We start from the raw sequence: 69,972 nt of genomic DNA on the forward strand, positions 1-69,972 counted from the left end.
AAGAGCCAAGATCTTATAACTGAATTCTGTGCAGTGTGGACAATAGAAATGATTGGCAACATCGATTTCTGCATTTTTTAATACTCTTTAAAATGGCTTTTCTTGTAATTATTTTTTTAAACAGTTTTATTGAGATATAATTTACATGCTATATAATTTGGTCAAACCTCTCTTTGCAATTAATAGTAAGCAGTACTGAATGTCAAGATTTATGTCTTAATCCTATTTTGTATTATATAATCAAATGTCTTCCTCATTCACCTTTCATTTGGTTAATAAATATTTTTACATTCCTTTGATTTTAAAATTTTGAAAATATTTTACCTTAAATATATTTATTATATTCTGTATATGACACCTATATATATTCTGTATATAGGTGATTTTAATATGCTTATACTTTGTACTTTTCTATGAAAATTTCTTTTATAGTTATTTTTCAATTTAAACTATAAATATCTCTTCCCAATTCCAAACTCTTCATTTATTTTCCCATCCTTTGAACATAACCAGTAAATTAGCATGTTTTTTTTTCCTTTCCAGATAGATTTTTTTTTAATTTCTTTTCAGCGTAACAGTATTCATTGTTTTTGTACCACACCCAGTGCTCCATGCAAACCCTGCCTTCTCCAATACCCACCACCTGGTTCCCCCAACCTCCCACCCCCCACCCCTTCAAAACCCTCAGATTGTTTTTCAGAGTCCATAGTCTCTCATGGTTCACCTCCCCTTCCAATTTCCCTCAACTCCCTTCTCCTCTCCATCTCCCCTTGTCTTGTAATTATTTTTAATCTTGAGATACATTCTTTCATATGGCTTCATTTTGTAAATAGCCTCAGGCCTTTTTGGAAGAAGCTTCCATTTGGAATCCCTTCCCAAGGCCAAGATGAGCAGGAAACTGTGACCTTCAGAGACATGTATAGCCAGTCTGCCTTGTAGGAGGCCCTGTGCCTCAGGTCCAGACTCAGCCCCTAGGACTAGTGGGGGCCTGGGGTGGGGGTCCTCCTAGCAGAGATGTCCTGTGCAGTGGTTTCTCTCACTCTCTGGTTTCTCTCACTCAGGAGTCTTGGAGGGAGCTTCTTTGAGTGCTCCCAGGCTCTGAGACTCAGGCCCCATCCTGGGGGGGTGGTTTGACCCCAGAGAGGGGACTCTGTCAGGGGGGCGGGTGTAGAGGCCTCTGAGCTAAGGACGGTGTCTCCTGAGGCATGTGGAGGGTGGTGGTGGCTGCTCAGATAGGGGAGCTCACTCCATCACTCGGAGACAGCGGACCTGTGACTATGGTCCTGCCCTTCGATCCCAGTCCTCTGCCTCCAGGGGCTCTGATTCTTATTTCTTAGTGCAGGACTTTTCCATGCCTTTGTCATGATTATGCATTGAAAATCTCTGAGGGAAGTAGTGCTGTGCCCCCCAAGTTATTTAATTCTAAGCTTTCCATGGAGCCCCCTGAGGGACTTGTGTGTCTATCCCTTTCAGGAAGCTGACAACAGTGGCTCTATCTTGTTCTTTCTTTGAGCACCACCTGGCATCAATGAGTGAATGAACGAACGTTCAATGATGAATGTACATTTAAGCACACTAAGAACTCAAAACATATTTTCAAGTTGCGTTTAATTGATTTCACTGACATCCTTCTAAATATTTGATTCTGCTCTTAAGGGTTTGGCATGGCCTCTCCTCAACTATATTCAATCCATAAACCTGAATTCTTTATGAAGCAGGATTTTGGAGTTGGGGACCTAGTCTTGGTCAGGCAGGCGTCCCCATGCTAATGAGGTTACTGCAGAGGAAGTAAGTCAATCAATGCAGCGAAAACAACCAGAAGGATTTCTGGCATTGAGACATCCCACGAAGGACAGAAGGTTCTGAGGTGAGCGTCTGCAGCTCTCTAGATCCAGAGATCACCAGCAAATTCCTGGTGCCAGTGCCAAGTACGAGAAGGGACCTTCTCTCTTGGGCCACTCCGAGTCTTTGGGCATGTGTCCTTCTAAATGTTCTCTGCTTCTCCATTTCTCGTGTGGCCTTCAGTGACAGACCCATGACCTTTCAGCTCTAACCCCACAGTGCTCTGACAAATTGCCAGAAAGGCCTTGACTGGTCCAGGCCACACAACTCATGGGCAGTCAGCCAACGGAGCATTGTCTGAGCTTGGTTGGCCCTTGAGGGCTGGCAGGTCCCAGAGATGGGGACATGAACAGGTACTTGCTGCGTCAGTCCTTAAGGAAAAGGTTGGGAAGGACTCAGAAACCTTGGGTGTTCTATCATATTGTCTTCTCTGGAATTCCCAAGTCCCATTCCCCACCCACGCCCTCCCCTTTTCATTGGTCACCTACGTGGTATTACAAGCCCTCCAGGAGTTAGCTCATGAACCTGCAGGTCAGCTGAGCAGTTCTGGCCTGGGTCAAGCTGGGCTGACCTTGGCATGGCTCAGCACCTGCGGTCAGCTGGGCTACTGGTCTAGGATGACCTCCCTCATGGTTTTGTCATCAGCTAGATGTCAGCGAAGGTGCTGGCGGCACTGAGCCAGGAGTGTCTCATCCATCGGCAGACTAGTCCAGATTTGCTTACACAGCAGACACAGCATGCTCAGCTGGCTTCACCTCATAACAGTCTCTCCTCTGAATCCTCTTTTAACGAAACTCACTGCTCCTTCCACCCTGATGCCCAAGCTAACTTGCCTTCAGCTTGATGAACTTTCTTTCCTTCTGACCCTGTCACAAATGTTGAATCTAGACACCCTTCCCTGGCTGGCCAGATTTCACAAGCAAAAATATAGGACAACCTGGTCAAGTAATTTGAATACTACATACACAACAACAACAACAACAACAACAACAATAACACATCTTTTTTAGTGTAAGTATATCCCAAATATTGCCTGGGATATACTTATACTAAAAGGTTATTAAGGTTTGTTAAAATTCAAGTTTAGCTAGACATCCTGTATTTTATCTGGCAACTCTCCCCTCCCATAACTTCTGAGCCCAGCCTCAAGAGAGAAGAGGGGGCACGGACCGGTTTCTAGGGTGCATCGAGGACCCTCTGTAACCAGTAGGGCATGGGGCCAGCCTTTGGTGTTGGGGCAGTGGATGGGGGATCAACATCTTTTTCTCTCACTGCCTCTTTCCACGTGACTAGTGGGTGATAAAATGGACGCTGAGGGTAACCATTATTTGAGAGATCCCAATTAATTTGAGAAACATTGGGGCATCCCTTTCAAACATGGAGTGATGGAAGGTATTAGCAGGAATGCATGACAGCGTCCATGTTGCCCTGCTCATCTTACTCTGTTTGGGACTGAGGTGGACTCACTGGACTTCTCAGCCCAGGCTACCCTGGTATTATTTAAACAGTTAGTAGCTTAAATGTTTTATAATATTTCAAACTGGTGGCCTACAAGCTGAATTTGGGACTTGGACTGGGAGCTTTGCCCAAGCGTGCAGATGTCGTGGGTTAAAATGTCAGTCAAGGGACGTGCTCTCATCTTTGGCTCTCTGCCCACACAGGAGAAGGCTGGGCTATCACACCTGCTTTCTAACATTTCTGTGTAGGTCCAGTAGTGAGGAGGTCCAGGGTGGAGCCCTTCAAGCAGGCTTTGGGCATCCCTTCCTCTAACTTGGGGGGAGGGCTTTCTTTCTTACATGGACAGCTAGAGCAAGATGGCTCCCCGGTCACACATTCAGCATGAGGCATCGGGGCAAACATTTGGCTGTTTTGGCTGTTTTCCCCCACTAGAATGTAAGCCCTATGAGCTGGGCTTGCTGTTTGCTTAGTTCGCTGCTCCATTTCCACTGCCTAGACAATAGTGCCCAGCACATAGTAGGTGTTCAGCAAATCTGGGTTGAAGCAGTGAATGCACGTGTCCCAAGAGCAATGGCTGTCCACACTTTAATATAAGTTATTGTTCCATGTCCATCTCCTCTACAAGTCTACAAGTCTGTGAACCCCCATGGCATGGGACCCAGGTTGTCAGGTTCCTACCTCTCTCAGAATCTTCCAGAAAGCCTGACCCAATTTTTAAAAAAGTGCTTGATTCAGGAACCTCTTCCTTTAATATCTCTGACGTGCGTGCCCCCAGGAAAATCCATCACTTGCTTCTGCAGGAACCAGTTCCACGACTGGAGAGAGTGTTGGCAGCTCTTCAAGTGTTTGAACATACTTATTACTCAATCTCTAGTCCAAAGCAACAGAAAAATATTGCGTGTGCCAAGTTGCCCAGGGCATGGGGTGGGCTTTCTGGGGTTCCTTTCATTCAAATAAGAGAAGTGATGTCCATAGGTCCAATAGGCAGGGCAGGTAGGATGGGGGTTGCTAGGGCCACAGGGGGCGGGCTGGGACAAGGGGTTGTGGGAGCAGGTGGTCTGACAGAGGAGGGATGTGGGATGGGCCAGGACAGGGCATGGTGGCACCTTCCTAGCTCCCCCTCACCCTGGCCTCACCACACTGTCTTATCTATGCTTGGCTGTCAGTTAATTTTCCCATCACACTTTGTCCACATCCACATGTGCTTGTGGGTATACAGCTACTAACCCCGGTCTCCAGGGCAACATCCACACTGCTTATCTGGCCTCCAAAGCCTTTGACCTCCAAATGCCTCTTGAGCATTACCTTCCACTGTGATCCTACATGAACTTTCTATTACTGCAAAATGGAGTTTCTCTCTCTCTCTCTCTCTCTCTCTTTTTTATCAGAACATAACTTTTACTTTCTTTCCTCACTGCCCTCAACCACAGAGGGTCTCCTCCACCCTCCCCCAAACTGTCTTACCCTCTTATCTTTTGTTTAAAACCTACCTGGTTTTGAGGATCCAACTCAGGTCTGACCTCCTTAGGGTGTGTATGAGTGTTTCTTCCAAAGGCACCTTTCAGGATGACTCCTTCCTAGACACATACCACCCACAGCCACCCTCTAGTCTTGGCACTGATGTCATTGTAGGGGTGTGGGGATGGGTATTTCCACAAGCATGACACACACACGCAGCAAAGCTGGCATCCCACTGTGTTTCCCCATTAGATTTGGACAGATGCCTCCTTGAGACCGGAGGGGCACATTTGTGGTTCACAGACTCCAATAGCTAAAGATGTCCCATTGCAACCAAACACTGTCCCCAAATTCATTGTCCAAATACTGTCCCCAAATCCACTGACCAAGTTTGTGCCCACCTGGCCATGTGGACCCTCTCATGTTCTTTGATCTTGGGGTTACCCTTGGCCAGTTGACCTCCCATGCTACATCAGTCCATTATCACACCCCCTTCTTAGAGCATGACTTGGAGCCCTGACCCTGGTCTCAGTCTCCTCTGAAGGTGATCTATTCTCGACCTTCCCTTGTAAACACTGCACCTCAATGTTCACACAACCCAAGGTCAAATTTATTAGGATCTTGGCACATGTATTAGCTGGTCCTCACTGCAGCCCATGGTACAGGCTGGTGCTGGCCTTTCTGATTGTTCAGGGGAGGGGGAGACAAGCCGCCACCTGGCCTCCCACTGTGGTCACCCTGCAGCAGGGTTGACGACTTTGCCCAGGAAGAGCAAGCTCTGTGTGGTCACCTCCCACAGGAGCACCAGGAAAGGCCGGTTGAAACGGGTCTGGGGGCCTGACGTTGCATTCAGAGCCTGGGGCTGGGAGAGGAGGCCGGAGGCAGCCCCTGCTCGGGTTCCCCACACATTCATGTCCATAGTCGCCTTGTGTGACACCTGGAGGAGGAGATGGGGACAGAGCCAGTGTCAGCTCAGGGTGCTCTCAGGGGACAGATCCCACATGTGTGGTTCTAGAGAGCTGCAGGGAGTCACCCCCTCAGGCCCCAGGGCCCTGTCTTCCCAGGAGGCAATGCCAGCCTTCACTGCTTCTGCCTCTTCCTGGCATTTTCTCCCCGCCACCACCGCATCCTTGGGGATGGCCTTAAGAGTGCTGTTTGCTCTCTGGCAAAACACAGATGAGCCTGAGCAGGGCATGCAGAAATCAGGTTGCAAACTCCCAACAGCAAGTTTTAGGAGCATGCCGGAAACACCTGGGCACCGGGATCCTGCTCTGAGCCTCACCAGGCTGAGCACCAGGCCCTGCTCTGAGCTGCATGCACATCTCTAACCCTTGCTGGCCTCTTCTTTAAGATGACCTGCTTAGCCTAAATCAGTGGATTGTAACATGAATTCAGGGAACAGGGTTGTCTGATATGCCAAACCCTCTACCAGCTTCTGTAAGAATTCCTTTTTTAATTTTAATTTTAAAATTTAAATTCAATTAATTAACATAAAGTGTATTATTAGTTCCAGCTGTAAAGTTCAGGGACTCATCAGTTGCGTACAACACTCAGGGCTCACTGTATCATGTGCCCTCCAAAATACCTGTTACCCAGTTACCCCAACCCCCTCAACCCCTCTCCAGAATTCCTTTTTTTAAACTCTCACCTTCACATACCTTTTTAGGAAGAAAGGATTCTGAAGCTTTAAAAAAGAGTTGAAATATTTTGGCCTGAGAAGCCTTTTCATTTCTAAAAAGTTCTATGAAGAGACATACCTAGTATTTAAGGTCACTGTGAAAGGAATTCTTTAAAAGGTGACGTTATTTCTTCTCCTTCTTGTTCACCCTGTCCACCACGGGCGTGCATGCACACGCACACAAACACACATTTATGTGCACACACAGGACCCCATCCCTATTGCCTTGGTTCATGTTCCTAATCTCAGCTGGCCTTTCACAAGCAAAAGACAGAAAACCTTCCTTATGAAATTCCTAGCAAAGGGGAACCTGGTTGGTGCAGTTGTTTTACCAACCAGCTCTTGGTTTTGGGTCAGGTTGTGATCTCAGGGTCATGAGACGGAGCCCCACAGAGCCTGATGTGGGGTTCAATCCCAAATCTGCTTGGGACTCTCTCTCCCTCTCCCTCTGTGCTCTCTCTCTCTCAAATAAATAAATAACTACACCTTTTAAAAGAAATTCCTGGAAAAGCCTCAAACAACAATTAATGACTCTATCCTAAAACAGAAAAGATAGAGCAGGGAAGGAAAATTACATTGTTATACCCAGCTATTAGCTCTCCTTTCCTAGTAGAGTCATGGATTCCCAGCCATGCCCTGTAACTGGCAATGCCTCCTACAGGAGGAGACCAGAAACTGCCCCTCTCCCAAAATGATGGCTGTCTTGACTATGGGACTTGCTTTAGCCAGGGACACGTGACTGGCCTTGGCATAACCCAGAGTGAAAAGAAATGTGAAAAGCCATCCTACAGTTTCTCTTGCTTTTTACCCATTGCCCTGCGAATGACATGTCCCAGATAGGGACTCCTCCTTTCACCTGCATCCTGAAAGGGAGAAGCACTGTGAAGTAGGTCTATAGCCCCAGGGTCATGACACACTTCTGACATGTAACATAAATAAGAAGTAAGCCTGTTCGGGCTCTGAGATTTGGGGGATGTTTGTCTCTGTAGCAAGGCTGATGGATACATCTGGTCTTCATGCCCCACTACTCTCTATAACTATGACAAAGAAAGAGTTTCACTGCCTGCCGTGGAGGAAGTATAAGGAAGGAAGACAAAGCTAATCCCCACTGCAAAAATTTTGGGTCCAGGGATGACCTCTGATGCATGTCTACTTTATACAGGACTCAGTGTTCCTGCTCTGAAGAATCCAGAGGAGAGACAGAAAGGGAACTTCTTATGAAAAGAAGCCTCATCGATTGGAATCAAGACCCAGAATGGGAAAAAGAAAGAGAAACTTGACTTTCAAATGCACACTTCAGAGGAGAAAAGACCCTCTCCTCTGTCCATGTTCACCACCTTACCCGAGAGATGGTTTGGTTGAGCTGTTCAGTGATTCCTGATAAGTCAGCTCCTAAGTTGAAGATGTTGGTGAGACCAATGTGGGGAAGTATTTCTTCAAGGTTGTATGTCCCAGAAATGGAAAACCTCGGCAGATGTAAATCCAGGAGGCTGCAAAGAGAACCAGCCAGAGAGCCCATGCTTTCAGGTTACACGGGCTGCTCCCACCCTGTCTGTAGGCAGCCTGAGCTTTGGGAAGAAGTGTTTGCCAGAAGGAGGGGGATCCGGTCCTACCACAACACTCCCCACTGTACCAGAACATTCCAGAAACCCGGACCCCCCCCCTTCTCTTCACACCTTGTAGGCCTCTTGTGTCTGGATCTGAAAAGACTCCTGGCATGGCCATGTGTCTTCATCTCTGGCACGTTTATGGAGGACTTCTTCCATGCCAGACATCGGGCAACGGATTTTACAAGGTGTAACGGATCAGATCCAAAGAATAACCATGCATGAGAAATATTGCCCATGTTTTCCCACCTCTATGTCTGATTCATCAGCAGGTTCTACTGGCTCCTCTTCTCAACTGTATCCTAAATCCAGCTGCTGGCAACACCCCCGGAAACTGTCCGTTCTTACTGTCTGGGTTTTGGGCTGTTGTGAGGATCTGAAGGGAGATGGTGTGTGTAGACTGTGGGCCACTCTCTGTCCTGAGACTGCCCTTGCCATCAGATCACTGCACTGCCTGTGGTAAATTCACAAGTTTTATTTGACACTGAGCGAATCTGTCCTTTTCTTCTTGGGATTGTTCTTCTTGATTATTGTTTCACAGTTGTCAGGACAGTGGGCCCTGCGAGTCTGGCCAGGTAATAACCTGCTTGGAAACTTCTGCCTCGGATGAGTTCAGATTAGATAGCCTAAATCAGCTTAGAGATTCATTGCCAGCTAACTTCTGGGATAATGTGAGTGTCCAGATGTCTAATCAAAGGGATCAAGGGGAGGTCAAGGGTCAAACATTGAAGAGGAAGGAAAGGATATGGAGAACAGAAAACAAAGCTACCTTGGCCCACTTGGCAAATTTTCCACAGGCAGCCCTTGTGGGCAGGCCCAAGCCATGGAGGGGTCAGAGTGGAGTCTAGCACAGGAGGCTGCTAGAGAGTCCTGCACACAGCAGGTGTTCAACCCACACAAATGAAAAATGAACAGTTAGTGGGGATAGTGATTCCACTGGACAAGTGAACCTTCCTCACAGCTCAACAGAGGGAAGCCTGGCAGTCTGAAGTTTTCATGTTGGAAATCCCATTAACATGCTGCTGTGATATTATAACTCTCTGGCACGAGACACAGTAACAGCGTGCCCTGTTAAATCATCTGAGATTTCGAAAAATAACTTGGGTTGGTTTTGTTTTTTGAAGGTCAAAGTGAGAGGCCAAAACAGACCTTCCTGGGTTTCCTGGGTGGTTCAGCCCATTAAGTGTCTGTCTGACTCTTGATCTCAGCTCAGATCTTGATCTCAGGGTCATGAGTTCAAGTCCTGCATTGGCTCCATGCTGAACATGAAGCCTACTTAAAAACAAAAACAAAAACAAAATAAAAACAAAAAACAAAAACAAAAAACAAAAAACCCCAGACCTTTCTGAGGGAAAATCTAGAAGATTCTGTGGTAGTTCCTCCTCTGCTGGGGGAAGGGACAGGCTCCCCCCAAAGGACCTTGAGAATATGGAGCTGGAATCAGAAACTGATCATTGCCATGTAAGTTTATAGACAACAGGAATAGTCTCTTATCCTGATCTCTGTCCTTGACTTGTATCTCTTTTATTTGGTATTTGAATCTCTGCCCAAACACGAGCACCTTTTCCTATCCCTCAGTGCGGTTGGGGAGCTGAGGGAAGGCTTCTGTGGGCACTAGGGTGATTGGTGTTTACCAACTGCTGGTGGGTTCAAAATGAAAGTGGTCATCAAGAGGTTTGGTCTGTACACCCTCCCTCTGAACTGGGGGTGGGGGGAGGGGTCCTGTGACTACTCTGACCCAAAATATATAGCAGAAAAGACACTTTGGAGACCAGAACTTAAGAGAGCAGGAGCTTTCACTTCCTATCTTTTGGAACACTCCTTCCTGGAGCCCTGAGCTGTTATATAACAACGATGTGCAGGAGCCCAAGCTAGCCTCATGGAGATGCTACAGGGAGAGAGAGAGAGAGAGAGAGAGAGAGAGAGAGAGACCTGCTCAGCCCTTATCTGAGCAGCCAGCTAAATCAGACACGAGACAGCCCATAGAAAAGCCTTCAATGCTCCAGCCCTAGCCAGTATCCAACTGCAGTGCAGGAAAGCCTCACATGAGAACCACAAGGCTGAGCCCAGTCCACCCACTGGACAGAGAGAGATAATAGATATTTTTTTTCATGCCATTCCATTTTGGGGTGGCTTATTATGCAGCAAGAGGCAATTAGAACTCAAGGCCAAATGTTGTATCAGAGCTCTCATGAAACGAGATAGATCCCATGAAAGGGTTATCTAGAAAATGGAGTCTCATACCAGAAAAGGTTGAAACCATTGTAAGGAAAACCACAAACTGAAAAGTGAAATAAAAGGTGGTAGGGGGTTGAGATCCCATAAAACTAGCACTTTAATTCTTACAATACTCTTCTTGGTATTTAATTTCATTAAGAAATATTTTAATAAAAATAAGGGTATTTTTTTTTCAAAGAGGACCTACCAAAAAGACTGCTAGCCATCAATAATTGAGCAATGTTAGCCAAACATTGGGCAGGGTGGGGGGGTGCTCTCTGACAGCAAATCAGAAATAAAGTAATTGGCCTAGCTTTATCTCTCCTCCATACTTCAAGGAATGCCAAATTGAAGATTTACCTAACCAGGTCTCTAAGTCCTTCTTCATGACCAAGTTAATAAATGACCAAGAAACTCCTGATTAAATTGGATATGGACTATTTTGTCAACAAGGCTACACATTTTGGTGCTGTTCTATTTCTGCCTTCCTGGCCAACATCTTGGAGCTGAAACAGTCCCCACTCCCTAGCACTGTGGGGACCAACTCAAGTTTACAGTTCTACAAACCTGCTTCCAACTTATCCAAATCCTTTACCTCTCGCTCTTATTTATTAAGCATCATACAACCCTGGAGGTACACTAGCAAATTGTGCAATTAATAAAACCTACACTTTTCATTTAGATTCTTCCAACTGTAATGCATGTAATAGTATCACCTTTTCTACATTTTGGTCAAACAATTTTTTACATAAAGTAAAAAAAGGAGGGGCTCTTTTAAGAAATATATACTGTTGCATGGGAGTCATAATTACTCTTAATAATTGTCCTTAATCTGATTTTTTTGGTTATACTTCTCTACCTCCTGGTAGCAAATTATTCTGGAAAAAGGGAGAAACAAGAGGAAAGAAGGTTGGCCAGAAAAACACTCAGGAAGGGATAAGAATTATTAACACCTGGTGAGCACTTATCATGACCAATCTCAAAGGTTTATATGTGAGAACTTGGTCAATCCTTTGACCAACCCAATGTAGCAGGGATTATGGCCTCATCTTACCCACATACTTAGTTAAAGGGCAAGATGATGAGCCAGACCTAGGGGTTAGGCTTTTACAGTTGGTGTTGATCAAGGCCTTGTCTGGATTCTTGAACCAAGTCTGCTGGAGTCCTTCTACTCTGACACTTACCTGGGCAGAAGCCACTGATCCCATTTCCTCAGGGTCTCTGGCTGCAAAGCTGCCTCCACCTGCTCCATTTTCCCTGGGTCAGGTAGGATGAGCAGAACCAGGGCGTTTCCGCTGTATTCTATCTGGAGGACAGTGCAAGCCATTTCTTGATCATAGAAGAACCTGTGCATTTCCTTTTGGTGCATCATGGGAATGCGGAGGGAGGTCCTCTCATCCACAAAGAAGCTCTCTTGCTTCTGGGTCTGGTAGCGATTGAAAGGATGCTTCCACTTGGCTTAGGACACAAAATCCATAAAACTATGAGAACACACTGCAGGAGAGCAACTCTGGGTAGATATACACTAAGCCACACTGGTTCCATGACTTCCTCTTTGATATACATAAATATGAGGTGGATACAGAATCAGGGGCCAGAACTTAGGGCTGGCTCAGCCACTAGAGTGAGTCCCCAGAGTTAGGCTCTAATGGTCTATGATTTTGTTCCATTCTAGTGCAACTTAGCTTTCAAGAAGCTAAAAGGTATTTCCATTTACTAACGATCTTCCATGTGCAAGGCATTATCTCTTTACTTTTTCATGAACATTAATATTAAACAAGTATTATGACCTCCATGTCAACAATGAGAAACTTATTCCCTGTGAATTTATAGAAACATGCCCAATATGCAGAGCCATTAGATGGTAGAGCAGGGACTGGGGCTTGACTGGCTCCACACGTCATGTTCTTTGCAAACATTGACTTGACCCCTCTCTGCCCTGCCTTGAAACAGCAACCCTCTACAGAGAAGGTCAAGAGCCACCCCCTCCCTCTGAACTTCTCAGTATTCAAGCTGAAAAAGGAGAAAGAATTCAGTTAATAAAATGTTAAATATAACGCAAAAGCTCTTTATGACACAGAACCGTAGAATTTGTTGGTCACAGCCTTGTTCATGTGTGTAATAGTGTCTCTCTTTCTACTTAACAATCTCCACGCACAACAGCCTCCAGGCTTGACCTCCTGAAAGCACTGGTCTTGCTGATGGAAAGCTGGCTCATCTTGTCCCTCTTGCCCACATCCTCTCACTGACCAAGCATTGCTGATTCTACCTCCAAAGCAGCACCTTCATCCACAGCCACCATCTTACTTACTTTGAAATGCTTCAAGAACCTCCTGACTTTTCTCTGCTCTTCCACCCTTTCTCCCCTCCAAACCATTTTCCAGATTGTAGCCAGACTGATTTTTTTCAAACAAATGTAATCATTTCACTCTACTGCTTCCAACTTCTTGGTCATCCTGGGGTCCTACAGATAAAGTCTTGGATTCTCAACACAGTTCCTCCTTAGCTTTTTATTGCAACTCTTGGCACTGTCCCCTACGCATTATGCTATTGTGTTCTATGTTCTAATCCAACTAAATTCATTTCAGTTCCTTGAAAATGCAAAGGTTTCTCTTTTCCTTGGACGTTGGCACATGGTGGTTTTTCAACCTGAACCCTCTTCTCTGCAACCTCTTTGCCTGAGTAAATCCAGCTCATTCTTCATGTCTCAGCTTAGATGTCTCCTCTTCCAGGAAACCTTTTCTCACTCCCCAAATCTGGAAAGGTGTACCTTTTGAGAGCTCCATGGCACCCATATCTACTCAAGCAAGCATCACTTTCCCATTGAATTGCAATTGCCTTTTTACTTATTTGCCTATTTTGCTTTTACTGTGAACTACACAACAGTAAGAAAATTATCTTATTCATAAATTTTTCTAAGATGCTAGCTAAGGCCCTGAAATGTAGTCAGTCTTGTTGTATGTTTTTGAGAATTAATGAATGCCATTCCTAGACACCTCAAACACAAGATCTAAGTTTAACTTGAAATCATTCAAGCAGCAAACATCCAAAACATACTCAACCCCTCTTTTTCTTCAATAAGGTGTCTAAGTGGTTTGGTGGTGGTGGCCTTGTGGCAGATATAGAGAAGCAGATCTTTGCAAAGACCCTGATAGGCAAGACCATCACCCTCGAGGTCAAGCCCAGTGATACCATTGAGAATGTGAAAGCCAAAATCTAAGGAGGACATCTTGCCTCACATGCGCTGTCTAATTTTTGTTGGAGGATGGCCTCACTCTTGCAGACTCCAATATCCAGGAAGAGGCTGCCCTGTACTGGGCGCTTTGCCTGTGGGGTGGTATCATGGAGCCTCCCTTCTGTCAACTGGCCCAGAAATATAATTGCAGCTATGATCTTCCACAAGGGTTTTGCTCACCTGCACCTCCACATCATCAACTGACCCAAGAAGAATTATGGCCATACCAACAAACTATGCCCCCAAAAGAAAATCAGATAAGGCCACTCTACTGGCTTTTCCTTTGTCCAAAGAGAAGCCTCCAGCCTGAGCCCCAAGGCCCCAGAGCCTTACTATAAGTTTCCTATTCATTGATTAGAAAAAAAATAAAAAAAAAAATACTTGACCCTGTGTCAGACTCTGGAGAATCAAAAATGATTAAGCTTAAGACCTTGATGCGAGGCAGGAATCTATCAAAATCCTAGAGGAGAACATAGGCAGCAACCCCTTTGACATCAGCCACAGCAATTTCTTTCAAGATATGTCTCCAAAGGCAAAGGAAACAAAAGCAAAAATGAACTTTTGGGACTTCATCAAGATCAAAAGCTTCTGCACAGCAAAGGAAACAGTCAACAAAACAAAAAGGCAACCCATGGAATGGAAGAAGATATTAGCCAATGACACTATAGACAAAGGGCTGATATCCAAGATCTATAAAGAACTCCTCAAACGCAACACACACAAAACAGATAATCACATCAAAAAATGGGCAGAAGACATGAACAGACACTTCTCCAAAGAAGACATACAATGCCTAACAGACATGAAAAAATGTTCATCATCATTAGCCATCAGGGAGATTCAAATCAAAACCACATTGAGATACCACCTTACACCACTTAGAATGGCCAAAACTAACAAGACAGTAAACAACATGTGTTGGAGAGGATGTGGAGAAAGGGGAACCCTCTTACACTGTTGGTGGGAATGCAAGTTGGTGCAGCCACTTTAGAAAACAGTGTTGAGATTCCTTAAGAAATTAAAAATAGAGCTTCCCTATGACCCTGCAATTGCACTACTGGGTATTTACCCCAAATATACAAATGTAATGAAAAGAAGGGCCGTCTGTACCCCAATGTTCATAGCAGCAATGGCCACAGTTGCCAAACTGGGAAAGAACCAAGATACCCTTCAATGGACAAATGAATAAGGAAGATATGATCCATATATACAATGGAGTATTATGCCTCCATCAGAAAGGATGGATACCCAACTTTTGCATCAACATGGACAGGACTGGAGGAGATTATGCTGACGGAAATAAGTCAAGCAGAGAGAGTCAATTATCATATGGTTTCACTTACTCATAGGGCGTGAGGAATAACACAGAGGACATTGGGAGATGGAGAGGAGAAGTGAGTTGGGGAAAATCAGAGGGGAAGACAAACCATAAGAGATTGTGGACTCTGAGAAACAAACTGAGGGTTTTGGAGGGGAGGTGGGTGGGGGTTGGGTGAGTCTGGTAGTGGGTATTATGGAGGGCATGTATTACATGGAGCAGTGAGTGTGGTGCATAAACAATGAATTCTGGAACACTGAAAAGAAATAAAATAAAATTAAATGAAAAAATAAGAATAAAAAAAAAGCTTAAGACCTTGAGACTTCTGATCAGTGTCATAGACTAAGTTAAAGCAGAAAACCTGTTTTTTTCCTGCATAAACACCCAGAGAAGCTGGACAAAATAATGGCTAAACAAACAAACAAATAAACAAATAATAGCTGAGATAAAAAATAAGAATCAAAGCTTCCAGGTACAAAGCAGGAGTATGTAACTCTGATTTAGAAACAAAGTCATCTGGCTCTCAGGTTATCAGAATCAGATACAGCCCCAGGGGTGGTATTTAATGTCTTCTCAGGGGACATAAATAAAACTCAGGCCCACACTTAGAACTGATCTCTCTGCAGAGTCAAAAGCTATGAAAAGCAATCCCTTCCCCGTCTGGGAAGCCTGGATTAAAAAACTTTGCCCAGCAGCCCAGGTTGAATTAGGACAGGTCACTCCATTTCCAGGTAGGGGTGGAGGGGAAGAGTCACTTGCTCTGGGTTTTTTGTTTTTACTACTCATGCAGTGTAGGAACTCTCCAATCTAAGACTGGTCTATGTTCTCATTAATTCTTCAGTGCAGGGACTCCCCAACTTAGAAATTAAAATAGAACCAGGAAACAATAGGACTATACCAGAGGCAAACGCGAAATTTTCTCCTAGAGGCCCTTCCACAACAGGTCATCAGAAACTCATGAAAAGATGATTTCCCATGAAAACCATCCCAAAGGTAAACATTTCAATCCCCCACCGAAAGGGAATAATTTGGGGCAACAAAACCAAGAATTCAAAGTTGAAGGTCTCCAGGTAGTAGAATACTCCAAAAGATGTTTTTTCTTTAGCGTGTTAAAAAAAAAAGGAAGGCATAAATTTAATAAGAGTGGGTCATTATGACAAAAAATGATAGGTAGATTTGAGAAAAATAGGATGTCAAAGTGAAAATATAGTCAGCGAAGTTGAAAATTCAGTGGATGGGTGAAACAGTAGATACTACTTCTGTTGAGAGAATTAGTAAAAGGGAAGTGGAGCTGAAGAAATCATCCAGATGTCAGCACAGAGAGACAAAGAGGTGTTTTCCAGGGGGCAGGAGATATAAAAGATGAACCTGGAGTGTCTTGTAGTTCCAGAAATAAGGAAGTGCTCTAAAAAGAAAAAAAGAAAAAAAGTCGGCAATGATGGGGGCATGTCACGGGATGCAGGAACCAATGGAAGGATCTTCTCATGGTCAATGTTAGAAAATTTTAAGCCACAAAGCTAAGTAGCAGTGGATTACAACCTCAAATATAAAATAAATATCCTTGAGTCCATAATGATGTAAGTCAGTGATTGAATAAATAAATGTAAGCGAAAAGAAAAATCTCCCATACCGAAGAATTCCAAATAATTTAGGTAGATCCCCCCTTCTCATGGATATGGAGCATAACACCCCAGTCTCTGAGTATGGGATATACATAGTGACCTCCATCAACGGGGAAAGGGTAACTTTGCAAAAGAGATATCTGACAAGCATGACCTCAGCCAGATGGTCAAAGTCAACATCAACGGTGATAAGTCATGCTGATAGTACGCCTCCTTGGCTTGATGTGATAAAAATGGCACTTCCTCTCCGTGGCCCTCCTCCCCACGTCCCCTCACCCCAGTCGTCCTCATGAGGCAAAAACAGGCAAACAATCCCAACTGAGAGACATGCTACGGAGTGTCTAGCCCGTATTCTTCAAAATCGGTAAGGTCATTGAGAGCAAGGAAAGTCTGAGAAACTGTCCGAGTGCAGAGGAGTGTACTCTGACATGATGACTAAATGTAATGTGGATCCTGGAGCAGACAAAAACACCAGGTGAAAACGAAGGACATTGGAACAGACCTGTGTTTAAAAAGTGGAAGAATTCATTTTCCTAGGATCATCACAGAGATACATGCTACTAAATCAAGAAATAACATGAGTAGAAGAAAGGAGCCCCACAAGTATGACATGCTCAATGCCACAGTCAAAATAAGCTAACAAGCTATTTATATGAATTAAGATACAGGGAGCCTGGGTGGCTCCACTGGTTAACGGTCCGACTTTGGTTTCAGCTCAGGTCATGGTCCTAGGGTTGTGGGACGGAGCCCCGTGTCAGGCTTCACACTCAGCAGAAAGTCTGCTTGAGACTCTCTCCCTCCCCCTCTGCCCCTCTCCTTCCCACCCCCAACTCTCTCTTTCTAAAATAAATAAATAAATCTAAAAAAAAAAAGATGTGGTGAGGACAGTAACACCTAAGTGCGAGATCATTTGTACAGACGATACCATTCTCATAAAATTTAGAACACATGCAGTGCATTAAACAGGGTCATGGATACTTAATGTGTTCATGGTGGGAGCACATGGAGGAGAGGGTTGCATGTCACCCCTAGGATACTGGTTGCCTCTGGGGAGGGATGGAAGGAGGCAAATTGGACCAGGGAAAGGTTAAAAAGGACCTAAAATCCCTGCAATATTATAGTCCTGAAAAAAATAAAAATCTGAAGCAAGTTTTAAAATGTTAATATTTCTCCCTTCTTGGTGGGGATTTTGTATTATCCTCTGTATATTTTTCTGTGTTCAAGATAGATAATACAAAAAGTAAAATTTTTCTTAAAAAAGGGGTTATTTCTAAAAGCGTATGATGGAATGTCTAACAAAAGAAAATCAGGATAAAAACTGAACAGAAGAAACATGGCAAGAGAAAACAAGTATTGATAAATCAGGAAGTAGACTGATAGGAAGGTTGTGTCAGTACATAGGGAGGAACAGCTGCAAGCCTTAAGGGCAGGTGGCTTCCAGGGGCATGACTGGAGGTGGTGGAGGTGACAGTGCTGCTGCCCGAGCCAGCCCTCACCTTTGAAGAAGATGTAATTCAAGAGAATCATGAATGTGTCTTGCGTGAACTCCTGAAGGCTGTCCGCCACCTGCCCGTACGTCTGCTTTCTCACGTACTCATTGATCTGCCTCCTGGTCATGGCTGAGTCCGTGAAGTTGGCAGAAAACGCAAATGCTCCGTACAGCTCCCTGATAGTGTCCAAAAAGGACTGCTGAGGTTTCCGTTGCTTGTCCAGGAACAAGGAGTTGCCTACTTTCAGCTCCAGTTTGGGGCTGGGCAGGTCAAGGGCGTGGATGAGGCTTTGGAAACCCCGGTGGATGTCAGCTTCTGGGATCTCTGTGAGGTTGAAGCCGAGGCCCTCCAGGATCTGAGCTGGGGTGTCAGCCTGGGCCCCAAGAGAGAGCAGGGCCAGGGAAGTAGAGATGCTCACGGGGGAAAAGAAGATGTTTCCCGAGGTTTCCGTGGCCAGCTGCTTGTACAAGCGCAAGGCGAAGTTGGTGATGGTGGGTGTGATCTTGCGGTAGGCGGGGGTCCCTGGCACGGAGAGCTGGTCACCAGGGGCCTGAGGCACCCCCAGACTCTTATCTCCATGGGCAGGAAAGGGCTGACAGTGGACAGAGGGCAGGATCCCTGCTCCCAGCAGCCACAGCCAGGCTGGACCCATCCTCTGAAAAGAAGATGTTGAACAAGTCATTCTGCTTCATAAATAACTTTGGTGCTCCCCATTGCTCGCACAGTGAACCTCACATGCAAACTATACCCCACACAGCTGCTATGAGGGGCCCTGCAGGGGATGAGGCTACAGTCTGAGCAGCAGCCCTCAATCTGCTTGATGTATTCATCGTCTGTCTACAAGATTTTGTTGAGAAAAGCACTCTGGGCTCTAAAAACAAAATTCCACTGTTAATTCTCCCTTCCTCCGTCCCTCCCTCCTACTTTCCTTCCCCCCCCTCTCCTTCCTTCCTTCCTTCCTTCCTTCCTTCCTTCCTTCCTTTTTCTTTTCTTTCTTCTTTCTAGGCATTCTTGGAATTACTCATGAACTTTCAGGGACTGGGAGTGGCTACAGAACAGAGGCTCAGGGCACCGTGACAGAGAGTGAGGCTGGGCCTTGCTAGAACCCAGGTGTGGCCCTTCCCATCACTCTCACCAGCTGGAGGGGAGAGGAGGGTGTGTACAGCTCCTGGGTCAGATCCTCCAAGAAAGGGGAGTGCCCTCTCCTCTTCTGGTTTTTCATTAGCTGGAGTGTTGAGGTGATGGTGAGACACAGGGGCCTGGTGGATGGGGGCCGCCCACGAGGGGTGCCTGGAGCCTGGGAGGATGGATCAGCTCTGTCCCCATCAAACTTGGCATCTCGAGCTCCCCTGTCACGTGCGGCAGTGCAAAACTGTATCTTAATCGACTCAGAGTTTCAGGGAAGAGGTCTGGCATGGGTTGAATTGCATAACCCCAAATTTGTATGTGGAAGCTCAAACCCCCGTATCTCAGAGTGTTTGTCTGGAAATGGGGCTGTTGAGGTGTACTTGCTTAAGCCGAGGTCATTAGATGGGCACTAATCTAATAGGACCGGTGTCCTTCTTAGGGGGCATTTGGGCACAGACATGCACACAGGAAGAACGTGCTAGGAAGACAAAGGCAGAGATCAGGGTGATGCTTCCAGAACCAAGGATGCCAGAGATCGCCAGCAAACCCAGCAGCTCAGGGAGAGCTCTGCGGCAGGTTCTCCTGCCCAGTCTCAGAAGGAACCAGCCCCACCCCCGCCACCTAGATCTCTGACTTCCGGACTCCATGGTGACGCGACGATCTATTTCTGTCATTGAAACTACCCAGGTTGTGGCGCTTTGTTGGGGGCAGCATAGGGAAATGAACCCCATCTCTCCAGTACTTTAGGTCACAGAGCGGGCCAGAGAAGCCTTCTAGCTCTAGGGACTGAAAGCGGTGTGGGAGTGGGAGAATCCTTCCTCAGGGCAGGGAAGGCAGCTCCAGCTCTAGGAGGAACTGCCGTGTAGACGCAGCTTATCTCTGCTCACACTGGCCCGAGTCTGGCGCCCCTGTCCCTTTCAGGATCTCCACACACACCCCTCCGCACACCATCACAGAGCACGCGCTGTCACATGGCCGCGGGGACTCCCCCACACCTTGATATCCCCAGTAAGGACAGCACCATCCCCTCGCTCCCTTCAGAACTGACTCTTCCACAGCTGACCACCCTCTCGTTGCCGTTCGTCGGTCTTGATAACGTTTGTGTCTTGATGGGTGACTTTTGCCCAAACCAATGACCCCTGGCTCTATTACAGATGCCACGGTAGTGTGGGAGAGATCATATCTGTAGGCGGTTTATAGCACCCTGGGCCCTAAAAACCCCACAGGCCAGTTGCCGGGAGGGACGAATACAGCCTGCTTATCAGTTATGTGGAAATAAGTTTGCTGAGCAAAGTACTGCGGGCCATTTCCCAAGGCCACGTCCTTCCTCCCTCTCCCAGAGCTCTGCTGGGCTCCCCTAGTGACAGGTTCCATCCACGTTGGGAAGCGGAACGATTTAAAAATCCGTCTGCTCCTGGGGAAAATCAGAAATACAGCTGTAGTAAAACCAGTTCTGGTTTATTCTTTTTCTCCCACTGAACTCACCGTGTTTACCCTTCCGAAACCCCAGTGATTCCCAGATGTGCAGAAGGCTTATTTCCCAAAGAGGATGGAAAGTCACAGGGCTTGGGTTTGAATTAGACTTCGCGGTATCTCCCTGTGGGATCTGCACAAAGGAAACTCTCTGACCCGCAGTGTCCCCATTTACAAAAGGAAAAGGATAATGCCGACCTTCTGGGGGCCGGAGCACTTAAGGATTACAAGGCATATGGCGTGGAAGGCCGCTGATCTGTAGAAGGCAGGCGATGTGAATTTCCACCCCTGTCTACAGTTGTCTGGTGTAATTACACCCAATGTCTGTCTTTATTTCTTTTCTAGAAAGATCCCAGAGGAAAACTAAGAACTCCATCAGTTAATGATAATATTCCTACATATTGTTTATTTTGTGCAAGGATATTAGATCCATCATCTCACAGGCTCTCAGCCGAATGTGTTCTCAAATACAGGGGGATGGTATTTGAGATCAGCTCAGAGTCTGGGGCAGGGGGTGTTCCTGGAATTTGGTGGGAGAGAGAAAGCTCTCGAAATAACAGAGCGGTGACATGCAATGCAGAACAGTCTTGTGCAAATGCCAGTGCCTTTGTCGAGAGATCACTGATTCATGTCATTCAGTTGAATCCCTATGAGAACCTGAAGACACAGGGATTTGTACCCTTGCTGTGCCTACGGGGAAACTGGACTCAGGATCAAGACCAACACCTGTTAAGTGGCAGGAGCGTGATTCAGACTCTAGACGAGGGCTCCTGAAGTGCGAGCCTTTTGCTACAACCGCGTCTCAGGTAAATTTGTTACTGCAACGTTGTCATTTGCTTTGGGTTGTATTGTTCCGTTTTTTTGGTCTAACCACCAGGAGCCCTGGGAGTTCCTCTCTCAACATTTTTGTTGGCAAAGTTTTCCATGAAAGGTTATTTAAAACCTGAAGTTCCCGCTTAGAGCCTTAGAAGCAGTGTATACCAGCACTTGTCCTTGCGGGGACTCAGTTCTGCCATCCTTGCTGCCAAAGCCAGAGAGAGAGAGGGAAGGGGAAAGAGAGAGAGAAAGAGAGACAGGGAGGGAGAGACAAAGAGAAAGAGAAAGGAGAGAGAAAAGGAGATATAGAAAGAAAGAGGGAGAGAAGGGAGGAGAGAGAGAGAGAGGGAGAGAGAGAGGGAAGGAGAGACACAGAGAGACAGAGACAGAGAGAGAGAAGCACCCCCACCCTCACCTCCATTTCAGGCATAAGCATGATACTCACAGGAAGCTCCCTGGGCTGGGGACCCCAGGTCTTCAGCACCGCGTGGCCTCCTACCTACAGGAAATGGTGTTGGAAGATCGGGGCGGCCCGGTCAATATTTGCCAGGTCAGTTCCTGGAACTGGAGGCAATGTGCAGCCATCAGGAAGGGACCTTTTTTATTTGGAAGGATCTGTCCTGCTTGCCCATCCTACAAGCCGAGTGGATGGTGACTCTGGGCCCCACTCCATTGGAGGGTATCGCAGTCCCGGTGACAACGACAGACGTCGCCATGTGGTTGCTGTGGACCCGTCACTGATCTGATCTGGGCGGTGATCTGCCCAGTGTTCTTTCCACATCACCCTAGCGGTAAGACCGGGAGATGCTGACCCAACCTTGACGTGATCACCCTTTCACAACACATGTGAACCGAGCTGCCTTGCGGCTCACCCTGGATGTATACAGTGATGTGTGTCCATCGTTTCTCAGTAAAACTGGACGGAGAAAGAATGTGAGCGAGGCACAGCCAGCCCCACCTCACAGACGGGATGCTGAGGCTCCGGGAGGTTCAGTTACCTGCTCGCGAAGTGGGTGGCGAGGCTCCAGTGTTTTACCGATTCTCTACCATTCCCAGATTTGTATGATATTTTAAATAAATATCACCCAGGTACAGAAAAAGAAAAAGACTGAAGGAAATTAGAACATAGAGCAAAGCTTTCTTGCCTGCTGTTTTGAATCCCCATAAAAAGGACCATTGTCTCTTGTTCACCATGAATCAGCCAAGATCTAGAACAAAACCTGGAACGAATTGAATTATTTCTTATGAGTGAAATTTTGGTGAAAAGTCACCTTGAGGTGACTTTTATTTTCTTCTTTGTAGATTCTGTATTCTTCTAATTTCTCACAAACAACGTGTATCTTACTTATATGAGAAAACAATCAAACATTGTTAGAGGGTGGAGTTATTTCATCATATGCATAAAGCCAAATAAAATATGTCCAGGTTGGCACAGTGGCTCCAATCAGGAGGTGCTTTTCAGACATGAAGGCCCCCCAAGGAGGCTGAGTCTGCTTCTCCAGGTGCCCTTGGACTGTCCGGTGTGTGAGGCAGGAGAAAGCCCCAGGTGGAGAGCTCCAGGTGGGACTCAATCAATGTGGGCTGGAAAGGTGAAGGCCAAGGACATTTGGACCAGGCACTGATGGGGTCTGCTACACCCACCAACACTTGAGACCCTACCCCTGGATCTAGAACAGTGTTGAGAACCTTCTGCATGTTTTGTAAGGACACATTTGCGCTACAAATGAACAAGACCATTGAAATATATGGTCAGAGTTTTTGTTTTTTGTTTTCCCTCATCTAATAGGAACCCAGTTCGCTCTTACTTGCACATAAATCACTTGGCTCTTTGCAGTTACTTATCACATGCTAGGGGAAGAAGAACCAACTCTAGGACCCCCCATTTTGGATTCTATGCTAGACCCTGGCACAAGACGCTCCCCTGAAGGAAGAGCAATAAGGTAGATTGTTCTAGAAAATGTGGAGGAAGTGGTGTCCACAGCATAATCAGGTGGAGGAAGGCCTGGAGATCCCCACCTGTGTGTGTTTCAGGTCCTAGCAGATCCATGGCAAAAGCAGAGAGGGTGCACTGAGGGCCTCATGTCCCATGGAGTAGATGGCATCCAACGGAGAACAGTGAGAGCGTAGTGTCCCTTGTGCTGAAGGATGCTCATGGATACTATTCGGTCCTAATAACCTATATGCTGAAGGGTGAGCATGGAGGATGGTAGGGGGCTGGTGTCCCGCATGCTAAAGGGAGTGGGCAGTTATCCACAGAAGTGCTGTAGGCTGAGCAAAGCCGGCTGCCCAAGTGTCTGGGGGAGCTGAGCCACCTCACAGACCTCAGTGCCCCAATGTGTGGTGCCTGCGAGCGGGAGGCCAGGATAGACTTTATCCTGATAGGCTCATCTTGGTGGTGAGCGGGTGTAATTCCAAGGTGGAGTCCCAGCTTCTACACTCACACGTGCACACACACACACATTCACTCACACACGCTCACTCACACCCCATTCTGTGTATGACCATCCTCCTGGCTCTTCCCATCTCATCCATGTTCATTCTTATCCCACAGGGTCAATAGCAACTTTCTCATAAGGGGTCTGCACAGAGCAGATGCATCCAAAATATTTGGGGGTCTCTGCCTTCCTAGGTAGCCTATCTCCTCTTGGAGCGGGGGAGACACACAGAGGCCCACTGAGGTGTTTGTGGGTGCCCCTCTCTGTGGTAGGACCCTGCCTCTGCCCACCCAGCTTCCTGCCTGGGGCTGCCTGGTGGAGTTATAGGGCTCCTGTTGTGTAGACAAGCGAACAGGCTCTGACTGCCACATGGGCAGGAAGAGAGGCTAGTTAGACAGCTCCGCGCTAAAGAGACTCTCACACCCTGCTCGCGCCCCTCAGAATCGCTTCCCTGCATATATCTATCCTTTTTCAGGACAGAAGGTGCATCTGCCAAGTGTCCCCAGCAGGCCCCCCACCTCTCCTTATCCTGCCCTGTTCCCAGGACAGAAGACCAGCAACAACCTGCCCCACCTCCATTCTCAGCCCACACGTCTCCGACTCAGCTTCTTTTGACTCAATAGTGTGAATTTTATTCCCTTTATTCAGGAGCAGCTGAATTCCAGCTCTGCAGAGCCCAGCCCCATCTCTACTCAGCTATGGGGTTGAAGACCTTGCCCATGAGGATTGCTCGTTGAGTCATCCAATCCTCCACAAACAGGAAGAAGGGTCTGTTGAACTTCACGACAAAGGGAGCTGCAGTATGTGTGTGATAGGGGATGGCGTTGCTGGAGGCCATGTCCATCTTGCCTTCCTCGCTCACCTCCATTGTGGCTGCATGTATCGCCTGGGGGGAAACAGATCTTGGCTCAGCTCTGGGCACAGTGGGGGGAACGCTGGCTCCCATTCCTGGAGAACCACCCGAGGCTCTCAGCAGTTGGATCCAGACGCCTTGGGGAGGGGCTCACACTAACTACTGAGCTCCGTCTCCCCCAGTGCAGGCAGAAAGTTCAAGGAGTTTAGGAGTTCAAATCAGAGGAAGGGGGAATAGAGCTCAGAGGGAAGCTGGGTGGTCTGAAGGCTTAGGAAAAGGTCCCATAGAATCCCTGAGTGTGGACTTCTCAAACACTTTCAAGAAGGATGTGGTAGAGAGAAAACAAGGGAGGGAAGGGGCTGGTGTTTCCTGTCTCCATCCCAGCATGGACCATTTTCTGTTTGTGTGGAAGTGCTTGTGCCAGAACACCGGTGTCTGCCCCTCTGATCTGCAGGAGGCCCTGTCCAGCATTGGTGACCTTGCTCCTGTACTCCTGTACCTTCGCGAGGAGTGTGGCATCCCTTAGCCCCAGACCCCCCACCCCCCACTGCGCTCAATGTGAGCTTGCCCCAGGGATTTTGTGAGGAGGGAGAGCTGTGACTCCAGAAGAGCTGCATCCCAGCGGGGACCTGGCCCTGGAAACTGTATCGGGTGTCCTCTGTGAGTGACAGCTCGCTCCTCCCTCAGTTAGAGAGCAGACACTGTCCCCTCCCCAAGGTCATTGGGAGACTCAGGTGAAAGAACTCTGAAAAACTGCTTTGTAATCTATCAAGTGTTGTACCGTGATGAGGAATTCTGATCCCTAGGCATGTCCTGGGCATGTGTGTTACAGGGCGGTCACCAAGCAGCCAGCTGGTCTGTGACCTTGGTGGAGTAATCAGAGGCAGCCCCCTGTGCCCACAAATACTCCATGGCATCTGGATGTCTTGAAGGCATCTCCATTTGGCAGAGCCAGTCCTGGCTTGCTCATCTACACTCCCCACCCCCGCCCCGTCCCGCTGCTCCTCCATCTTTCCTACCTCGGGCAGTCTCCATTGTGGACCAGGCTCCAGCAATAGAGCTGGCCTCTCTCACGCTTCCTTCCCTGCTCCCCAGTTCTGTCTTCAAAAGTCACGCTGGGTCTCCTCACCACTGCTAACAGTCCTACCAATGCCCGGTCAAGCTGTGTTTACCCCTCCCCTGGGTTATGGGCCACACTTCCTCCACACCGCAGAACATGAATTTATAAAACACATGTCAGTGTATGTCAGCCTTGGGGGTCTTCCATGTCAGTCAGAATAGCCCCCGGGCCCGCGCAGGTCAGAAAACGACCTCGCCGGCCTCCTCTCTCGGTCTCAAAAACGATGCTAGCTGTGTTGGCCTCCTTGGGGTTCCTCAAAGATTTCAAGCCCATGTCCCCCTCAGGATGCCCTTGAACATGGGTCTCCTCGACGTGCTCCCTCGCTCTCTTCTTTCCTTCTTCAGGCCTCTGCATGAAGGCCAACCCAGCCCGACAACTTTCCTAGCCAGCCCACCCCAATCCATCCCACTGTATCCCAGCATGCTGTTCAGTTTCTTCACTTTCCTGCCTTCACAGAATGTGTCCCTGGCTGACATGGGACACATCCATTTGTTGGCACGTTCACTGTCTGACCCTGTCAGGAGAATGGAACATCCATGAGGCTAAGACTTTGGCTTGTTCATGACTACCTGAGAGCCTCCAAAAGGACTTGATGCCATTGCTTATGAATGTCTGAATGACCAAAGAACCCCAAAAGCCAAGGGACTTAAGATTTATAACTACTTTTTTAAAATTGGTTTTTCATTCAGAACTGTTGTGGATAAAACAGAAACTCTATAAGTTGCTTTACTCACCTCAAAAATAGCTGGGAAATTCTCCTCTATGATGCCTGAGAAGTTTGCTGCTGTAGTAAACACATTGCTGATGCCCATCTTGGGAAGCATTTTTTTCAAGTTTATCTTGGAGGAGATCTTGAACTTGGGCATAATTATGTGCACCCATCTGTTAGGATTGAAAACCACAAGGAAGCTGAGCATGTCTTTCTCTCCTAGGTCCAGGGGGAGGCACCTTGCTTTTGCTTTCAGGGATCTTCCAAGGGAGAGTTAAGAAAAGGTGGGGCATGGGTGCTTTCATGGGGAGAGGTTAATGGTGCTGGAGCATGAGATGCAGCCATACATTTCCAGACCAAGCACTTGCCTAAAATACACATTACTATTCAAGCTATGCCCTTCACAGTCTCCCTAACCAAGAGGAGATGAGGGTCTGGCCAGGGGATCCAGCCCTGAGTCCTTCCAACCCTCCAGCTGTAAGCAGGGATTTAATTGGGCAGTGGCCCCAAATATAGTGCAGATCTAGTGCCTAGTGCCCACCCCTTCCCAGCACTTCATGTTTATAAACCAATACATGTGATGCTGAGCTTCTGAATGGATTGTAACCCACTCAGCTGGGTTCCTCTCTTGAGGTGCCCTCTGTCCCAAACATGACATTGTATGAAGTACGGCTGTGGCAAATGATGGAAGACACACTCCGCTGTGGCCCTCAACCACAGCAGACACTGCCCAGACAGTAGCTTGTGCTCCTACGTGGCACAGTGAGAACACTATTTGGAGATTTTTTTTTCCCCTGTCTACACATTTACTGCCTGAAGACTGGAGTCCTTGCCAAGATCAGTGGGCCATTGGGGATCATGCTTTCATTACATCATTTGTCCACATTTGATTGGACCATGGTGGATACCATACTTAAGCTGGATCAATCCAATTCTCCCTTCCAGGAATCTGTCAGTGGAACAGAAATATGTTGGTTTCACTCTGGAGTGGAGCATTTGCTCGAGTGGAAGAGAGCCAAGTCATGTCCACTCAGCTTGAAATATACCTCTTAGGATCATTCCTGATCATCATACCTATTTAGGATCCTTGATTAATACTCTACTTCTGAATCCTCTATTCTATCACCTACTCAATTTTTCCATAGTTGTACTGCAATTTGAATTTATTAGTTGACTTACTGCCTCTCCCACTAGACTGGAAATCCCACAATGGCAAAGACTTGTGTGGTTAGCCACTGTATTCCCAGTCCTGAGCAGTGTCTGGCATGGAATCGACAGTGAGGATATATGTGTTGGGTGAGTAAACCAGCTGGTTTGCTGAGCCAGAGAGGACAAATGACATCAGAGAGATGGAGTTCCCAATGATGTTGCTGTCTCCGTCCAATCCCTAGTGATTCCTGGTTGTGTTTATCCCTTTAGTTGCATCTTTCCAATACATTCTTTTCTTTACCCCCTCGAGTTTGTATGGGGTGGGTTTTTGATACACGAAAGAAGAAGAACCATAATTTAGACAGTTGAAGGGGCATCCAGCTGATAATGGAAGCCAGGTCACAATTTTTCCTGCTTGGCTTATTCCATGTTCCACAAATATGCCAGGAAATAAGCAAATACTTAATTCCCCTGAAATAAGACTTGCACAGAGGAAGCAAGATCCGAGCAAAATTTCAATGTGAATCTAGACTGTCCCTCCAGAGTAGCATACCTCATGCCACTGGATTTCAGAAGTGTAGCTCTTTGAACAACCATCTCTTCTACAGAAGGGTCGGGCTGTCCTACATCTGGGAGCATAAGGACTATGGACATGTTTCCAATGAAAGGCATTTTAACCATTGTAGTAAACAGCTTCTCCGATCTGCTATAAATCATGCGTTCCTTCTTCCACATCATGTCCACCCGCACTGTGGTGCACTTATCCACAAAGAAGTCCTCCTTGTGCATGAAGTTGGTATGAAAAGCCATTTTCCAAATGCCTAGGAGAATCGGGAAGGAAAAAGTCAGAGTGACCTGTTGGAGAAGGCATCGGCACCTCCATGTCCAGGGACCCCAGAGGTGAGGGGCTTGAGAAGGGAGAAGCCCCCTCCCAGTGACACCTGGACCTCAGTGAACAGAATTTTTAAAATTCTAGGTGGATGCAAGGGAAAGAAAGGCAAACGCATGAATTTTGACCATATTCATCATAGGATTTCTTTAAATCTGTATTCCTCAAAAGATAGTTCCCAAAATACTGCCTGCTTCTGGAGCTATAACATCAAGAAAGGATTTCGTTGTGAAATAATTTAGGAAACAATGACCACAACATCCCTTCTTTGAAAATTCCCACCACATTTTAATGGACTAAGAGTTCTGACAGGCAACTGATGAATAAACTGAACTCTGTAACAGCAACTAATCATCCGCTGTATGTCAATTAATTGGATTTAAGTAAGATAATTGAAAAAAAAAGTTCTGAGAAGTCTGATGACAAAGAAATCTGCCTTAAATTGTTTAGCTTGTTCAAGGAGGGAGACTTTTCATCAGAAGAACATACACCTGCTTGCACACGGGCGTACACACACTCCTGCTCGAAATCCTCTTCAGCCATCAAGAGTTACTCCATTTTACTCCAAAATATCTTAAGTTTGGCCAACGATATGACCAAAATGGTTGGGAACAGAAACACTTAGAAATGCTAGATAGATAGCACAAGGAGATAAAAGCAAAAGAAAAGTTTTGAATCTATTGGTCTATGGGACATGGGATAGAATCACAGAAAATACTTTTTTCTGACTGAAATCTTCCAGGAAACCCAAGGGCTAAGGTTACCCAAACAGGAATTCATGGACTTGATAAACCTTACCTTTGAAGAAAACGTAGTTTATAAGAAACAGGAAGGTATGAGGGTTCAAAGAGGTGATGAATCCCTTGGTTCCCTTGTGCATTTTTGCAGCCACAAAGTGGTTGATTTGCTTCTTGGTCTTTCTTACGTCTCTAAAGTCAATCATCTGGGCCTTCACATCATATATCCGCTCTGTGTCCCACAGAAATGGGGTGTTGATCTTCCTGTTGCTATCGATAAAGAGCATGTCCTTGTACTTTAGGTGTCCCTCTCTGTTCAGCTGCTTCAGCATCTGGACGATACTCTGGAAACCATGGTGCATGTCCCACACCCTCATGACTTTGAGGTCAAATCCAAGGCCCTTGAGGAGGTTGGTGAGTGTTGTGGATCTGGTCCCCAGGGAAAGCATGGCCAAGGAGGTGGAGATACTCAGAGGGGAGAAGATGATATTCTTTCTGGGATGCTCCATTAGCAGAGTTTCAAACAGTTTGTGGGCGAAAGCCTTATTGCCTGCTTCTATGTTGTGGTGGACAGGTGACATTTTCCATGATCTTCGTTCAGCTTCACAGCAGGTGCTATTAAGGAGGCCACAGAGGATGAGGACCAGAGAGAGAGCCAGGGGCATTTTCCTGTGGGACATTGCTGCAGAAATCCAGGGAGCTCTAACTGGAAGGAAGAGGTGGGAGGATGAACATGCCATGAAATGCGTTCTTGATGTTAATAGGCTTGAGAAAGGGCCCGTTATTACCTGGGTGCTGGGGTTACTTTTAGTCCTCGATTGGGGGATGCTAACTAAGGCTAATGAGGAAAGGCTAAAGCACTCTGGAACTTTAGACAAATTAAAGATAAATGACCTGATGACAAAGGGATCTAATTCTACTCTCACCTGTGCTGCAGGTGGGTCCTAATGCAAGTAGCTTCCCCAGCCTGGTCCTGGAAAGTCTTGTCACTATGATATTCTATGATTTTGAGCAGTACTCTACACTCTTTCTGTCTCTCTCTTTCTTTTTTTTTTTTTTTTTGTTTGTTTGTTTTTTGTTTTTTTTTAATACAAAGCTCACGACAAAGTCCTGAAAAGTGTGGAAAGGGAAGGACCAGGGAGAAAGATAAAGCAGGGAGTTCAGATTCAGTTGCTACAGAGATCTGGCCAGAAATACACCCAGACAAGACCAGCAAGTGTCATGCAGTAAGGAGTGCTGGGGACTGTGGCAAAGGGAGAGGCAGGTCCAAGCCAGAGGCGGGCAGGTGCCACTCAGTTCCAGCAGTGTTCCCTATGTGGAAGTGGTGGTGTTGGTGCCAGATTTTTTTTTTTTAATGTTTCTGAAGAAGTTGGAAACCTAGATTTTTGCCTGAAAAATTCAGTCCTGTCAAAAGCACTTGCTAACACCATGTAACCCAGATGGAGGCCAGATCTGGCTTCAGGGCTCTCAGGTGTGAATTCTGAAAGAAAGCCTGGGTGGTGCTCAGGTGACTGGGTCATGAGCTGAACAGAGGGCCTGACAAGGTCATCTCGGGCGATCCTGGCCGTCTCCCGTGGGCCCTCTCAGTCCTTACAGCTACTGTCCCGTCCCACCGTTGGGGGGAAAACCTCTCTGTGTCCCCAGATGTGCCCCCCATGACTGACTGGGACCAGAAATCAGTCCTGGAATCTGAAGGGTGCTCTAATGGTGGGATTTCTGGCATCCCAAAGGGAAGGGAAAAGATGTAAACCACGCTCTGAGTTTGTGTTCATTTCAACCTCTTTAGAGCAGGGCCCTGTCTTCCTCCCTGGTTTTCCTACAGTTCCTGACACAGCTCTGGGCACAGGGTCCATTCCTTTGCATGTGTCTGGTGATCCATCACCAAGGTGTCTCTTGTCATGGCTACAGAAATAGCATTTGCTGTGGATGAAGATTTGTGTTCCTCAAAATTCCTATGTTGATGTCCTACTCCCAAATGTGATGATATCTAGAGGGAGGGCCTGTGGGAAGGAATCAGGGTCAGACAAGGTCAATGAGGGTCCCTTTTATATGATCATAGGTTAGTGCCCATGTAAGAAGAGGCACCAGAGCACTGGCTCTTCCCTGCCCCTGACCCTGTGCATGTACCTGCAAAGATGAAGTCACAAGAGGATATTGCCAGAAAACAGTCATCTGCAAACCAGAGAGAGGGCTCTTACCAGAACCCAACCCTGCTGGCACCCCAGCCTCAGTCTTCCAGCTTCCAGAGCTGTGAGAAAATAAAGTCTGTTGTCTAAGCCCCCCAGTCTGTGGTATTTTGTTATGGCAGACCAAGCTGACTAAAATAGCATCTCTCAGTTCTCAGTCTTGCCCCCCACTGACACTTCCAGGTACTTTGCAGTCAAGGTGGGCTCCCCAAAGTATAATTCGTCATTTCTTCTTCCTAAGCTCCCCATGAGCTTCGAGGGGAATCGAGTACAATTTCTTCAGGTGACAGAAGAACCTCTATAAGCCCTGATTCCTTTCAACCAGACTCTTGGCCCTGAGCAGCCTGCCCATGCCCTTATTGTCTCCTCTAGCCCCCCAGCAATGGCTCCTGCCCCCAACTGCCCCACCCCTATCATTCCCCCAGTAGCTCCCCTCCTTCCCGGCCCCTTCCATCCACTTGGTCTGCATGGGGGAAGGGGCAGTAAGGGGTGGAGGGCACTGTGGTTGAGAGGGGCCATGGTGGGGAGGGGGTCTTGGGGTGGGGAAAAGAGCATATGGAGGAGGTTCTAGAAAATACACACACACTTATCACACTGGATTTTTCATCATCTTCCCTAAGGCAAGTACTACCTGAAACATGGCAAAAAGGAGCAATGAAACACACACTCAGGTGGAACCATCTCTGTCTCTCGGAGAAAGGTGACTTACCTTCCAGAGGAGCTGCTGTTGCTGAGAGCTCTTTGTATCTGCCTGTGCCTTATTTATACTGCTGCAGGGGTAGTGATATGGATAAACCTGAGTTAATATTAACGACCAACAGATCATGTTCAAATACTGTCCAAAGCAAACAACAACTGAATCATTTATGTTATTTTTCTTTGCACATCAGTCCCCAATAAGACAATGAGCAAAGTAATGGTTATGGCACCATTTGTGTTACTGGTCATAAATTTGCTCAGGCAAGGTTTTGGCACACGTCCACTTAACCCCTCCCAAGAGCCATGCTTTGGCCTAGGTACTGAGCTAACAAAATGTTCAAAGCCTGCCTCCACCTTGAAGAGAAATCCTGACCCCAAGGAACTCTTGGTTTAGAGAGAGAAACATACATGTAAAAAGATGGTGGGACCCATGTGATTGGTCAGGAAGAGTATACATTCCCAGGAAGGAGCTGTGCTAGGGAAGAGAAGGACCCAGTGAATAACCTGGGACCATCAGGAGAGGGTGGATAACTTTCATCTTGGTCTTAAAAAGATAGGCAGGAATCTACACATCTTCCTGAATGTCTGAAATCTGAAGAGGGAATTATAGATTGTGGGGTGGGATGGAGTTGCCTGGGAATTGCAGGGAGGGTCAAGGCTCTATGTATAGGGTTATTCCAAATCTAGGAGGAATTGACTTCTGCAATGATGGAGAGAAACCACCGACAAATTTCTCCTTAGCAGCAACTAAAAAGCTAGACACAATTGTCAAAAACAACCATTTATGTGCTCCAATACTCTAGTAATATACCATAGGCCTATGAAAAACATAGAAGCATTCATTCATGAAAAGTACTAAACTTTGAGGAGGTGCAGAGTGAGTCTGTGACATTTTTGTCTGGGGCTGCTTCCTCCTGACCCAGCTCTGCTAGTGGGTGGTCAAACCAGAGCAGAGCCAACTCCCCTGATTTGGAGTCTTGCCTATTAAAGTGATGATCTCAGTGGTAAGCAGTGTGTGTGTATGCAGGGGCTGGGTTTTTTTGGGGAGGGGACAGTGGTTTCGATGGTTTGTGGTTGGGTTTGGGGCAATAAATAGGCCAGCAAAGTAACAGGAGGTTAAACAGGGAGGCCCAAGAGGTGTAGTAGGCCTAGGTGTCTGATGAGTCCTCTGCATATCCCAGGCAGAGGGGAGACTCTGCATGTGTACAACAGAGACTGGAGAGGGTACAAGCTACACACATCTCTCTGGTCCATGGAGAAGCAAGAAAGAAGAGTGGAGAGACAAATCTGGGTGGTACTTGAGAACTACCTGAGGTTTGAATGGGCTCATCAGCCCACATACAGATCCATTAGCGGCAAGTGGAAGCTTTATTGGCTCAAGGTGGTTGAACACAGTTTCTGATCAATATGGGGTTGAACAATAAGAAATATAATCACAAGGGTGACCTCTAGGAGGCAGGCTTAGACATAAAATAGTAAAAACAAGAAACTCCAGTGGCCAGAAGTTGCAAGGGAAACATGTTTTATAGATTTAGTCTAGGCAAATTACTACATAAACACAGAAAACCAAAAACGCCCAGGAGGGAAGATTCAGAATCCAGCGTTACTACAACGTGTTTTCTAAAATGTCCAGCACTCAAGAAAAAATCACAAGACATGCGAAGAAACCAGAAAGTGTGACCCCTACTCAGGAGAAAAGAAGTCAATAGAAATTGCCTTTGAGTATCCCCAGATACTGAATTTAGCCACCAAAGACTTCACAGCAGATCAATAATAATAAGATGACAAAAAAAAATCAATTTAAAAATGAGCAAAAGACTCTAACTGGCATTTCACTAAAGAGGACGTATATGAATGGCCAATAAATACATGGAAATGCAAATTAAACCCACAGTGACATAACATTACACACCTGTTAGAAAGTTGTAATAAACAAGACAGAAAATACTAAGTGTTGGCAAGGACATGGAGAAACCGGAATCCTCTTTCTTTGTGGGTTGGAGTGCAGAACACTGAAACCTTTAAAGCATGGATGGACTCTGACGGCATTCTAGTGAGAGAGAGGAGCCACTCACAAGACTGCACTGTTGGATTCTATTTCTAGGAAAGGTCCGGAAAAGATAAATTTTTAGAGAGAAGGCTGATCAGCAGTTGCCAAGGGCTGAGAGAAGTTGCTGGGACAGACTGAAAATGGGCTTGAGGACAGGTTTTGGTATTGGAAGTGTTCTAAAACTGGGTTGGAGTGAGGCTGAATTTACTAAAAAATGGAATTATATGCTGAAAATGGGTGGATTTTATGGCATGCAAATTATTCGCTTGATAAAGCTGTTTAAAAAAAAAAAGATGAGCAGTGGCAGCAAGCTTTGTTGGAAAGATGATGGGCCTGGGGTCATGTGGACCAGTAATGGTGCTGTGTTTTGGGCTCTGTGTGGCACCCCTGATTGGCAGGGTCTCACTTAACCTTCTCATGACAGTCCCGCTGGGATGGTACTATTATTGCTGACTCCATTTTAGAGGTGTGGATCCAGGCTCAGAGAGGTTCAGTAACATAGCCACAGTCACACAGCTAGCAGGGAGCAGAGCTGGGACTCACACCCACATCCATGACACCACAGCTGTGCTCCTAACCCAGAGCTCCCTGACCAGAGATCTCTCTTTGGTAATAGACTCTAAAACAGATGGGCAGTGGACAAACTTTTACAGGTAAGATCTGTTAAAACTTCTTTAAATGCTGTCTCTTGACTTTATAAGTGTGGTATGCTGTATGGTAATTATATTAGTTATCAAGAGTCACAATGTCGGCATCCTATTTTAAGTGCCCTGGTGCAGGGAGAATTTACTTTTTGACAGTTAAGAATAAACAGGCACTGTGGTGTGTCATTTTATTTTATTTTTTTTAAAGATTTTATTTATTTATTTGACAGAGAGAGATCACAAGTGGGCAGAGAGGCAAGCAGAGAGAGAGTGGGGGAAGGATACTCCCCTCTGAGCAGAGAGCACGAGGCGGGCCTCGATTCCAGGACTCTGAGAGCATGACCTGAGCCGAAGGCAGAGGCTTAACCCACTGAGCCACCCAGGCGCCCCATGGTATGTCATTGAAAGCTGTTTTGCGTGGGATCGGTGGGCGGATGGGCAGGGAGCGTGTTGGTACCAGAGATCAGATACACCCCAGGGAACAAAATGGGGGCCTCCATTCGCAGATGGTTCTGAGATGCGTGGGACAGAGGATGCTGGCCACACCATGTGAGAGATGCTTCAGGGGGCAGGGTGGGTGGCAGGGAACATTCTGCCCCAAATGCCTGCATTTTCTTCCCAGCTAAGAGCGGGGACATGGGCTAGAAGGGAACACCTCTTTTTGGAAAGGTTTCCAATCTGAATAACAAGAAACACAATGACATTAGGGTTAGCATTTCCTGGCATGAACAATGCACAGGGCATTGTCCTAAGCACCTTTCTGTGTTTACTCCCAGGACAACCCATGACGCAGGAGCTGTGAGGTTTTTCCGAGGAGGAGAGAGCAGCACAAAGGGTTTCCCTGAGACCCTGAAGGTCACGTGGTTACGTGATGGCGGAGCTGGGCTTCTGGACCGGGAAGCTTTGTGAAATCCTCTTTCCTGAGCTCTGTCCCTTGTACCTCTGTCTCCGAGCCCTGTGACCATCCTGTGAGTGGGGTCCCCAATGCTGCATCCTCCTCCCCCTGAACAGCTTCTGCCTGCCTTGGCATGGGAGTGGCCACCATCCCCCCCGTGGCAATGACACCAGTAGGGGTGACTTCCCTACACTCGGGGGACTTTCTCGGTGCTGGAGACCAAGTGAGTACTTTTGACCACGTCAAGAGTTTCATTTGGTGGTCCTGACATTTGGTGAAGGGCCCTATTGAAGGGTCACGCTGGCAATATCTTCCTCTCTTCTTCTCTGGACTGTAAACACCACGAAGCAGGTAGTCCCTGAAGCCTCAGACTCAGCTCGGTTCACCTGAATGGCCGGGCATGTGTTCACCGGCAGGTGACTGGGCAGGTGAAGAGATGCCTACTTGGAAAACTGAGATGCCTGGTTGGGGGGGTGGGGTGGGGGGGTAGGTGGGGGCTGGGAGGTCTGCCAACATTCTGACTCTGAAGCACTTTCAAATTCTCCAGCACAGACGTGAAGGAAGGGGCGATTACTTCCTTTGACAAGGAAGGGACAGTGAGTTAAGAAGCTGATGGATCAGGAATTCACATGGGGTCGGGGAGGGGGGTACTTAGTATTTGAAAGACTCTACTCAGAAACCCATACTGCAGAGTGGGCTACCACAAGCTCTGGCTAACTAGAGTCAACACAAGTTGATCTAGAATACAAGATTAGGAGTCAACACTCACAAGCCTAACAGAAGATTCTTTAAAAAGCGATTTTCCAGCAATGAAATGACCGGTGTGTGTTAGATGTATGGGTTGGCTGGGAACCTTTATGGGTGCCCCTGTCCTTGTGTGAATGGTCCCTAGACTCAGGATTTGTTTGTTTCATTAGATGCTTTTAGGGGGTTTTGTCACCTGGCTCTGAAGAAGAAGTTCTTCAAATCTGGAGATAGAAGTTCTCTATCTGCCTATAGAACACGGTTACTTCTGCCCTGAGGGAAACCTTGCTGCAATTCTGTAAAAATCATTCCTGAGTATTCTGAAGCTCCTGATTCGGAGTCTTTAAATCACAGGTCAGATGAAAGCCTGAAGATTTTGGCATCTTCAGGATGGCTGTGTTGCCTCCGTCATGCAAAAAAAAATCCTATCACCAATCTCTCAACAGTGACCTCAACATCTGCGTCCCCCCTCCAGCTCAAGGGGTTGTTGTCCCCACCTAACCCACCCCCCCACAGTAAGAAAGGCTCTCGTTCATGCTTTCCTTTTGCTCCTGCCTCCTGGTGCAGCCCCCATGAGGCCCCACACAGCGGGCATGCCTTCTCTTCTTAGGAATCGGAAGTCACACCATTCTTTTAAAAGTGGTTGTCTCTGTGTCTCCATCTGACCATCTCTGATTAAAACAATTCCTACACGTGTCTCAAAACAAAGACCAGGGTTAGGGATTTGGAAAAAACCAGAGAGCTGCGGGCTCACCAAGTTGGCAAAATCTGTCTCAGGACTGTTCTCATGTCTTCTTGCTAATGCAAGTCTGAACGGGCTCTGCAAAGCCTGGGAGACTGACTTTCACTGCCGTGGGCCCCTTCGGGGCAAGGCTGGGGAGGGGGGAGGAGGCTGGCGGCCCTCAGCCACCCCTGGCTGGCGGAGGGTCCCAATGGCCACAGAGCTAGTAGTCCTGCCCAGCAGAAGTGTGTCTTTTCCCAGTCCCTCACACCTGTGCCCTGGTAGGGCACCCATGCTGTGCATGCTTGGAGCCAAGCCTTACCCAGGGCTGGCTCTGCACAGTGCTTTCCTGGCATGCCCATGGGCAGAGCACGGTGCATATGGCAAGCATGGTGAAAGTCAGCATTGGTGACCCCAGTACCTGGGCTCCGGTCCTGGTTCTGATTCTGCCCAGGGAGCCCCTGTGGCCTGGGCTAGTTGCTTCTGCTCTCTGTTCTCCTGTTTGTAAAAGAAGGTGGGAGCATGGGTGGGGAGGATCAGGGGTCCCATGAAGCTCCTCTCCAGCTATCCAGCGTAACCCCCTTCTGTTTGCTTTATTCCTGGGTAGAAGGGCTCAGGAAAGCCAGCACAAGGGCCCTGGCATGGTAAGGTGATGTAGGGCACCAGTGCCCTCCCCCCACAAAAGAATCTCTGGATCTGATGGCCTGGGAGCCTCCAGCAGAGGCTGCAGGAGAGGCCCTTGGTAATGAAAGGGGAAGCAGAAAGAGCCAGGACAGCTTGTGTGGCAGAGAGCAGGGAGGGATGGTGGGGTTGTCTTTGCCCGGTCCCACTGTTTTCTGCTGCACCACATGGGGGCTTTTGGGACTCAGAGTCAGGGAGCCAGGCTGTGGTCCCCAGGAGTCAGCAGAAAGGAAGCTGGGCACCCAGAGGGCTGTGTGTGTGTGTGTGACAGCATCAGAGCCAGGAAGGCAGCCAGCTCTGATGAAGCTTGGCGGGAGAGCCATGGCACCCCCCGCCCCAGAGAGGTCGTCACGACCCAGACTCTAGCCCTTCCGTCTTCCAGTCTGAGACACTCACCCGGTTTTGTGGAGCCCCTACCAAACCCACCAACGATGCCAACCTCCTTGGACTTCTCCGGCCTTTGTTATACCATGCCAGCCCCAGGGACCTCTTTCTGTCCCTGCCTGACTGCTCGTTGCTAACTCAGGCTTTGTGCTCTCAGGGCCCCTCTTCTGTCTCACCCCCTACTCGCAAGCACCCTCCTCTATATCTTCACAGCTTTCGTCATTGATTTACTTATAAGTTTATGTGGTTGTCATGGGGGTCCATCATCCCCGTTTAGGCCCGAGGTGGGGCAGGGACCTTGTCTGTCTGACTCACTCACTCTAGGCACAAAGGAGATGCTCAGTGAGTTTTTGTTGAAATGGATGAATGAGGAGTGCCTGGGTGGCTCAGTCGGCTAAGCACCTGCCTTCGGCTCAGGTCATGGTCCTAGGGTCCTGGGATGGAACCCAACGTTGGGTTCCCTGCTCAGTTGGGTTCCCTGCTCAGTGTTTCTTCCTTTCCCTCCACTGACCCTCTGTTTTCTCTCTCTCTTGTCAAATAAATGAATAAAATCTTTAGAAGAGAAAAGGAAAGGAAAGGAAAGGAGAGGAAAGGAAAGGAATGGATGAATGAATTCAGTCAGCTCCTAAGATGTCATATCATGACAACCTGGCCACTGGGAGTTAGCCCATAACCACAATCAGATTTGGGCCTTGAAGGCACGTGGGAGCATCGTTCTTGGCCAAATCCTCATTTTAGGTCTATTGACTTCTTTCCTGTAACTCTGCCATACTGTGACTGCCCTGCAGATTACTGTTCCTGGGGGCTTCGAGGAACAGGAATATGCCCACCAGAAACGTCCGTGAGGTGAGTTACTCGGGAGGATTTGTAGAGAAGAGAAGCGATGGAGGGATGAACGGGCTTTGTGACTGGGGGTTGTGACCCATATCTCTGCTGACTTTCACTGAGTGAGCCCTCAGAGGGGCGTCCCAGGAGCAGATGCAGCTCTGCTGGGGTCAGGCAGACCCTCAGAGCAGAAGGAGACACATCTTCAAGTCATACTGAGATCATCACAACACGATTTATTTCCTGGGAGTTTTCAATGTGGACTCCGTCAGCAGGAGGTTTCCACCTAGAATTTTGTGGGATTTTCAACTTTCCCAAGGAAGAGAATGGCCTCTGTGGCTCTGTTGATCAGCAGCAGCAGGAAGGGCCGATCGAAGTGGATGACAGTGTGAGAGGGGCCGTCCTTCGAGCGGACTATGAGCTTGGTGGCCGTGGCCGCTGCGGCTTCGGTACCCTCCTCGCTGACATCCAGCACAGCCTTGTGGGCAGCCTACCAAGGGAAAAACACATGTCAGCAGCCCCCACGGAGGCAGCGCTACTTCACTGAGCCTCGGGGTTCTGCCTCGGGGATGGTGATGCCCCCTCCAGGGACCTCCAGCTCACTGCTTCCGATGCCGGGCATGGGGTGTGCACCTGCCGCTGAGATGGTGAACTGGATCTCTACGAGTCCAGTGGTTGCAAATGCACACCAGAAAGCTTAGGGTTGTGTCCCAGTTCTGCCACTTTATTGGCATGGAAGTTACTTAGGGGCTGCTGATGTCACTTTCCAAATCTCTGAAAGGGTCATCGTCCTGGTGTATTTCCCACAAGGTCATGGGTGAATTAAAGGAGATCAGGCAAAGTACGGGTGCCACTGTATTGCTACAAGGTTGCCCAGGAGATGCAGGGTGGTGTCATTACATAGTGGGTCCCTTCTGGGTCTTCTAGAGAAGAGACTTCACCAGGGGCTCATGCCCTCCCAAGCCTCAGGGGGCCTGAGAACTCCAGGCAGTTACAGCTGCTGCTGTTCATATATGCACATAAGCACATGATGGGAAAATGACCGTTACACTCAGCATATGCCGTTGGGACCTCTGTATTCTTTCCCCGGACACCAATGACAAAACCCCCTTCAGTGACCCAGGACCACTTCTGACCATTCTAGTCTATCATCAAGATACATTTTTCGGTCAGGGATCAGAAACTCCTAAGCAGACAAGAACCAGACCTTTTGGAAGAGCAGGGGGGCAGGCACACAGGGCCCCTGGAGGGTTCCCTCTCCCTAAGAGGGGTGCTCACAGCTCAGGTCTGGCTGATGGATTCTGCATAGAGGTTTGGGTTCACTGTTGCTGTGTGGGAATCGGACTCAGTGATTTCTTTCAAGACAATCAGAAATCTCTCCTTTGAGGTACAGTAGCCTACATGGTAGAAATAGGCTCTGTCTTTTTCTTTTTAACATTGCAAGCCAAACACAGCACTTCTACAGGGTAAAAATGGCCCTTGGGCAGCCGATGTGACTTCAGTGTGAGGCCCCAGGATTCAGGGAGGTGAGGCAGAATGCCAGGTGGGCATTTGCTCATCTGTAGCGGGTCTCGAGGTAGAAGTGTTGCCTTCCTAGCACAGGCCTAGTTTTCAAGGAACGGTAGCTGGATCTTAGGAACATTAATTGGAAGAGGGATAAAAGTTGCCTGTGTATCAGAAGGATGATGGCCATAAAGCCACAGGCCTGGAAACCTTGAAATTCAGCCCTACTTCTGCCATAGAGAGGTCACTTTGCCTCTCAGGGTCGATGTTTCCCTATCAATGAGATGTGAGGGCTCGATTAGCCAGTCGCCATAGTCCCTTCCAGCTCAGGCAAATGTTCTCATGGATCAACTCACTTTGGAAAGCTGCAGGAAGTCTCTCTTTGTAATTCCGGAAAAATCAGCATTTCTATCAAAGGCATGCCGGATGCCCATCTTTGGGAGGATGGTTTCTAGGTCATAGAAGGCAGAAATGGAGAATTTTGGAATGAACACCTCTATCCACCTGTGGAGATGGGGAAAGGACAATGTGAGGTCACAAGCCCTTTGGTCTCTAGCTCTGCTTCTTGGAGGCATTTTGGGAGACTTTGTTCTTCTTCTAGCTTTTGCTGGTTGCTGTTAAAGTAGTCAACACATCCCAGACATCCAACCCAGGTTGCTCTGGAGGTAAGCCCCCTGGATGAGCAGGTCTGGCTTCATAGAGAAGTAAGAAGGGTGGGGGGGGGGTGCGTAATAAAGTAAAGGACAGACCATAGACAGGGGCCCAGCAAGGGGTCCTGTGGCAACAATCAGTGTGGGGCACCAGGCAGTGATGGACATTGTGTCCACCGTCTCCCCTAGCCCTTCCTGAGACAAACCCTGACAAACACTGAGAGCAGCAGAGTCCAGTAGAACTTTCTGCAAGGTTGGAAAGATTCTGTCTGTGCTGACCAGGATGTCGGCAACTGGCCACACGGGGTTATCGAGCCCTTTAAATATGGCTAGTGCCAAGGATGGGGAAAAACCCGTAGTTTTACCAATTTTTATTCACTTAAATTCATTAAATTTTATTCATTTAAATTTAAATTTTACTCATAAAAATTAAATTCATTAAATTTAAATAACTGCTTGGGGCTAGTAGTTGGACAGCACAGCCCTGGAGTGCAGCATAATTTTTTTCCTTCCTCTGCAATGGTTTCCCTGAACCAAGAATGAAAAGCCCACATTTTCTGAGCATTTACTGTGTGTCAGGCACTGTCCCAGGCACTTTCATGAGCTTCATTTCCATTTTAAAGACATTAAGATTGTTTTATTGCTTTGCCCAAGGTCATGTACTTGGTAAGTCACAGAAATGAAAGCACAGAAGTGCTGGGTGGACACTTACATCCTCATCGATGGGCATCTAGCACAATGGACAGCTCTCTCTTCCTGGTTAGGGTCTCCTGTGCTGGCCCGGCCATCTCCTCCCTGGTCCATCTGTCCCTCTTCACACACTGCCCCCTGCCCCAGCCTCCATGCTGCCTCCTCTGTCCAGCTGTGGTGGCAGTCAGAGGACAAACCTCTGAAGCATCCTATAGTGTTCCTTGGTTCCCAGCTATGCCTCTTTGCCAGCACTGTTTCCTTTACTGGGAGTGCCCTTCTCAATCCTATCTGTACCTTCACGTCCTACCTATGCTCCTGACTCACGTCACCACCTCCTTGAAGCCCACCACGGATCCCAGCTAAAAGCTATCTCTTTTTGCTCAGAAGCTCCTCAGCACATTGCCTGGGCTTCCTCTGGGGCACTGAACTTTGTCTTCTTGAGTTAGTTCCTGATCCCGTCTTGTCTCCCCCTGGATCTTGGGCACCCGGGAATGGTGCAAACGAGGCCAAGAAAACGAGGCTCAGAGATTGTACATAAGACTTTGACTTTCCTTTTTTATCTTATGGTTAATAGTCTTTTGATGGTCTCCATAATAGATACAGAACTAATAATAATCTTACTATTAGCTAACATTATCGATCACATATGATCTTTCTGGCACTGTTCTAAGCACTTTATAAATAGTAACTTGTTTTATCTTTTCAACAGCTTCTGGGTTGAGTAGCAGTATTACCCTCATTTTCTAGGTGAACGTTGGTGCTTTTTTTTGCTGGTTTGTTTTTATGGAATCATTCCATGGAATTTAATATCAGATTGGCTGGTAGAGTGAGTTCTCCTGGGATGGAATCACTACAAGGACATAATAGTGTTGTGGGGACATATTAGCTACATGGCCTTGGGCAATTCACCTCCCCTCCTGGAGACTCTACTTCCTTATCTATGGATGGGGATGATAGCACTCTTCATCTGTCAGGTGATTATGAAGTTCAAGTGAGACCACAGCCCCAAGTTCCCTATCCAGCAGGCAGCTGGGGATTAGTTGGCATTCAACAGCTGCTATCATGGTCTTTCCCCTGTCCTTGGAGTTACCCCACCAGCTGCCTCAGGCCCCAGGAGACTGACACAGATTCCCACCTTTTCTGGAGTAAGTGGCTCCAATTCCTCAGTGTCTTGGCTGACAAAGCCTGTTCCAGCTGCCTCATCTTGCCCTGGCCAGGGAGGACAAAGAAGGCTGCGGTGTGTCTGCCGTAGTCCATCCGCAGCACTGAGCAGTTCAGTTTTGGATCCACTCCAAAGGCAAACTCTTCCACCTGGTGCATCATTGGGACCTTCACAGTGGTCTTCTTGCCCACCAGAAATGGGGAGCTCTTCCTCGTAGAGCCAGGGTTAAAGGGCTTTTCCCACTTGGCTAGCATGGAGAGAGAAGAGAGGTCTTTACGTCTAAGTACAGATAGTAAGTGGAGGACAACGAAAATGATGAAGTAAGGATCTCTGAAAACTCTCTCCTCCATAAAAGCCATGAAAAAAACTGCCCACAATGGTCAGAATAAACTTCTTTAGAATTCTGGAAATTAAACAAACTCTTTAAGCAGATTATGGGACAGTTTATTAAATGGAAGCGGCTAAATCTTGGTAAGAAATTGAGCTTTGTGGTGTTTTAACTTGCCCTAGTTCCATTCCTTTTGTACTAACCCTTCAATAATAGCCTTGAAAAATAATAGCCTGCATTTGCAGTGAAATCCAGCAGTCTGGAGCCACTGAAGGGGAAAAAATAGGGCTGGAACCCATTCAAAGACTCATTCCCAGAGAACTGTTATTTGACCCATCTTGTGCTTCCCTGGAAGGCATCACTTGCAAAATTCCCTGTGTTTGATCTGATTTGGAGTTCAACCAAGGCAAAAAAGATTATTCCTTGGAGGAAATTAGTCAAAAACAGTCACAGGTGAAGATAAATTTTGTAGCTTCTGGAGGCAGTAGGTAAGAGTTGGGGCAATCAACAGATTAATCAAAAAGGTTAACAGGATGGGTTGGGAGCAGGGGTGGCATCTGCAAATATGACAGAGTAAGGACCTCTGTATATTTCCCCTTCCATTAGGACAATAAGAAAAACTGGCAAAGATATTCAGAATCAACTTTTTTGGAACTCTGGAAATTAACCAAAGGCTTACAGCTACCTGGGGAGAGTTAATTCAAGAAAAATGGCCGAATCTCAAGAATAGTTGACTTCATGGTTATTTTAACCTGTGCCAGTTCCACTCTCTGCTCTCCAGCTTAGCAGTAGCCTTGAAAAATAGCGGCCTATATTCCCAAAATCATTGAGAGAATAACTTTCAAAGACTCATTTTTATCTCTTGACCTCTGTAGTTATCTGGAAGACCCCCATTTCCAAGGTTTACTGGTGCTCACTCAGTGCTAAAACCTTCTTCTCAGGGGGTTGGAAATTTTTGTTAGAAACAATTACAGGCGGTGTTTTAGTTTCATTGTTGTCCGGGTGAGGATAACAGATGGGACGAACCACAGAGTGATCAAAAGTTCTGAAAGGAGAAGCTGAAGAATAAGATGTCCTTAGGACATTTGGATAGTTCCACTATATCCTGGGCATTTTGAGGCTGCATGCATGTATATAGCTGTATGTATATTTGAGAAAAAATGTGAGAAGGCTATAAGTTCCTACTTATGGCTGACTTTGAGGATTTGCATAAACAGAAAGTGAAGACTGAGTCAGATTTATAAACTGGCTGGGTGAGTTTGGGTGATGGCACACTCTGCTATGTACACAAAAGCCCTCAGCAAAGACTAAGAGATTTATTTGTTTTAGACACATATGGAATCTCTGCCCAATCATAGCTAGCCACTTAACTAAACAAGAATACCCTTCGGTGGTCACACATCACAAAGTATAGACTTTAATTATTTCAGAAAAATCACTAAACAAACAACAACTATTGCAACAAGAGAAAACAATCAGTCCTTGAAAAAGGGAGAGAATCTGATTCTCAGAGTTGTTGCACTACATAATTTAAAAAATCTAGTTCTTACAAAAAAAAAGTGAGACGTAAAAAGAAAGTATAGACCAAACAATCTACTAATATCAAAAATAAGAGAAGAAACAATGCCATAGATCTTGTGGACATTAAAAGGAAAAGAAAGGAATACTACGAACAACTCTATGCCCATCAATTTGATAACCTATATGAGATATTCCAATTTGTTAATACATAAGAAGAAATAGACAATATGAATAGGCCTATATCTATTAAAGAAATTGACAATAATTAATAACTTTCCAAAACAGGAAATACCAGGTCCAGATGGATTCACTGGTGAAGTCTACCAAATATTTAAGGAAGAAATTATACCAATTCTTACAATGTCTTTCAGAGGATAGAAACAGAGAAAATATTTCCTAACTTGTTCTATGAAGCCAGCATTATTTTAATACCCAGATCAGACAAAGACATAGCAAGAAAGGAAAACTACCGACCAATATCTGTCATGATATGTGGAGCAAAAATGCTCCACAAAAATATTAGCAATCAAATTTGATAATGTATAAAAATAATTATACACCACAATCAAATGGGGTTTATCCCAGGTTTGTAAGGCTGATTTGACATTTGAAAATAAATTAATGTAATCCATCATCAAGAAGCTAAGCAAGAAAAAGTAATCATTATCAATAAAGGAAGCAAAAGCATTTGACAAAATCTAACACCCATTCATAGTAAAAATTCTCAGTAAACTAGAAGTAAAAGAGAACCTCCTCAATTTGTTTTAAAATATCTACAAAAAGCCTATAGCTAACGTCAGACTTAATGGTGAGAAATGCAAAACTTTTCCACTAAGTTCAGGTATAATACAAGGATGTCCCCTCTTGCCACTCCTTTTCGGTATTTTACTGGAAGTTCTAGCTAATGCAATAAGATAAAAAAAAGAAACAAAAAGTATACAGATTGGGAAGGCAGACATAAAACTGTCTTTGTTCACAGATGACATGATCGTCTATGTAGAAAATCCAAGAGCTGACAAACAAAAGAACTCCTGGAACTCGTAAGTGATTAAAGCAAGGTTGCAAGATAAAAGGTTAATATGCAAAAGTCGATGCTTTTCCATACACCATCAATGAACGAATGGAATTTAACATTAAAAACACAATACCAGGGCGCCTGGGTGGCTCAGTGGGTTAAAGCCTCTGCCTTCGGCTCAGGTCATGATCCCAGAGTCCTGGGATCGAGCCCCGCATCGGGCTCTCTGCTCAGCAGGGAGCCTGCTTCCTCCCCTCTCTCTCTGCCTGCCTCTCTTCCTACTTGTGATCTCTGTCTGTCAAATAAATTAAAAAAAAAACAAAACACAATACCATTTACATTTGCATCCAAAAACAACTTATACATTTAGCAAAATATGTATAAGATCGATTGAAGAAAATTATAAAACTCTGATGAATGAAATCAAAGAACTAAATGAATGGAAAGATATTCCTTGTTCATGAACAGAAAGACTCAATATTGTTACAATGTCAGTTCTTCCCAATTTGATCTATAGATTCAATGCAATCTCAATCAAAACCTTAGCAGGTTGTATTATAGATATTAACAAACTAATACTAAAGTTTATATAAAAAAACAAAAGACCCAGAATAGGCAACACAGTATTGAAGGAGAAGAACAAAGTTGGAAGACTGACAATAACCAACTTCAAGATTTACTCTAAAGCTATGGTGCTCAAGACAGTCTGGTATTGGTGAAGAACAGACGGACAGATCAATGGAACAAAGAGAGAGCTTACAAATAGACCCATGTAAATATAGTCAACTGATCTTTGACAAAAGAGTAAAGGCACAAAGGAGTGGAGTGAAAATAGTCTTTTCGACAAATGGTGTTGAGACAACGGCATTCATATGCAAAGAAAAAAAAGAATCTAGACACATACTTTTTATCTTTCATTAAAACTAACTCAAAATGGATCACAGACCTGAAGGTAAAACACAGACCTGTAAAACACCTAGAAGATAACATAGGAGAAAAACTAGATGACTTTGGGTATGGCAATAATTTTTAGAACACCAAAGGCATGATCCCTGAGAGAAATCAGTGATAAGCTGAACTTCATTAAAATTTAAAACTTCTGCTCCGTGAAAGACAATGTCAACAGAATGAAAAGCCAAGCGACCTAGTAGGAGAAAATATGCACCTGATAAGACTCTTATCCAAAATGTACAAAGAACTCTTAAAACTTAGATAAGAAAACAAGTAACAGGATTTTAAAAAGTAGGCCAAAAACCTGAACAGATAGATCACCAAAGAAGATAGGCAGATGGCAGATAAACATGAAAAGAGGCTCCATATCCTATGTCATCAGGAACATGCAAATTGAAACAACCACAACACACCCATTCACACGCCCCACGTCTGGAACATTGACAGCACCAAATGCTGGAGAGGATGGGAAGCCACAGGGACTCCCCCACTGCTGGTGGGAATGCAAGATAGTAGAGGCACTTTGAAGGACAGTCTGGTGGTTTCTTTCCAAACCAGCACTCTTGCCGTACAATCCTGCAAGCAAGCTCCTTGGTAGAAGGAATTGAAAACTATGTCCACACAAAACCCTCCATGTATTCTATGATTCTATTTATAGAAAATGTTCATTCTTTTTTTTTTTTTAAGATTTTATTTATTTGATAGAGATCACAAGTAGATGGAGAGGCAGGCAGAGAGAGAGGGGGAAGAAGGCTCCCCGCCAAGTGGAGAGCCCGAAGTGGGGCTCGATCCCAGCACCCTGGGATCATGACCTGAGCCGAAGGCAGAGGCTTTAACCCACTGAGCCACCCAGGTGCCCCTATAGAAAATGTTCAAAATAGCAAATCTATGAAGACAGAAAGTAGATTGCTTGTTTCTGGTGAAGGAAGAGCAGAAATGAAGCGAGTCTCATGGATAGAGAGTCTCTTTTGGAGGTGATGAGAATGTTCTGGAATTACATAGTGGAGGTATTTGTACAACCTTGTGGATGTACCAAAACCCAAACCCACTGAATTGTGCAATTTAAGTTGGCAGATTTTGTGGTATGTGAATTATATTTCATTAAAAAAATACGATTAAATTAAATGGAATAGCATATATAAAGCACAGGAAAATTAGAAGGGGCTCACGGCATGTTAATTCCTTTTCCTTCCCCTCCCTCCTTACCCCATGGACGGATACACGGGTGGGAAGGTGAAGAGGCAGATAGAGGGAAAGATAAGTGGGGGAGGGATGAACGGCAGGAGGGAGAAAGGAAGGGAAGGAGAGAGAAAGGGAGAAGGGATGATACAGTAGTGTCCATGACGATTCTGCTAAAGTTGGCTCTGTCATCATCCATCCTGTGAGCACAGAGGCTCGCACACATCAGGCTGTCAATACAGGAGAGATCTTTTAAAGCAATGTGGCCAGAATCATGAAGCAAGTAAGGGGAAGATGGAGAATTCAGACCCAGGGCTGTCTGACTTAAAGCCCATGTCCATTCTGCTGCAGCAGTGTGTTTGTAAACTGTAAAGTTCTAGACTGATGCGCTGAGGGGGGGTGTCAATGGCAATCATCCAGGCCTGTCTGCACTTGCACACCTATAAAAGTGCTCTGGCCTGTGGATTTCCCTCTGAAGCGGGGTTGTCAGAGAACTCTGCACCCCTCCTCGAAACCTTCTGGAGGCACCAAGGATGCTGGTGATAGCAAGAGATGAGGTCCTTACAAGCTCATTTCCAGAAGACTTTCCCCGTGGGCTGCCCACGGAGCCCAATGTCAGCCCCTCGGGACACATAACCAGACTATCCAAGGTCAGAGCTGAACGAGCCCCCGTCATCGATCAAGTGAAGCTGAGAAAGGGACGAGGATGTGGCCACAGTCATGCAGCCAGCTTGTTACAAGGCTGGTCCGAATCCAGACTTCCCACTCCCTGACTGTGCTGTCTAGGGTTTGTTTAGCTTGCTTATTCAACTGGAGAGTGAAGGGGAAACAAGATTAAAATAAAAATCAAGCCCTCAGAGCCTTACCTTTAAAGAAAATGTGGTTCACCAGGACCATGACTGTCAGAGGTTCAAGGCCTTGGATTAAGTCTACCACCTTCCCTTTCGTCTCCTTCTCCACATAGCTGTTGATCTTCTCCCGGGCAGTGGAGGTGCTTGAGAAATCTATAGAGAAGATTTTGGACTCATACAGCCTCTTGATGTTGTCCAAGAAATTTGCCTGCAGCTGAAGCTCCTTTTTGAGGAAGAGGACACTCCCCATCCTCAGGTCCAGGTCTTTGCTGGGGGCTCTGAGCGACTGGAGCAGGTGCTGGAAGGCCTGGTGGATGGCGGGCTCCAGCACGTGTGTGAGGTTGAACCCCAGGCTCTGGAGGATCTGGGTCTTGGTGGCTGAGCGGGCCCCAAGGGATAGCATGGCCAGGGAAGCGGAGACACTCAGTGGGGAGAAGAAGACATTCTGGTCTGGAGTCTTCAAAACCAGCCTCCGGTACAGGCGGAAGGCAAAGTTGGTGTTGCTGGAGGACAGCCGGGAGGCGGCGGTGCTCCTTGAGGAGGATAGGCAGAGGGATCCCTTGCTGGGGGTCCCGGGTGGGGGCACACAGCGGATTACAGCGCAGATGCTGACAATGAGGAAAACTCCATAAAAGGTCGATGCCATTTTGGAACGAGGTAATCTGCAAGAGAGGAAAGAACCATCGAGGGAAGGTGAGCGGAGCGTCTGGCCGCCGAATCCGAGATCTCGCAACACCCCTCCCCATTCAAGACAGAATGGGGACAGGCGGGATGGTGAACCGGGCAGTTCACTCTGTAATCTCATTGGCTCTCATGAACGAGAGGCAGGTAGTATCGTTGTCTTTAGCTTACAAACAAGCAAACAGGCCTCAGAGACGTTGTGTCACTGATCTCAGGCCACCCAGCTTGTTTGTGTTCTGTCTGGGATTCAAAGTCAGGTCTTAAACCCCGAATCTCAGCTCCCACGCTCTTGGCTGTTTCTGCTTGGTAGGCTTCCTGTTCAGAAAGGAAGACAGTGGAACCAGGCTGCAAAGTGCCAATCTTAGCAGCCACCATAAGGCATCCTCTTATCCCTCAGAGATCCCTCGAGACATTCTTGGTCCCTTTTGTGTTGAATTGATCATTTCCTTGCCGTGGCTGCCCTCTCCTAGCCACAGGCATTTGCTGGCAGTGTCGCTGTCCTTCAACAGGCTGGCCTGGGACCATAGTCCTCAGGGGCCTTGAGGACAGGTGCCTTGTTGCTGGTGGGCTGCTAGCTCTAGCCGTGAGCGCCTGGCCCCTGCACACCCCGTCCAGCTAGACTGATGCACCAGGAGCATTTTGGACTAGGCGAGCTGGAGGCAGGTGGAAATGCCGGTCGTTCTGGAGTGGGGGAGGGCTGGGCTACATCTCACTGTGAGGCTCACAATGGGCAAGTTTTAGCTTCTCTGGACTTCGGTTTTCTTTTTTGGCTCTGATGGGATGGTCTGTACCGTATCTAGGTATTCAGAGGATCGAGCGTGATGAGGTCACTGGTCCCTGTAGGGATAGTCCTAAGGACCTAGCCATGCTCCCAACAACCTTTTGGTTGAAACGCAATTTATGTAAATCGAGTAATACTTGATCATACCAGATGTGATGAAGAGCAGAAGGAACTATACAAAGAATCTTTTTGCCAAGTGAGTAATTCTTTGGCGAAACTGCAAAACCATCCCCATTGCCCTTTATCTAATTGGGCGATTTTTGTCTTATAGGCAGGGGCACGTGAGGCGGGCTGCAGAGACGGGGCCACCGGCAGGAGGTACAGACTTGATTCTGCCCACAAGACCCACAGAGGGAATGCTGAGGAGTGCTTCTGTCCAAAAGGAATGTCCAAGGACTGTTCTGGGAGCCACATGTGTCCTTCTCTGCTCCACCCGCCTCGGGTACACGGCCCCGTGTAGGGGTGGCAGGAGACGCTTTGTGCCCTGGCCTATGTGGAAGGGTGTTCAACCGGGGTGGAAGGGACTGAAAGAAGGAGGCACTTGAGATGAAAACCCCGAGTTCCTCCTATTTGATGAATTCTGTGACAGGCTGCGGGTGCTCGGGACGCCGTGTGAGAATGCGGGGTCTGTAGGACAGCTCTGGTGTTAGCATGGGTCATGTGAAAGAGGAAACCATGGGCCCACCCTGCTGCCACTCACGCCGAGTTCCCAACCAGGCTGAAAACCTCATCCTACCGCAGGTTCTGCCTCCCCCAGAAATGTGGTCTTAACCAGTCAGTCAGGAATCTTTCCATCAGGCCAGGGAGTCAGCCACATGGGGCCTGTCCCCCTAAGGGAGATGAGGTCATCCTCGTGGGAAGACCCCTTGCCTTTCCCTCTAGGGCAAAACCCCTGGCCTGGAAAAGTCTCTTTAGTTGGCCAATAATGGCCTTGCCCAACCCTCCTTCTGTGAAAACTCGCCACTTCGTACACCTCCTCGGAGTGCCCTCTGTTTGCTGCCCAAGTCGCGGATTGCTCGTAAAGCCAATATTAGCAGGAGGCCCGAGCTCAACAGGCAGTTAGGAATCAGAGCCTCAGCAACACCCTCCTCTCCTACACAACCAGGATCCAGGTAAAGAATGGCAGCCTCGTGTGACACCTCTGCGTCGTGTCCTCCCAGGCCCCCACACCCCGCTCCATCTGCAAAAGGGGGTGGCCCCGAGGAAGAAGGGACACAGTGTGACACCCAGCACAGTGCCAGGCCCGCAGATGGCATGAAGTCAAAGCTGCTGCTTCTCCCTCATGGCTGTTGTGATTTTGCGTTCCTCCCTTGGAAGCAGAGGGAAGGGACAGGCTTGTTCCGCGGTATTCCTGACTGCGGGAAGGGATGGAATTGGGGAAGAGAACACCAGCCATTCTGGAGGGGAAGGGAGTCACCGCCGGGCCCCGCGATGAGATACCATGGAGAGGCAGGGGCCTGTATCCCTCTCGGGGCAGGTAGGGGTGGGAGTGGGGCTGTCGGGGCACCTGCTAACACCAGCTGTACCTCCCAGAGGAGCCACACCCCATCAGCAGACATGGCCTTGCCAGAGGACATCCGACTCCATGCGCCACATCCTGGGCTGAGCGAGGGAGACCAGCCTGGACCAGCAGCCACTCAGTACGTTAGTGAGTATCCTGGCCCCTCGTGGCCGTGGCCGCGTGACCTTAGACGAGCTGCAGCTTCTCTCTGGGCCTTGGGGACGTGGCCTCGGAGGGCTCTACGGCCATGGGCCTCAAGGGGCAGATCCTTATGCTCTTCAGGAAAAGCTCTGATGAAAGCTTACTTGCTCGGCTCTTAAAATCCAACCTCCTTCTGCACTTGGCCTCTTCTCACCCCCAGCTCCTTTCCTCTCATGGCCGCCCTTTCTCTCTCCCACGGAGGCCCCCCACTGCCTCCGTGCTGTGACAAGACTGCGCTGGGGGTAAGGGGTGAGTCCTGCCAGTGGGCTTTGCCCTTCTTGATAAGAGGGACACTCTGTCCTCTCTGCACCTGCCCCTGTCTGGGCCCCTCTCGACCGGGGGGGCCACTGTCTTCCCCCCACCTTTCATCCTCTCTCCCCTGCTCTGTCCCACACTGGGCTCCCGGCTGGGACACTCATCCGTACCACAGACAGGGGGAACTTTCTAGATGCAAAGCCCACTGTCACTCACCTACTCAGCTTCCTCAGTGGCTCCTGACTGACCTCCGGAGGAACGGCCAAGCACCTGTCATTCGAGGTCCTTCCCGGCTGGGTTCTGACTTACCTCCCCAGCTTCATCCTCAGGCACGCAGCTGTTTCGGGTTCCTGGAAAGGTTGCATGGCCCTCCTCCCACCCACCCTGCCCTGTCTTCATTTGCATCCTTGTCTAGCTTGAGCGCCAAAGGGCTTCATTCCATTCAAAAACCCTACGCGCCTGGTGACGCACACTTCTGGCAAAGCCCCAAACCTAGAGTAACCTACCTGTCTGCTCCTTCTCTGCCAAGTGCTGGGGGGAGGGTGGCTCAGCAAGGCAGTCTGGTCCGCGGTGACTTCCCAGTCACCGGTCTTGATGTGCCCGGCAACAGAGCACCGATGACCTCACTCTCCTATTCACTGCAGGGAGTAGCTCAGTCTTCCATTTCCCGAAGTTGGACTCCTCAGCCTGCCACCAGGTCATCTGTGCGTGCACACACACATCAGACCACCTTGCCTCCCACCTCCCATGAAAGACCATCAGAAAAGGAACGTATCCTCCTCTCCCCAGCACTCCTCCCAGAACTTTGGAGAGCATCTCTTATGCCCATCCCAGGACTCTCACGCCTGTCTCTTCTGTATTACCAGCTTCATCTTTTGTTTTTTTTAAAGATTTTTATTTATTTATTTGACAGACAGAGATCACAAATAGGCAGAGAGAGAGAGAGAGAGAGAGAGAGAGAGAGAAGCAGGCTCCCTGCTGAGCAGAGAGCCCAATTCGGGGCTTGATCCCAGACCCTGAGATCATGACCTGAGCCAAAGGCAGCAGCTTTAACCCACTGAGCCACCCAGGTGCCCACCAGCTTCATCTTTGCCGTTGGCTTTTAAACATGGTCAAGGCTTGCCCGCTAGGACAAACAAACCACTCCCAACAACACCATGGAAAGACCCCTTGGCCCCCTGTCTCCATCCTCTGCCTCCTGGCTCACATCTTTACCAGCTCTGTATTCACGGTCCTCACGGTCTCACTTCTGCTCACCCCTGGCCCACTCCAGTCTGGCTTCCAGGTCCACAGAGGCGGCCAGCCTGTGACTGTGGCCAGGTTCATCTTAGCTGCCTCTCCAGAAGCAGCTGACCCTGGTCACCACACTGGGCTTCTCCAGTCCCTCCCTGTGGCTCTGTGACACCACTGTCTCCTGCCTTTCTCCTCTCCCCCCACCCCGTCTCCCTCCATCCCTCCTCCTTAGTACCTCTGTGCGTCCCTTCCTGTGCCCGGTCCTGGTGTGTCCCCTCCACCCTGAGCCTTGGCGCCCTCTCCTTGGTGCTCTCCTCCGCCTCCAGCAGATCTTATCATGCCCTGGGCTTCATTATCGAGATACCCATCACTTATTATTTCTAATTCCCAGGCCAGGCCTTTCCTCTGAACTCCATATTTCTAACCACATCCTTGATATTTCCTCCCAATGTCACAAATGAGCCGAAGCTCAGTAACATCCAGACTGAACTCAGACTCTTTCCCAAGCACCGTCTTCCCATCAAAGTCACGGCTGAGACCTTCTTTCAACATCTCCATCCGCGGCACAGCCCTCATTTAGGTAGCCCAGGACTCACTCTTGTACCTCCTTCTTCCTCATTCCCCACACCAACACATCACTTACCTATTTTACCTATTTACCTATTTTCAACTGTTCCAGTAGCTTCCCATTTCCCAGAGAAGGTACCGGCATCTCATCCAACGAGCACTGGCCGGGCTCCGCCAGCCCTTCTAACTTCATTACAGACCTCAAAGCCATGTTCTGGACTGCTGTGTCCAGCTGTTTTGCGCATTTTTATGATGCTCCTGGGTGATCTTTGTCATGCCCCACTCCCCTCTCCCACCAGACTTTCCCCCTGAATTAATTCCTTTCCACTGCTTAGGTCCTCTGTCATGTCACGCCCTTAAGGAAGCTCTCTTTGAATGCTCAGATCAGGAAAATCCCCACCCCCCCTTTAAATGTTTTTATAGTACCATTAACCTCTTAGCGAAATACTTATCAAGGTCATAATTTCACAGTTATTTGCTTGATGGAAAATGAAATGAATCAGGGAACTCGCCTCTCTGTTCTCCCTGTGCACCTCTGTTTGGCCAGTACAAAGGGCTCCCTTGAAGTGTTTGATGAAGGAGTGAATTGAAATCAATTAAATGGGCAATTTACCTCTGAGGGGTGATACTGGCAGGAAATGAGCAAGAAAGACCTTTCTGGGTCTTCATTCGGGCGCTAGTTACACAGGCGTGTGTATACACGTGAGTTGACTTACACTTTTGGCCGTTGAACTTATGAACAGTTGTAAACAGAAAACTGGACAAAATACATGAAACAATTGAGACCCTGAAAAAAAATATGTGAAATAATTCAGGCATTGGACGGTAGGCAGAGAAGGCAGACAGATCAGGGGAACCCTGTGATTGTCCTGCTGTTCAGTCCAAAGACACTTTCTGGCTCCAGGCTGGGAAACCCAAACCAAGGCTGGTGTGCCAGCTGAGCCCAGGGGACAGGGACCGGAATTTGGGAAAGCTCAGGCAGGAAAGTGAGGGTTCGCTTTGGTGCAAAAGCTAAGTGCTCAGCTCTGCATGCATAATGAGACATTCCACAAGGATGGTCCTGATGCAACAGGAAAACCCCAAACTGCCATAAAGATGTAGGCGGAACGCCCAGAGTTCACGTAGCTGGGGAGGGAGGGAGGCTCGGACCGGGCTGAGCTAGGGGACCTCCAGGAACATCTCAGGTATTCAGGAGAGACCCTACAAGAGGCACATCTTGACATTAAGGCTACACTGTCCTAGACACCTTAACAACATTGTATCTGAAATAGGACACTTTATCAGGAGGAGGTGATAAAATCCTTGACAGGATTAAAACAAAAGTTCTGTGAATATGTTAGGTGGCTTTTAAAACCAGTGTCACCACGGTAGAATCCAGACCAGAACAATTGTAAGGGAAAATTTAAGTGGTAGAAGGAAAGATCGGGAAGCTTGAAAAGACAGCAACAGGAGCTGTGCCCAAACGTAAGAGAACAGATGGGAGAAATGACAGAAGCCCAGGGATCTGCGAACTAAAAGCAGGTGGTCTCATAGATGGGTAGCTGGAGTCCTGGGCACGGAGGGGTTGGGAGAGACAAAGTCCCGAAGAAGTAATGGCCAGAAATACTTGCGTCACTTACTCTATGTAAACTACGATACAATAAAGTGATTCAGCCCTGACATTTCTTCCCCCCGGGCTGTACCCTGAGACCTTAATTCTCAGTCTGTCTAGACGGCTCTCCATCCCTCCCCTCCTGACCAGCAGCTGCTTTCCACCCTGCCCACTCCTGCTCCAGACCTCCCACGCCGCAGAGTTTTCCAGATCCCACGGAAGGTCGGGCCCTCCCTTCGCAAACACTGGAGCAAACCACAGCAATCTACCTCGTCACGTGTCCGTCTCCCCCAGTGCCCAGGCTGCACCTTGTGTGGTTTCCTCCGGGGCAGGGACTCTCCTCCGTGAGAGATGGGGACCGAGGAACAATAAAGGGAAGACGAAGACGGGGGAGGAGGTGGGAGGGCAGTGGGAGGCAGGCAGGGAACCCCAAGGGCCCAGCGGTGAAACAGGTCGGCCTCCCGAAGTGCGGAGTTTCCCAAGCGTGGCTCATTGTCAGGAGAACCTGTGTTCTCCTTAAAATGCACATTCCCAGGCCCTGCCTAGAGCCACTGAGTCAGACTTTCCGGAGAACGGCAAGCCGACTTAACAATGAGGGGAGCTGGGGGTTTCTTCTTTGCGCAACTTCTGCCCGGGGCCCCAGAAAGCAGCTCCCCGAGACGATTCCCCAGCTCTGAGTGCCTCAGGCCATGGCAAAAGCAAAGACCCATTTCTCCCCAATTCCTAAGACCAACCCTGCCACCGCAGCGATCAGGAGTGGGTCCTCTGGGTCCATCCAAGGTCCCACCGAGATGGAGCCCAAGCCCAAGTCTCCATCCTCCTCCACAGACCTTCTCCCGCGGTGCCTGGGCTCCTCTGGACTCTTCTCTTCCTGGCTACAAGTTCTGCCTGCCTAACGCATCTCTATGCTCCTGCCCATTTCTGGTTTATACAGATCTTCACGCCACTCTTTAAATCTGGCTTTATACTTTTCTCTTTTAATATATATATAAATATTATTATGTATTAATATATTAATATATAATCAACATAATTATATATTAATATAATATACTAATATAATTAATTAATATAGAATATTGATTGTTATTAATATTAATTAAATATATTAATATAATTAACCAATATGATATACTAGCTAATATAATCAATATATAACATTAATTATACTATATAATACATAATTATATTATGTATAATTAATAATATATTAATTAATTAATAAACATAATTAATTAATATTAATAAATACGCTATAAAATAATTATATGGTTAATATACTATATTACTATGATTGATTAATAAATAATAATGTAATTGATATATAATATAGGTATTATATAATATATTTAATATTTAATTAATATATTTAATATACATTTTTTCAATTTCACCTATTCTTGATCTAATTGTGGAGCACATTGGATACGTCCCGGCTGGACTTGCCATGTAGTCTTAACCAGAAGCTGTCGTCCAGAAGCTCCCCAAGAGAGACCCAACAATGCCCAGTGTGGACGTGAGCACCTGTCTCGGAGGGGAGGGCTCCTTGCATTGTTTTGCGGCAACAGTGCTCATTCCGTAGCCTGCCCACAGGGGCCACGTGACTTCTAGGATCTGAGCCAAGCTGAGGGTGGAGATGGGGAAGGGGTAGATCCAGACAGACCCTGCGGCCCTGAGGAATTTTGTCTGGGTGATCCTTTGTTTTCTGTTGGTTTGGGCAAAGAGGTCACTATTTCAACATTATGGGGCATGAGGGCTTCCTGCTCCAGAACGGGTCTTCATCCTGGAGGGACCTTTTCCCAGCCCAGTCTTGGAATCTGAGATTCCTTTGTTCACATCGCACCGAGAGAAACAGCAGAGCAAAGGTTACCTGTGCTGGAAGAGCACGCAGTTTTCAGAGAAGCCCCCTCGGGTGCCTTCCTCCCCGCTCTGGATGCCTTTACACCGGGCATCACTGATGGGCTTTGGTGCCCAGCAAGTGCTTAGCAGGTTCACACGCATCATGTCACGTAATCCCCTGTGAGTAGTCAATGAGATGAACGGGATGGTCCCCGATTCACAGAGAAGACAACTCAGGATTGGGCACAACGAAGAGGATTCCCTATGTCTCCAACCCAACACATGGCGGAGCTCAGATTTGAACTTGAACCTGTCTGGACTCCAGGGCCTCCTGCCATCCTCCCACCACTTGAGGCCCCCAACAAAGTCCCTGGAATGAAAGACGACCACCCCAGACCTCATGGCATCCTGAGTTTGAGCCTTGAGCCAACATGGGTCTTGGTGGCCATTGTCTTGCCTGCTTTCTTTCCTCTTTAACCAAACGGAACAGGCTTCAGGCTCAGGTGTGGGTGGAGCTGAATCACCAGGTCGTTTGTGTTGTGTGTATTTTTAGTTATTTCCTACCCGTGGCCTGTTTTCTGGTTTTCTATTGATGGTTGTGATATTAAATTTTCTGTTTGAACAAATTTTTTTCAATATAAATTGATTTAAAGATCCCTCTTGAGTGCCTAAGGGCACAAAAGCCACAATATTAGCAGTGGTTTGGGAATGAAAGAAATTTGGGGAATTGCAGACATAGAGAGTGTGTTTCCCACCTAGAAGGGAGCCCTGGCCTCACACTCCTACTGTCATGCCTGAGCACTGCCCTGACCCACCTGGGCCTGAACGGAAGGAAGCCAGCCATGGGTCCCAAACTCTCATCGGGCCGCCTGCCGGGTGCACAGGAGATGCTTAATAAGTCTTTGTTGGACAAATGAATGCCTGGAAAAGGAAGATGAAACTTTGCAGCAGATACTATCATTTTCAAGACAAACATCAAAGTGTGGTCTGAGATCAAAGGGCTTTTGGAGATCAGCCAGGGCAATCCCATCACTGCACAGGTGGGCAGCGAAGGCCCTGGAAGAAGGTGTTTGCCCAAATCACATAGTGGGCAAATCACATAGCATCTGGGCAAAGCAGGGTCAGGAACTAGGGCTTCCTGTCACTATCTTCATCAGAGCACCAGCTTGTCGCCTCCAGCACGTGCTCACACGAATGACCTCAGCCTGGGCCGATGGGAAACCAGCTTCCTGACATCCTGCGTGCGTTTGGAAAGCCGCCTGCTCGGGAGCAGCACCAAGGCTTCCTGCATTATGTGGAAGGTCAAGCTGGATCATATCCAAGGGGTTCTGCCCTGGGGTTCTGACGTTGGCTGCGGCTAATCCTCCCATCATTAAGTACACTCGTGGTGGGCATCTCCGGGGCCAGAAGGCTCCAGAAGCTGATCACACAACAGAGTCGGTGGAGAGCAGAATCACAAAATCTACTGTCTCAGCAGTGAGTGTCACCTTCTCAGCGAGGCCGATCTGACCGCCACCAACACGTCCGGCCACCCTTACCTGCATTGCTTAATGTCCTTTCGCATTTGTTAACCCTGTGCTGTATTGGATGCCTCTGTCTACTAGCTGGGGACTTCTGCAAAGAGCAAGGAGCTTTGTTGGTTTGTTCACCGACGTGTTTCAACCCCACAGCGACCCAGAGTGGACACTCAGCCATTATTTGCTAGATGGGTGGATGGACAAATGAAAGCTAAAATGCTCAGGGCACTTGCATTTAGTCTCAGATCTGTGGCTCTCCAGCCATGGGAACTTGGGCAAATTATGTGGTCTTTCCTGAGCCTCAGTTTTCTCATCAGTAGAGGGGAATGGTCCCACCAACCCGGCAGGTGGGAAAACCTATGCAGTGTGAGTCCTGTGGGAGGTCGATAGGAAGGGTTGCTTATTTCAAAGGCAAAATCCATGTACTCATTTATTCTTTCGTGAGGTCAGTCAGTCCACAACAGGGGGCCTGTGAAGGCTTCTTAGAAGAGGTAGGAGTCGATCTTTCTGGAAGTGGGAGTACCACTCCGAAAGAGGCCAGCAAGCGTGGCAGAGAATGGGGAGCAGGGAGAGCAGCTGGGCAGGGTAGGGTGGAAGTGATGTGAGCAGGTGCAGGGAGGTGGCGATGCAGGGCCTGTGCTCGGCAGAACCCTGGGAGGGAGCTGGCCACGTCTGGAGCCACGGTGACCTCTGTGGTAGTTTTTCTTTTCAGCAAACACACACTGAGCATGCTCTCTGCGGCCCGGCCTGGGAAGTGGGCTGGGGGACCCCCTGTCTGCAGCAAGAGGGACACTTACAATGCACAAGTGTGTCTGAGTCATCCTCCAATGAAATACCAGTGGCAGCTCACCATAGTTCTTTGGTTAAAGACCAGCATTCTCCCCGTGGCCCCCGATACCCCAGCCCACCTCTCCAGCCTCCCTGCCCACCTCCTCCTGAACTTTTTTGTTCTGCTGTTCACATTAATCTCATTTTAGTTTCTCGTCCCTGCCAACTTCCCACCCCAGGACCTTTGCACATGTTGGTAGTCTCTCTCTGCTGCTACTCCAAGTTCTTCCCCTCTTTTATTTTCCCCTCCCCCAGGATAGAATTTATTTCTGAAGTGCAGAATGAATATATGGCTGTAAAGGTAGGAAATCACATACAAAATATTTAAAATTGTGCAGTGATGGTTTTTAGAATAAAGTCGGTTAAAGGGAAGATCAGTTAAGCACTAGAGCTGGAGAAAGACCAGCCAGAATTTTTTAGATTGAGAACTACACTGGGAAAAACATACCTGCGTGCTGGTTTAATTCATAGTGCCAGTTCAAGAACAGATAAGCTCCCAGCAGTCAGAGCTCTCTCAGCCTTTTTGAAGCCCCCAACATGGGTCAGACCCCCATTCCGTACCCTCGAAGGCCCCCAGGGCTATCTCTCATCATGCTCCCTGGAGCTTGTGAACAGAAATGCCAAGATGTGCCGACATGACTCACAGCTGTTTCTCCCACTAGATATTAAAGATTTTAATGTCATGAAGGCAGAAGCGAGGTCTGTTTGGATCAGCAACCAGTGCACGGATTGCCGCCCCATAAATTATTGTTTAATGCAGGATCGATCCCAGCTGACGTAGAGGTGGAGGGGAAATTCAGACCCAGGAGCCATGGAGGTGAGTGCTTTATTAAAGGCTGCTTGGAAGATGCCAGAAAGGTAGGGGAGATCTCATAAAGATGTCATAGTTGATGGGGCATTAAAGGATGAGCAGGAGCTCATCGGGCAGGATGAGGGCATCTTCAGTCAGGGGGACAGCACAAGCAAGTGCCTGGATCACTGTTTTTTAGAAAAGAGCTGGTCGTCTCCGAGATGTGAGTGAGGATGGCAGAAGACCGTAGCAGCAGCTCTCCGTGGAACGGCTGCTATGTGCCCAGCGTGGCATCTATGCAACACCGTGGAACCCTCAGGGTTCCTCAGCCCCAAGACGTAGGTGTGACTACCCCTTCCAATAACTGTGGTTCAGAGGAGTCGAATGACATGTCCAAGTCCCCAGCTACTCGGTGGCTGACTGGACTGTCCCATGTCCCCGGTGGATAATGCTGCACACCTGAGCTGACCGCATAGCATTTCCGCGTGTGTCAGGTGTCTGCCCACAGACAGTGTCTGTGCAGTGTCCCAATCCTCTCTGTCCCCCTCCCTCTCAAAGAGGGGTGCTTACTCTTGTGCTCCCCCTTCTGAGACCTTACCGCACTGTAACTAGCCTTCTCTGCCGGCCTCTGTGGGGGGCTGGGTCTTCAGGACCCAGCCATATGCCCAATACACACATGCCAAAAGGGCCTGGGGGGGGCCTCTCGTATCTGGGAGAGGAGCTCAGGAAGGACCAGCTGGGCCTCCAAGTCCATGTGGTACCTTCCCTGCCTGAACCCAACAGCGGAGTGTTTACAGCGTGTGTCTAACCATGAGGCCCTAGGATAGTCACCTCATTGCCCCGCATGTAGCTCTGTCACATGGATGTCCATTCTGGCCACACACCGGGGAGCTGTGACCAGAGCACAAAAGGCACAGTGAGCTGTGAGTTGCTAGGCACCTCCAGGGTGGCAGCTGATGCCGGCTCAGGCTTCGTAGTGCCACGCCAGTCAGGACCCCTCCTCTCAAACACTTGGACAGCAGGAATTCACAGCGGGAGGCAAAGGAATCCACCACTGGAAAGGAGGGCTCCCGCTGTCATTATCTAGGTGCTCCCTAGTGGTCATGGGAGGACCCTGCAGGGACAAGCTTTCCAGAGCAGGTGCAGGGACCCCGTTCACTCTTCAGCTGAGCTTGCTAAGAGGTCCGAACCCCAGACTCATCCTGGGGGGCTCTGGAATCAGGCAATGAATCCTAGCTGCTGCTACTCCAGGCTCCATCCCTCTAATGCCAGACCAGCCCCAGCGCTGCTTTGCCCTCCAACTGGATGCCTGGCTGAACCCTGAACTCCCAGGGGACCCTGTGGGGGCTATGACTTTGTAGCTCACATACTAAAGACCCAAGGCTAAGGGCTCACCAAGCAGAACTAGCAGTGCTAGTTTCTGCAGAGCCCCAGAGGGGAGTATCCCTGTCCTCATTTCAGGAACACAGAAACAGAGGCTCAGAGGAGCTCCATGTCTTTCCCAAAGACACTTTGTTACTAAGATTTGAACCCAGGTCTCTCTCACTCTAAAGCCCAGGTACTTGCCTTGTTTCACAGCTTCCCCAAATTATCCACCAACAGCCAGCAGAACTGAGGGAGTGTTTATTAAATCACAAAGCCCCCTTTCTTCCTCTCTGGGGAGAGAAGATCACAGCCAGCCAAGTGGGTGGGGCTGGGACATCTAAGCCCAGAGAAACTGGACCCTGCAGGGAGGGGGCTGAGGGAGGACAGGGTGGGGGTTGGGGCGCACAAGATCCCCAGAACCAGGAGCACTGCCTGTTCGGATGGTGGTCTTGGGAGTTTATGAAGTTGTGGGGTAAGATTAGGAGGTTCTGGGATCCCGATTTCAGGCAGATGAAACATTTTCAGCCTCAGGCTGAATCTGGAGCCTGCAGCGAGCTGAAACACCCCCTTATTGCCCAGTAGGGTTAACAATCTTTCCCAAGAAGATTATGGTGGACACGACGCTATCCCTAATACAGACCAGAAAGGGTCTGTTCAGCTTGACGGAGACCGGCGTCTCCATGGGCAGCGTCTGTGCTCCGGAGCTGGCCGCCCCCTCTGTGCCCTTCTCGTCCATCTTCAGCACCGCCTTGTGCACCGCCTGCGGAAATCAGGATCAAGGTCAGGGTCGCCGAGCCACTCTGGGCCACGCACAGTGAGAGACCCTGAGAAGGAGAGGCCTCAGCCAGGGTGGCCCAGCAGAGTGGTAACCCGGCTGGTGCTGGCCGCCCCAGACTCCTGGATCTTCTGCTGCATCGCCAGAAGGACGCAGGACAAGCAGAGGCAGTGTGAGGGGAGCCATGAGGCGGGGGGAGCATCGGCTGCAGCAGGGGGGATGGAGTGGGGGTCGCTATCCTTCTGTGAATGACAGGGAAGTGCTGAGAGGTATAATGGCAGAAATGGTTTGCAGAAAGTTAGCTAGGTGGAAGGGACAGGGTGATGTCCCCACCAGGAAGCCCCCAGTCCTGTACACACTCCTCTTAGCTTCCTGGGGGATGACAAGGAAGGGACCAAATCGGGGGGGGGGGCGGTGGGCATCAGAGATGACTGAGACCCCAGATCCACCCCAGGGCACCCACATCTGGGACGTGGAGATCCACCCTGCTTTTCTGCTCATACTGACGCATTTCATTCCATTCTACAAAATCCTAGCAATTTTACTAGTGGGCAGCCAGCAGCCGTGGACACACGGAATCACAGCCATGCACACACCTAACTGCGGAAAAGAGAGGAGCCATGGAACTGAGTAAAAGACCCAGGAAAGGGGGAGTTGGCTCTGATGATCTATGGAAGGTCTAAGTGAAAAGGAAGAAAATTCTGTCTTTCTTCTTCTGGCCTCTTCCCTCCGGCTGTGCTGCTCCCCCTGCTGGAAGATACTCCCCACACCGGTCTCTGCTCCTTGCAAATCTCACCCCCAATGTCCTTTTAACCTAAAAGTCGGGCCTCCAGGTGAAATGCAGGATGGACCGTTAAATTTCAATGTCAGGTAAACGATGAGTATCTTCAGTGTAAGTCTCTTCTAGGCAATATTTTGGACTAAAGAAATTGGTCACTTACCTGAAATGTGAATTTAATGGGGTGTCCTGTATTATAGCTGCTCAGCCTGGGGACCCTACCCCCCACCGTCCTCTCTGCCCGTATCAGGCAGGTGCTCTGCCTTGCTGGGAACCACAGGGCCCGTAGCTTGTTCGTCTCTTGGTCAAGCACATGTTTTCAGCTTACTCCCAACCAGCCCGTGAGGCCCTGGGTCAGACCTACACCGGCTCTCGGCCTGATAAATGTGCCAGGCCTTGATCACTGGTTTGTTGCCCAGAACTGACCTCTAACATAGAACTAGGAACTTGATATTTCCAACTTTAAAGAATGGAAACATGAGGCTTGGGAAAGCAACATGATTGTCCCAGGATGACAAGGTTGGTTAGGGACAGAGCTGGATCAGTGCCTGGCCTGACCAGTGGTACAAGACCCGGCTGGTTCAGCTGCTGGGACAGTGGCTCCAGCCCAGGCTTGTGCGAAGGCTCCATGGGGGGAGGGGGGGCATCCAGGCCAGGCAGGCTTACCTCACCCACTTTCAGGCTCCGATGAGGGGAGATCCGGGTGAGGTCACCATGCTCCTCAAAGATTTTGGTGATACCCAGGTGGGAGAGTGTCCTCTTCAGGTCATAGTTACCAGTGATGGAGAACCTGGGCAGGGACACGTCTACGACCCTGGGGAGATGGGAGGGACAGGTAAGAAGCAGGGTCTCCTTGTTTCCCGGTCAGGCTGCAGGGGAAGTGATGAATGGGACATTGGTCTTCCCAGCCCTGGAGGTCTCAGACCCTCTCTTTGTCCCCACAAAAAGGAGGGACTCGGTCCCTGGAACCCTGGCTTCAGAACACTTATGCTCTCTGAACTGTGTCCCTTCTTCCTGGCATCCCCGCCCCAAAGACATCACCCACAGAAATGCCCTCAAGTCCCCACTGTTTCGGGGCCCCTGTGGCTGCAGACATGGAGATGTCACCCCCCTGACAGTCCTGGCCTTGGCCAAGCCCTGAGCCTGTCCTGACCCAGCAGGCTGGATGCCGGAGACACCTAGGGCCTGGGAGCTGAAGCCAGGGAAACTGAGCTCAAACTCATTCTGACTCTCACGAACTCTGTGACCTGGAGCAAAAAATCTCATCTCCCCCAAACCACTTGCGGAGATGATGGCGCGAGTCCCAGCAGGCGGGGCCATGAGAGTGTGAAGCAAATGCACACGGGTGCTCAGGAGTCCCTGACCAGCAGGTGTTTCTCCTTCCATCCTTGAATTATCTTCTGTGGGTGAGACCCGATGGGCCTCCCTGCTTGGGGGCTGGGATCAGCAGTCCTGGGACACCTGTGGGCCCCACGTTCCTGTCCCCCAGCCCTGAGCCCTGTTTCTTCTTGCCTACCCAGGACCTCGCCCCTGCCTGCATTCCTTTCTCTTCTGCACCATCCATCACAAACGGTGTCTGCCTGATCACCTTCAGGACAGACCATGTTCTCTGTTAACTGATACCCTACAAAACAGGAGCAAACACATCTCCGCTGGCCCCAAGCCAACTCTCCAGCTTCCAGCCCATTCCTTTTCTTCCTTTCATAGCAGAAAGGAGTTGTCTCTGTCAGCGATCTCCACTTCCTCCCACGACTGCCGAAGCCTACTCCACTTGGGTCTTTGCCCTCAACCTTCCACTTTCCAGGGTCACAGCTAAGCTCTGCTCACTTGACTCAAGAGACAGCTCTCAGAGAAAGGTTCCCCTTTTTCCACCTTGAAGCATTCCAACCCAAGTCCGCCTTCCCCTCCTTCACCGGGCACTCCTTCACTTACCCTTTCTAGAACCATCTCCTCGTGTACCTGTACTGTCTGTGATGGTCCAAGCCTCACCCTTCTGTCCTCTCCTCTTCTGTCTTTCCTCCCACCAGAGAAAACTCATACAGTGTCATGGCTTTAAATACCGGCCCTGGGCCCAATGACTCCCAGACTTACTTTTCCACTCATTCATTTGTTCAACAAATTAAGTGCCTCCTCTGTACAAATCAGATGCTTAGATGCATGTGTGAACAGAAGAGGCAAAACCTGTGCCCTTGGGTGCGTGCTCTAGCAAGGAAGACAGACAAGAAGGTCCGTATGATGAAAAGCATCCCATAATCATCGGTGCATAAACTGGGAGTCTGTGTATAAGCAGACAGGGCATGCAGCGGAGAAAAATACAGATCAGCTTTGGGGAATCAGCAACGCTGGGGCACAGGAAGATTTGAGAAGCTCTGAAGAAGGCAAAGGCATCAGGCAAGCTGGGTCATTTCTTCTCAGTGAAACGAGCTGCCAAGGAGACTGGCAGTTTCCAGGCTTTGCCCTACAGTTTCCGAGTTCACAGAAGTATCTTGGGGAATGAGGGTTATGGGAGGTGAAGGAAGAGTGGGATCCATGCCCTCCACCCCCAGTTTACCCAGAAGTCCTGGCTTCATGTCATGTGGGTTCCATAAGGTCACATTTCCTTTAGTATTCAAATTATGATGAACTGAGACCCTACAGTTGGATTGGGGGACTCAGCATCCTCATCTCCAAGTTATTCCTGCCAATTTCCTATGGGGTGCAGCTCTGGGGCTAGCAAGTGGGGCTTCACGTTGTCTGTGCCAAGCCCCTCTGCAGCCCTCGGGGCTGAGCTACCGCCAGACTGGGTTTGTAGCGGGGAGGATCAGGGGATGATGACCTCCCACTTAGCCTGCTGCTTCTCCCCATTCCCCCAGCACAGCGACTTTATCTGAAGCATTCAGAAATCGAATTTCTCTTTTATGGAGCTTTTGGGCCAATTGAGATATCCGAGATGGTTCTGCTGTTCCTCTGAGGGTGTGTTTTGATGGCAGAGTACCCATGTCAGCCTAGCTCCATCCTAGCATCCGATCTACCTCCCCTATAACCCTCCCCGGCTCCTGACAGTGTGTCAGCCAGGGTGGAGGCTCTCGGTAAAGTCTTGTTGGGTGGAGGACAGGGATGAGGGCGAGGTGGACGAAAGAGAGTGCAGAAGAGGGAGGAGGTCACCCTGACACTGCTTCTACCCAAGTTGACACTGCCAAGTCCCCAGCCCTGACCCTTCTCAAGACAATCGACTGGTAAGCAAGTGCCTGAGAAGAATTTTGTTGGCTCATCTTAAATCTGTTTCACTTAAAGTATTGATTCACTTTCGTCCTTCAACTATTATTAGTAAAACTTATTTGGGACACGCTTTGCTGGTTTTGTTTTGACATTAGAGTTGAAACATGATTCTGTGTACAATAAACAACTCCCTCTGACAGCCCGTGTTTGTCCTTGTGGTTCCTCTCTGTCTGGGATTCCATCGCTGCTCTTCCATCAACACACACCACTGTTCAACCTTGAAGACTGAGCTCTGATGCGACCTGTTCCTGGAGCTCCCTCTGCCACCACCACTGAGCGCCGTGGTTCTGGTCTGTCCACTCCACTTTCGTGACACATGTGTCTCCCTCTAACAGCAAGTGTTTCACTATATGCCTGTGACTTGTTTTCTGGTCTACCTCCTACCAAAATGCAAGTTCATTACGGAGCCCAGAATAGGACATGGTGATGGGGTCAGAGCTCAATAAATCCCGGCCAGAAGAAGCAAAGAGTGGAAGGGAAGGCAGGAAGACAGAAGAAGCTGCCTATGCCAGACACCCTTGTACCTCCGCGTGACTAATTTCTTCCATCTGTCAAGAGTGTCCCTCTTCAAGGCTGCCTCCACGTTCTTCATTTTGCCCTCGTCAGGAAGGATGAAGGTGGCAGTGATGGTGCCCTGGTAGGGCATTTCCAGGATGGTGCAGGACAGCTGTTTATCGTAGCCTGTCTCATACATGCCCCCATGAAACATCATGGGCACTTTCACTCGCTCGTTTCCATCCAGAATGAAGTCTTCCTCTTTAGTTGCTTTTGGATCAAATTCCTGCTGCCACCTGGCTTAGGATTGAAGAAGGACAAAGTGGTATAAGTGTCCTGAAAGGGAAGAGCTGACTGGGCCCAGCTAACCACTGGTCTCTGTCCACATGGATTCAAGGAGGGCATTTGGATACTCTGGGATGTGAGGGCAGGTCTCCAGGAATCCTTGCTCTTTGTGCCGTGCCCTGGAAACTCCTGGTAAGATGGTCATGGGTCTGATTGTTAGTTCCCAAAGAATCCACAACCAGGATTGCTAAACTGAGAGGGGACCCGTGGACTGCCTGAAGCCCAGCTGCTCCTGAGGCTGAGTGAGCCTGTGGACTGGGTTCCAGCAGAAGGGCCTGGGTAATACTTAGTGGGAGTTATTTGGGTCTGGTGTGAGTGAAAAAAACTCTATTCTAAAGTTAGTCCTGGAGTAGCTGCTCTCATGTAAGAATGAGAAAACCAAAGGAATAGGCTGCCCTTGGGAACCCACTGAAGAGCAGCAAACACTCAAAGCTGGGTGTTTAGACTCTTCCTTTTTGACCCTGAGAACTCTTTGATGCCATTGGACATAAATTCTGACCTGGGTCTTTTCACACCTGCCAACCTCAGAGACCCCAGTAGGGGGACTTGAGGGCCAAGTCCCTGAACTCAACTCTGGTTTCACTGTTCTAGAAGGATGACTTTAGATGAGTGTCTTAACCTCTCTGGACTTCAGTGCCCTTGTCTGAAGAATGAAGATTTTGATGGGTACTTCATATGCTTTGTGTCTGAGTGGGAAAGGCAGCACAGCTCAGTGATCTTGTACAGTGAGTGTTGAGTGCATGCTAGTCATCAACAGCACCACTGTTGCCATTGCTTTTACAATCTAGGTGATGCAGCAACTTTGGAAATTTCCGGGTTCTCCTCTCTCCCTCTGCTCTTTTCCTCTATGTCATCAGTCTTGCTGGATTTGGGGAAGCTGAACTTCCATATTCAGGACCATGTCCCTGACAGCCCAGCAGTGATCTTGCCTGACCTGAGGGCTGTTGGCCTCTGATTCTCACCCATGATGGCCAACCTTTGTGTGTGCATGGGGCAGGAGAGTGGGTGTGTGTGGTCGGGCAAGGGGGTGGAGGGAGGGATAAAGCTTGGATTTGGGAATATTTTTCCATTTCCTTTTTTAGTCTCACACCCTCAGACTTGGGGAATCTATGGAATGTGGCAAGACCTCTGCATCCACCAAAGTGAACATCATCACCATCATCAACACCATCACCATCCTAGGTATCTACTTGGAGTAACATAAAGTGCACAGCCTATGGGTCAAGAGAAGCGAGTTCTAGTCCTGGCTTTGCAACTCTAAGTCTTTCCATGTTTAAGAAATGGGAACTTTCCTCATTTAAGAAATGGGAAAAAAATGTCATTCCAACCTCTACAACCAGTGCTGTGTTAGGATAATCAGTAATAATGAAAATGCACGTAGGAAGAATAATGGAGACTTCCCCAAATTCATTTCTCATGCATTTTTACTTTGAGTACCAACTGTCCTATGAGTTGCATATAAAGGCACTCATTTTACATGGGACAGGTAGGGTTCTGAAAGATTAATTACATATGAATTCAAGGTCACAGAGCAAGCCTATGGCCAACCAGATCTTTAATCCAAGTCTACTAGAAATCCTGTCCTTTCCATACCAATATGCCCCAAGCCTTACCTCGAAAGAAAATACAATTTGTAAGAAGCATCACAGTGCCAGGGGCTATATTCTTGATCAGGTTATTGATTTTCCCCTGGGTTTTCTGACTGACATAGTCATTGATCTGCTTCCGAGTGTCTCCCAAGTTCTGGAAGTTGGTGGGGACAGTGTCTGCATTGTACAGGTTCTTGACCTCTGCCAAAAACTGCTTCTGTGGATGCAGCTTCTGGTCAATGAACAAGGTGTTTTTAAGGTTCAGTTCAAGGTCCTTGCTCCCCTGGTTCATCCTGTAGATGAGGTAATGAAAGCCCTCATGAAGGTCTTTCTCTGGCATATTCCTGAAGCTGAAGCCTCTCTTGATCTCATCCAGGGTGGAGTCCTGGGCACCCAAAGACAGCATGGAGAAGGCTGCAGAGATGCTCAAGGGGGAGAAGAAGATGTTCTTGTTGGGGCTATTGGAGGCCAACTTCCTATAAAGGTTGCAACTGAAGTCTGTGTTTCTCTTTGTGAGCTCCTCGGCTGCCCTCCTTCCCTTCCATGACTGGATCTGGCTTGCAGGTCCACGATACTTAGGAGTGAAGTCGGACTTCAGAAGACCTTCCACAGTGAGAAGGCCAGCCAAAAGTAGGCCCAGGCCCAGCATGGGGTTCATTTTCCTTAGAGA

General features: G+C 48.1%; 4 protein-coding genes across 4 annotated transcripts in view; all 4 read right to left on the reverse strand.

Annotated features, from left to right (window-relative positions):
- Window positions 1-5,346: 5,346 nt before the first annotated feature.
- Window positions 5,347-18,577, reverse strand: LOC111148733 (serpin family A member 11). Its single transcript, XM_022505529.1, has 4 exons — window positions 17,932-18,577; window positions 11,445-11,718; window positions 7,779-7,926; window positions 5,347-5,695 (listed from the first exon to the last, which is right to left on the reverse strand). The coding sequence occupies exons 1-4, from the start codon at window positions 18,575-18,577 to the stop codon at window positions 5,492-5,494; spliced, it is 1,272 nt and encodes a 423-aa protein (XP_022361237.1). The 3' UTR covers window positions 5,347-5,491.
- Window positions 18,578-24,465: 5,888 nt separating this feature from the next.
- Window positions 24,466-29,914, reverse strand: LOC111148472 (uteroferrin-associated basic protein 2-like). Its single transcript, XM_022505037.1, has 4 exons — window positions 29,296-29,914; window positions 28,162-28,429; window positions 26,485-26,632; window positions 24,466-24,663 (listed from the first exon to the last, which is right to left on the reverse strand). The coding sequence occupies exons 1-4, from the start codon at window positions 29,912-29,914 to the stop codon at window positions 24,466-24,468; spliced, it is 1,233 nt and encodes a 410-aa protein (XP_022360745.1).
- A 9,365-nt stretch (window positions 29,915-39,279) lies between these two features.
- LOC111148770 (serpin family A member 9) lies at window positions 39,280-52,726 on the reverse strand. Its single transcript, XM_022505570.1, has 5 exons — window positions 52,549-52,726; window positions 48,929-49,575; window positions 43,042-43,315; window positions 40,923-41,070; window positions 39,280-39,553 (listed from the first exon to the last, which is right to left on the reverse strand). Exons 2-5 carry the CDS (start codon window positions 49,557-49,559, stop codon window positions 39,350-39,352), a joined length of 1,257 nt encoding a protein of 418 aa, XP_022361278.1. The 5' UTR covers window positions 49,560-49,575; window positions 52,549-52,726; the 3' UTR covers window positions 39,280-39,349.
- Window positions 52,727-62,529: 9,803 nt separating this feature from the next.
- The window catches only part of LOC111148788 (serpin family A member 12), a 13,138-nt gene continuing 5,695 nt past the window's right edge, over window positions 62,530-69,972 (reverse strand). The window contains exons 2-5 of the mRNA XM_022505600.1: window positions 69,327-69,972; window positions 67,398-67,668; window positions 64,282-64,429; window positions 62,530-62,822 (exon numbers count right to left, since the gene is read on the reverse strand). The exon at window positions 69,327-69,972 is cut by the window's right edge and continues 5 nt beyond it. Coding sequence (XP_022361308.1) covers window positions 62,631-62,822; window positions 64,282-64,429; window positions 67,398-67,668; window positions 69,327-69,960 — 1,245 coding nt within the window. The 5' untranslated portion in view covers window positions 69,961-69,972 and the 3' untranslated portion in view covers window positions 62,530-62,630. The remainder of the gene's footprint in view (window positions 62,823-64,281; window positions 64,430-67,397; window positions 67,669-69,326) is intronic.

Source organism: Enhydra lutris, unplaced genomic scaffold (genome assembly GCF_002288905.1).
Source record: "Enhydra lutris kenyoni isolate GAN:26980312 unplaced genomic scaffold, ASM228890v2 scaffoldscaffold20, whole genome shotgun sequence".
NCBI classification, from domain to species: domain Eukaryota; kingdom Metazoa; phylum Chordata; class Mammalia; order Carnivora; family Mustelidae; genus Enhydra; species Enhydra lutris.

Bases quoted from the DNA above. Each gene is read 5' to 3' on its own strand.
- LOC111148733 (XM_022505529.1), bottom strand. From the start codon at position 18,577: ATGGGTCCAGCCTGGCTGTGGCTGCTGGGAGCAGGGATCCTGCCCTCT. The intron at 11,719-17,931 runs GTGAGGGCTGGC...TTGTGTCCTAAG, and splicing joins GAATTACATCTTCTTCAAAG to CCAAGTGGAAGCATCCTTTC. The intron at 5,696-7,778 runs GTAAGGTGGTGA...CTCCTCCTCCAG, and splicing joins TCAACCAAACCATCTCTCGG to GTGTCACACAAGGCGACTAT.
- LOC111148472 (XM_022505037.1), bottom strand. From the start codon at position 29,914: ATGTCCCACAGGAAAATGCCCCTGGCTCTCTCTCTGGTCCTCATCCTC. The intron at 26,633-28,161 runs GTATGCTACTCT...CAATCCTAACAG, and splicing joins CTGAAATCCAGTGGCATGAG to ATGGGTGCACATAATTATGC. The intron at 24,664-26,484 runs GTGAGTAAAGCA...GTTTCCCCCCAG, and splicing joins ATTTCCCAGCTATTTTTGAG to GCGATACATGCAGCCACAAT.
- LOC111148770 (XM_022505570.1), bottom strand. From the start codon at position 49,559: ATGGCATCGACCTTTTATGGAGTTTTCCTCATTGTCAGCATCTGCGCT. The intron at 43,316-48,928 runs GTAAGGCTCTGA...TCTCCATGCTAG, and splicing joins GAACCACATTTTCTTTAAAG to CCAAGTGGGAAAAGCCCTTT. The intron at 41,071-43,041 runs GTGGGAATCTGT...CCATCTCCACAG, and splicing joins AGCCACTTACTCCAGAAAAG to GTGGATAGAGGTGTTCATTC.